The sequence below is a fragment of the Nematolebias whitei genome, chromosome 18, assembly GCF_014905685.2.
Source record: "Nematolebias whitei isolate Nwh7 chromosome 18, NemWhi1, whole genome shotgun sequence".
NCBI lineage: Eukaryota > Metazoa > Chordata > Actinopteri > Cyprinodontiformes > Rivulidae > Nematolebias > Nematolebias whitei.
This window is the reverse complement of record NC_056515.1, coordinates 31,764,247-31,829,924: the sequence shown is the minus strand read 5'-3', so window position 1 is coordinate 31,829,924 and position 65,678 is coordinate 31,764,247. Positions and strand designations below refer to the sequence as shown.

Here is a 65,678-nt window from a genome sequence, read left to right as displayed (position 1 = left end):
CTAGCCTTCAGCTACTTTAAGCTTTTATATAGCCTTTTAATGCTTTTGGCTAGCCTTCAGCTACTTTAAGCTCTTATGTAGCATTTAAATGCTTTGAGCTTTTATCCATCTTCAGCTACTTTAAGCTCTTATATAGCCTTTTAATGCTGTTAGCTTGCCTTCAGTTACTTTAAGCTTTTACATAGCCTTTTATATTTATATAAGGTCTCAGGTCTCTCTTGTAAATGAGTCCTCGAGGCTCAATGGGATTTACCTGTATAAATAAAGGTTGATTGATGTAGACTTTTACTGCTTTTAGCTATTCTCCAGCTACATTTAGCTCTTATATCGCCTTTTAATGCTTTTAGCTACCCTTCAGCTACTTTAAGCCGTAAATAATAAACCATAAATTTAAAAACATGAGTCATTGCTTTGTGTGTGCTGTGTGTATTTCCCAATAATCTATTATATTTGTAATTGTAGTTATAGGCCTGTTGGCAGAGCTGCAGGCAGGCATGGCTCTCATTTACTTCACCACTTTGGTCCAGACACCATTTTATCAGCAGTTTAGTTGTTATATTAAAAGCAGCGCGGCTTTGATGATTCTCGGAAGAGATACTGAAGATGGCAATTCCCGCTGCAGCATCTTCAGAAGAGTTGGTTTGAGAGAAATGTCATTAAAAATATATAGCAAAGCTCTTTTCCACAAAACATGCTCTTAAGATGACTTGTGGAAATTTTGTGTAGCATTATCACCCTGCCAAACTGGTCAGCTTATGACTTTAATATCTATTTGTACATAGATACATGTTCATTTGTGTCATTTAAATGTTTAAAACATGTAAATGATGTAAAACATCAGTATTTATGGAGGAAGGTGAGAATATGTTTGGTTTCAAGATTTGAACAGGCAATTTGGTGTATGACAAAGTAAACATTTTCAAATACAATTAAAATTAAATTCAAAAATACTTTATTAATCCCAAAGGGAAATTACCGTTAAATGCTGTTGTAGCTGTTGTCCTCGTTTCATTAAGAGATGTTATAGATGCTGATGGCTGTAGGCAGGAAGGTTCTCGTAAAGGTCCGTCCCACAGCGGATCCGAAGAAAATGGTCGCAGATGCCATCCATTCCGTCCACCCAGACTCGGCTGGCTTCTCGGTTTCTGCGAGCAGCAGGACCACCCGAATGCTGGGCAGAACTCCTCCCAGAGCGATGGCCACTCCTCCCAGCAGCCTGCCGAGCTCCTCGTCGTTGCAAACAGCCGGCTGCAGGTGCCGGGGGACGATCCTGTCCTTTTGCTGTCATGAGCCGTGTTTCCTGCCAGCTCTAGGATCTCAGTGGTTCAGGCACTCGAGCACAGCCGGCAAGGAGACGGGAATGCATCTACGGCACCTTCTTTTCAACTCATTTGCGAATTGGGGCAGTAGCTGAAATATTATTTGAGCTTTAGAAGTTTTGATCAGCTGCTCCCGGTTGTAAAAAACCCACCTTGTTGCTATGGTTACGCATCCTAACAAATATGGTTATTATTTTAAAACTACAGACTTTTCTAGACTCAAAATTTGAAATTTGTTATTTAGATTTTTGACTATTTTTTGATGCCCAACTACAAGAATTTACTGTAAATGTACAATAGACTATATGCAAAAGATGAAAGGCAAGAAATGATGCTTCTGAACAAAAAGCTTAATTGTTGAACCATGTGATAAGATTGTAAAGTTGTTACAAAATAGGAAATTCTTTAATACAACATGAGGCTCAGTTTTGTGACACCATGTAAAAGCAGCATAGTAAGCTTTATTGTAAGGGTAGCTCACTAGTTGCACATTATATGCCCTATATGGAAAATAATTTGCATTTAAAGCACTTTTTTTAAACCATGAGAGGTTCAGGAAAAATAAAAACCTGTGACTATACGACATTTGAAGTCATGCATCTCTTTTTTTTCCAAGGATACAAACACTGGTAGCAAAAAAAAACCCAACATGCATGATTCTCCGTCTCCACATTTTATATGTAATACATTTGTTTGTTCTGTTTATATTTAGATAATTTAATATGTATCTTGTAAAAAAAAAGGAATAAAATCTAGAAACGCATGCTTCTTCATCTATTTTATTTATTTATTTTATAGGGGCCACTCCAGGATGAAAAAGGGGTCCATGTCTGTGCACAAACTGCAAGAGCAGATTTAAAATCAGAGCTTTAAAGGATACATATTTTAAGACGCTGAGCTTAAGGTTGAAGAACTGGACTGATTAATGCAGCCAGTATTTTTGGTGTAATGGAGCGCTGTAAACCTTAAAGTCTAAAAGCCGGAAGCTTTAACTTAAACACTCTGAAACCCACCCGAGGGAATGCTAATAACACAGATCTTTTCAAACCCTCCTTCCTTTAAATATACTCTTTAATTAAAATAGAATTATGTGTAGAGTCTATCTTACATTAACCAACAATACACCCCAAAGGTAATGAACTTTGATAGTTCTTTACAAGCTCGTTTGCTATATTTGACTGCCTAATTAGACATATGACTTATGACCATTAGTAAGGGGAGCTGCACAAAGCTTCAGAGCCTTATTGAAAAGAAAATATTCAAGAAAGCCATCTTATTAAAATCGTTGTAACACGGCACATTATATTTAGCCATTCCATCTTGTGACAGGTCAGAATAAAATATATCACATTGTTTCCAACAGACTATAAAAGCTGTAAAATGGAGGGTGATATCTGAGTCATCGTCTTCAGTCCAAGAGCTGTGATTAAAATCAGCACATAATGAGATTTTTTTTTTCTCCTATGGCTCTAAGATTTTAGTTATGAAATAAAATTGTATTTTATTACAAATATTAACCCTGTCATATATCAAAACGATGCTCAGCAGTTCTTAGCCTCTTTTGTTGTGTTTTTGGTTTTGTGTTACACTTTTTTATTGAGTGTTTCATTACAGTAAATTAAACTTTCTTGATATTCTTAAATCAATGCATATTGTGGTGCAAATGTCTGTAAGTGTAGGGATGCTACTAAGAGACCAACAATTGAACAAAATAAACCAACAACATGAACATTTTAAAAGGAAGGACACAAGATATTTCACAGAAAACATGACTTTTGGTGCAGATCCTCATGGGTCTTGCGGAAAACAAATATTAACTTTGGTGTTCCCATAACTTATCTTTTTTTCTCCCATCATGCAGTTTAGGAATTTATTTGTTTAACATTAAACTAATGCCGTTCCCATTGTTATTTGAACAGGACTTTAGGTTTGAATGGGACTATATATATACAGGTATGTATATATCTGTATATGTGCCAGGGGTCACTTCAAAACTATCACGGCTCCAGAGATTTACATTAAAGATAACCAACTTTTCATGCAAAACTAAAAATAAATAAATAGGTCATTGTTTTCTTGTAATATGATTTAATTCATCATGTTTACTTGTGATCTTACAGGTGTTAGGTATAATTATACATTTTTGTCTTGTGTTTCATCTAGCACTCATCAATTCCACTTTGCCTTTTCAAATGGACCAAAACTGGTCACTTTATATTTAAAAAGACATAACGGCAACTCGGTGTTTTAAAATGTTCTTCAAATCAAAGGATTGTATCAAAGTTGTACATTTACATCTTTTAAAAGCTAAAGTTTACTGAGCTGCTTCTATGGCTGCTAATCTCAATAAGAAAAACTGGTCAGAAATGAGATGCCCCACAGAAGAGTTGCTCAGTTCTCAGTAGAAGTCCCATTAAAAGACCAGCAGGAGAACCTGAAGATGGACTCAAACTAAACATGAAGTAACTCAAGGGACTTTTTTCTCTACATAAATGAAGCCTGATGACTCTCAGACAGCCAGCACCAAAATAATTCAGCACTCTGGTTGAAACATTTTTAAACTTGTGCACACACAATTATTCATACTCAAATAGATGCGTCAGCTGACTTTGTATGTGTCAGAGCTATCTAACAATATTTTTTCATGTTTGGTCTGAACAGCCCACCAGAGGAAAATATTAGCCCAGACTGTCACCGACTCTTTCAATGGGTATTTTCTGAAAAGAAAGTTAAACTCATTGTAAAATAATAATAATAACTCAACTTATACACATTAATATGACCTATATCCTTAATAAATACTTATCCTTCTTATCCTCATCCTTATAAATGTAGAAAAAAAAGTTACCTTTTGAAATTTCAAAACAGTCATTTAACTTTCATATATTAAATTAACGATGCTTTAGAATTAACTTTACTTTAATTAATCAACCCAAATTAGTTATTTCTTTACTTGGATGGCTGGAAGTTTTTAGTACATCTGCATCAAATTATTAAGAAGAGAAAACAGCTGAGGGTGTAACAGTTATGTTAGTATATTTAAGTATTATTAAAGCCTAAGACTTAAAATTTTCACAATAACTTTTTCATGTATAACTTCTAAACAAAATGGTTTTTTTTTAAATCACAACATGCAATTTCTGTCAAACGAACTTTGCATTTTATTCACTGCCTTTCTGAAGATTATGGAACAAGGCTGTGATGTTTTGAATCTAAATGCAAAGGAGAGTAAATGAACAAACAACAAATAATGTTTAACATGAACTGAAAAAGCAAATGTTAAAATTGAAAGAAGACATCTTTGTCAGCATGTCGGAGAATTTCCCAGTAAATGTATTCGTCTATTCAAACAGGGGCGGCCAACAAGCTGTCGCTGGTCTCTAAGTATCTGGGAAAACTGCCCACCTTGATGCAGCAGGGAGCAGCGAGAGAGGAGTTGAATCTGAGCAGCGAAATGACAGCCAGGTACAAAAATGAAGTGCGCTGGTGGAGGAGGACAGATTTCATGGGGGCATGATGGATGGTGCAGTCTGGGGGCATGAAGAAGGAAACATGTGTCGAGTATTTTGTGTTTGTGTGTCAGGTCTAACCGAGGGGGCGGTGCAAAAAACAAAACTATAATTTGATATTTTGCACATCTTTAAATTAAAACAGCTGAGGAGGAGAAAGATGAACAAATCCAAAATAATGCAACAGAATGGACAAATACTGTTAACTTTTCAATAAGCGTTTCACAATGTTTTAGTGACTAGACTTCTATCAGGGGGAAAATACTTTGCTTCTCCTATTTCTGTTCGTCTATGCGAGTCAACAGAGCTTTAAAACGAACATTTTTACTCAGGAAACACTTGAATGCAAAATACTTCATCCCCTATATAAGTCTCACAACAAAGGGCTGTGTTAAACATTAAGAGTTAAACATTTTCAGGTGACAAATGAACAATGAGCACTAGAAGTGCAAGTAGTTGCGACTGGGTCCAAGCCACTTGAAGCGTGTTGACCATGGCACGTGTTGTCCCCAGCAGCCTGTCTACCCCTGGGGTATCTCAAATTTGTGGCATAATGAGGAGTAAGTAAAAGGTGTACTTGAGGCATTAACATCTCTGGAGCGTTCTGTGCCAGTGTATTTGTACGTACGGTGTAAGTCACAGTTTTTTGCATAGATTTTTCAGTCCTGCGACTTATATATGTTTTTTTTTTCCTCTTCATGATGCTTTTTTTTTGACTGATGCGACTTATATTCTGGAGCGACTTATACGCCAGAAAAAACGGTAATTATTTTACCACACACATGCATTGGATGCAGCTGCTTGGCCATGGAAACCCATGAAGCTCTTGCAGAAGTTTTAATAGAATAAATCTGAGCCTGTGTGCTTGATTTTATACACCTATGGCCAACAGAAGTGATTAGAACACCTGAACTTGATGTTTGAATGGGTGAACAAATACTTTTGGCACTATTTCACAACATATACATGTTGACTTATATCCCAGTTGCAGTTTAAGGGCAGGAGGTCAAAAGGTATGACCTTTGTTAAAGCATCACTTGTGTAATGCTTTGTCTCTGAGTAGCAGGGCTGGTACATTAAATCAAAGTCAAATATGTTATCCATAATTATTACCATTGTAGAAAGAACACAAAAAAATCCCTATTACAATTATGAGAATTAAAATGAAAAAAATATATACAGTATATATGAAGTTTATTTAAAAAAATGTCCACACCTAGAATAAATATGTGACTTTTATTTTTGTTTTATTTCAAATCCAATATAACAACCCACACGCACACACACACACACACACACAGGTTTGTTTTGCTATCTTTGTGGGGTCTTTGCATTGACTTCCATTCATTTTTCATTCATTTCTATAGCCCAACCATGACCTTTATCCATAACCTAACCATTACCAGTACATACCTAACCCTAAACCTAACACATCCTCAATTCACACCTTAGTCCTAAACCTAGCCCCTAACCCACCAACGGGACTTCTTCTTATGGGGCCCGGGCTTTGGGCCCCATAAGGAGCAGTTGGTCCCCACAATGTAGTATAAGTTGGAAAAATGGGCCTCACAAAGTAGCATAAACAAGGACACACACACACACACACACACACACACTGATTCCAAACAAGGTTTCTCTGGAGTGCTATGGCATTAAACTAACCATAACATTTGCTGTTACTCAGATTAAACAGCACTTTAATTTGATTTGCATTTTTCAAGGCCCCTACAAAATCCATTACAACAAATGCTTTGTAAAGTCTGTGTCCGTTGCAGCAACAATGTGGTGACAATCAAGTGGATGATATCTGAAAAATAGTAGCTTCTCAGGTAAGAATTCAATTTTGAGTGAATCAGTCTGGGGAAGAGCCTAGAACGACTATTATAACTGATATGTTTTTACATATACGTGTAAAACAATGTTTTATTTAATGTTTTCTTCTTCTTCATGTAGTCAAAGCTGCACAGAAATTGAATATGGATGTTTCTGCTTTGATAATAGTCTGTGCAGCTCAGATAGCTTTAATCTCTGATCCATTGAATAAGAATTATCTGCAGAACTTAAAGATCTTCGGGGATTGACTTTGATATCCAAACGTCATTAAGGGCATGACGCATGATTTGTCTCGAGCGACGCTGCTGTGCCACCACATCCCACCAAAAAACCTCTACAACCCTTTACCATGACTCAAGTAAATAATCATCCAAAACAGAAGAATATGGAAATTTAAAAGCTTCTTGATATAAAGAAGACTTTCTCTATGCAACATAAACAAAAAAAAATTAGCAGTTTTCAATGGTGCTGACACCAGACATCCTCCATAAATGGAAGGAGAACCACTGAACAAGATGACTGCTGTGAATACTAATGTTGAAAATGACCTAGACAGAGCATTTGGCACAGTCTGGAAAAAAGATGTCCGACCCTAAATGAGTCCAAGGAGAAAACCAAGCCGGACAGAGGACAGACTTTAAAACCGTGGATAAATGGAAGACAAGAATTTTATAGATGGAACTGACTAATGGAATAAGACGTTAGAGAAACAGGAGGGAGTACATCAATGTTCATCAAGGTGTTTGTACAGTTCTGGTCCCAACAGACGTATGTCGACCTGCGTCACACATGAGGCCCTCCTCCTGATGTCTCCAGGGACTCTGTTCAGCCCTCATTATTTATCACCAGTCGACATGAGCTTCATTAAAAGGACTAAACTGTGGTCTCTTTTCAAGTGAGTCATCCGCCACTGCTCTGTGTCAGCTCTCTGCTCTGCTTGGCAAAGGCAGCAGGACGGTAATTGTGACTCTCCCCAGTTAACGGGTGTCCCACGGTCACGTCCACCACCCACTACCCCTGTGACATTCAGGCAGCTGCGATAAATGAGCTGCGGAATCCCGTAGATGATGTGGAGGATTAAAGGTCTTAATTCTCTGGCATGATGAGGGAGGCTGCTACCAAAGGAGAGACAAAAGTCCAATCATGCCCTGCAGATTTACTCAACCCAACTGTTGTGTAATTTGTTTGTTTTGAACACTGGCTTCCTGTTTCTCTGCCCTCTACAGCTGACGTTAGGTAATATTTATTGGTTATCCAACTAATGCAATCAGGAAAGTTGCACATAAATGACAAAAAAAAAACATTTTAATGTAATTATCACTAATGGCAAAACACTTAAAGAGGGATGGCATGATTTTATGTGTCTGCCCCATTTGGGATCTGGGTTGTGATGAAGAGCTACGACTCATTCTAGAGCTTTGAACAAATGACGACAGTGCTTAAGGAGGCAGAAGGGCGATATGGAGGTGAATCAAATGATGCTTGATCTCAAAAACAGGCCCGAACATTCTTCGTTAGATTCAGGGTTCAGATACTCTGATTAATTTGGAGTTATCACTAATTAATCTCTTACCACTTTCGTTCAACCTTTATTTACAAGAGGGACCTGTTCCAGACAGAACATATAAAGTACAGACAACAACAACAGTAGACAATGACAACAATAATAAAAATGCAGTTAAAATAGGAGTAGTGTATAAAACAATAAATCAGGGTGCCATAAAACAAGATGAACTACTAAAAACAAGAACATATTTGCTTAGATTTTTCTATTGGCATTATCAAATGTTTGAAACCCCTTAACTAAATCAAGGTGGACAACTTCAGTTCCTATTGCAGGAGCAGAGTAGGACGCTGCAGGTAATGATGGCCTGAGAGCGCATGCTGTAACTGCACTGATGCTGTGACATGTGGGAGGAGATATAAGAAGGTAGCAGACCAAGGAGGGATTTATAGATGAAAATGAACCAGTGTGAGAGCCTACATGTAAATAATGATGACCAATGGACCAAGGAATACAGGGTGAAGCGATGGGTACGGTAGCTACAACCAGTTATGAATCTTAGCGCGCCCTAGTAGACAGCATCCAATATCTGCAAGGAGCTGGCAGGGGCATTCATGTAAATAATGTCAGCATAGTCAATGGCCGGTAGGAAGGTAGCGGTTACAAAGCATTTTCTGGCATTCAGAGTTAAGCAAGACCTATTTCTGAAAAAGAAACCCAGTTTTAATTTCAGTTTCTTTATCAAGTTTTCGATATGTGGTGTAAAAGAGAGATGCGCATCGACCAAAATTCCCAAGTATTTGTAAGAATCTACAAACTCAATAAATAGGAACACCATGCATGGATGTAATAGGAGAAAGAGTTGCTGGCACCAACTTTCTGTTGGAAAACAACATCCATTTGGTTTTGTCAGCATTTAGCACCAGCTTGAGATGGAATACCGGCAAGTCTGACTGAATAACCGTGTTAGCTCAGCAATAAACAACAGTGTCATCAGCATAGAGATGCAAGAGTGCGTCATGAGTGTTTTGACCTACATTATTTATATAAATTGTAAAAAGAGTGGGAACTAAAACTGAGCCTTGTGGCACACCAGAATCTACCACTAGTAGAATCAGGGAGAATATCTACTGGGAGAGATTATTAACGAGTAACAACAGGTGCGCTGATTACTAGTAGAATATAGGTGGTATGAGAGAAGTGGATCGAATCCCAGCCGGGGGCCTTTCTGGGTGGAATTTGCATGTTCCCTCTGTGCATGCGTACTCTGTTGTTCTCCCACAGACCAAAAACATGCATGTTAAGCTGACTGGTAACTCTAAATTGTACCTAGGTGAGAGTGAGTGAGTGAATAGTTGTCTTGTTTGTCTTTATGTGTCTCTGTGATGGACTGGCAACCTGTCTAGGGGGTCTCGCACAGTGACTGCTGGATATGGGCACCAGTTACCCAGTGACCCAAAAAGGATGAAGCAAGTAAAGATAAAGGAACATCCAAAATTCATAACAGAACAAACCCTAAAATGCAAAATGTTTTGTTGTAAAAATAAAATAGTGAGAAAATCGTTGGTTATGAGCTCGACTCAGTGGTCTGTAGTAATTTATCTTCCACTCTCTATTTAGAGTCCAGAGATATTAGAGTGTCAGAATCAATGCTGAATTGCTTCATGTTGTTAGTTTTCTCCTGGTTTCTGTTGAATCTTGGTCACATACTTGATTCTCCTGCAGCATAAAAAAGTTGTATAGTCCAGCAAATGATAAATCTGGTTTCAAACAGTGTGACTTGTGTTTCTGTGAAAATTTTAGAATCTTGAGCATACCACTCAATTACGACAGCCAAAAATTGGACCTTCTGAGCCACGTTTAATGCAAAAGTGACAACAGTTTAAAGATTTGTAAAACAGCATTTGGATGAACTGTTGTGAAATTTGAAATCAGAGTTGTTTTAAGATCTACTGAAGTGGCCGCTCTCCGAATAGCTCATCCCGAGTTAAATTATGTTTGATATTTTAAACTTACAGTCCCTTGAACCATTTCTCCTACAGGTAAAATATTGCTTACTAATAACAGCTCCACAGAACACCATTCCAAAAAGCTAAACTCTCTAGATGAGTTAGAGAAAGATTGTATTTAGACTTCCAATGCACAGCTTCACAAATTCCACCCATCTAATGTCTTCATTGTGTTCAAATACACCATTCAATAGTGTAACAACAAATGTACCATACTGTGTCATGATCCAGTTTATCTCATTAGTTTCTTCAGCAAGTACCTCACACTGCAGCTGTGGATGGTGTTGACAGTGATGAGATGGCCTTTAGCTCCACAAAGCCAGCTACTCCTGTCAGCTCTGTCATCTGCGTGGCCCTGAACAAAAGCAGGCTCTCCTTCTGTCGGCGGCACAGAGAAGAAGCAAGACGAGCTCCTGCAGCGATAAGGTCAAACAATCCCATTTTCACTGACAGCAGTAATGCTTTCAACATTCAAAATCGTGGAATATTTCCTGTGTCATTCCATCATGCCAGATCAAAAATAGGAATTTAAGAAGCCACAGTTTATGATGACTAAACGGAATGGGATGCACAAACATAATAATTTCTCATCTTCTAATTTATATCAGATTTACAACTTAAAAGTAAAGAAACATCAACTCTGCAGGTATTCTGTGAAAAACTCCCATTTAACAGAGCTCTACCTCATTGCAGAATATGAAACAATTAATTGAATAGACATTTAATTTGATTGAATAATCTGTGATTGCTGCTCCCCGCTGCTTAAAGCTGCAGTTCAATAACACCACATAGGGATTTCTCACAGCAGAGCGCACATGGTCACGTTCAGAATTACTGCTAAACTATGCTTAATGTCACAGGAAAACATGCTTTAAATATGCTAAAATGTAATTAGAACAGTGGATTAATTGTATTATAAACTAATGGAGATGGTTTTAAACAGCAAGGAGCAGCAGCAGTATAAAGAGCAAATATATCCTCATTTTAGCGATTCATGTTTGTACTTTGTTCTAATTTGTGAACCAGACATTAGAGTAAGATCAGCTAAAAACTGTTGATAGCCTTTTCCTTCAGCTTGGCACTCATGTTGAGATTTGAAATAGATTTAACTAATTTATTTTTCTGATTTATTTACACTGCATATGTAATTAATAAAACGGCAATTGTATTAGGAAAAATATTCAGAAGTTGTTTATTTTAGCTAATTGGTTCAATATTATTTTCTTTAATGCAACATACAGTATATTTAGATTTGGATAAACATGTTGCTTAAGTTCAGTACATAAAAGATGCACTGATTGGGCGGCTGTGGCTTAGCAGTTAGAGCAGCTGTCTTCCAATGCAAGATTTGGAGGTTCAAATCCACCAGCTGTTACATGCTGAAGTGTCCCTGGGCAAGACGCTGAACCCTTCATTGCCTCCGATGTGTGTCCCATTGGTGTATGAATGTGATAAAACATTGATTAGTCTCTTTAGAATGATTTGTTCATGCAATGTTCCTGGGGTGCATTGGCCATGTTATTTTGTCCCTTTGGACATATTTTTGGTTTGGTTGGCTGATTGGCCTTTAATTGTTTTGGGCTGTGGCCTTTTCCACCCCACCTATAAATAGGCTGGTCCCAGGGAGCTCTGGCTCTCTCTCTTTCTCCGTGCATGCGTGGGTTTTCTCCGGGTGCTCCGGTTTCCTCCCACAGACCAAAAACATGCACATTAGGCTGATTGGTAACTCTAAATTGTCCTTAGATGTGAGTGAGAGAGTGAATGGTTGTTTGTCTCTATGTGGCCCTCTGATGGACTTGCGACCTGTCCAGGGTGTACCCCGCTCCTCGCATAGTGATTGTGGGCACCGGCGACCCCCGTGACCCAAAATGGAAGAAGTGGGTAAAGGTAATGGATGGATGGATGGGACCAGTTGTCCTGTTTTCATGTTTTCTTTACTGTAGGGTTTTTTTGTCATTTTAAATATGGTACCCAGTGGCTTCGACAGCCCTGTATAGGGTTGGCCCGCTGTGGTACCTTTTTGTTTTGTTTGGCCGGCTCACCAGGTCTATCTTTAAGTTGTACTTTGAGTTTTTTGTCTTTTTGGTGGACACCAGAACTAAGGGTTCCTGGTCTTTTTTCCTTTTATTTTCAGGAAGCTGCAGCCGCTGAATAAATTGAATGTTTGAACCCCCTTATTTGTGTCTTGTGTCCTCCTTTAATGTGTTGTATTCATGGTGGATGTAACAGTTCAGTAAGCTTTGTAGAGATCTAGTAAGAGTGCTGTATGAATGGGTAAATGAGGCACAGATTGTTGTGCAAAGCGCTTTGAGTGTCTTGATAAGATAGAAAGGTGCTACCATATATAAGTACAGTCCACAGTCCATGCATGACGTTACTCCCTCCATCTTAATATTTTCCCTTTAAGATACATCCCTAATTCTAAGAACGAGACATCCATCCCTCTATTTTCTTTAACCGCTTTTCCTTTGCAGGTCGCATCGTCTATCTTCAGCAGTGATTGTGCATGAGGCAGTATAATTTGGACAGGTCACAAGTCCCATCATAGAGACTCGTGGAGACAAACGAGACATCCCTAACCCTTTTCCACAGTATCTGATGGAAAACTGCAAACATGTATACTGGCAATATCTAAACTTGACCGTGTTTATATATTAAACCACAGTTAGTTTCTAACATTTAACAGGGAAAAATGAAAGACATTTGAAAAATTCTCTAGTAGTTTAGGTGTTTGGGGTGATTTTAGTCATGCATTTAATACATTTAAGATAAAACCCAAAACTAAATGTTGCTTATCACAAATATTTTAAACTATACACAAGATTTTCTGTATAGTTATAGAATTGTCTTTAAAACTGATGTACTTAGCATCTCTTTTTTCTTATCAACACAGACTTCCCGTGGTTTTATACAGTGAAGAAATCATACGGTGCAAGCCAACTAAAAAAATAAAATAAAAAAAGTCATGCCTGAGAAAATTGCGAGAAGTGAGTCACTTGGTTTCTCAGGCATGTCAGGAGATGAGTTGTCATGTTAGTCCGCCCGCTGCAGTGTAAACCGGTGGATTTATGGTGCTGTAAGGGGTGATCTAACGGGGCACTGCTCCAATCTCATTACTGCTCCAGAATCACCGCTGAGACTAATGGAATTTGTGTCGGCTCTTACGATTCCACCACAGTTTATGGGTGTGTGTATGAGGGGGGGAAAGTGGTGGAGAAACCTCCTTCCTACGTGACAACCATGACTATCCCCACCTTGGTTCACCTTCATTCTGCAGCTCCTATTCCTTTATAAACTGTTCCGAACATTGTCTCCCAGATGACATAATTCCACTACTGTTCGTAATAAATCACTGCTCTCTGGTTGGCTGAGAAACTGGTTTGACTCTTAAGGGGTCTAGGAGAGAGATGGGTGGGGAGAAGTGGGGGTGGGGGGTGACAGACAGGAGAAGAAGGAGGTGTGAAGGTAGGAGGAGGCATGACGACAAAAGAGACTGGAGAAAACCGGGATAAAAGTAAAAATGTGGAATAGAAAAAGGACAAGTACAGCATCTTTAGGAGCAGGTTGATTTGATATGTTTAATTATAAACAGGGGCGGTCCTAGCCTGTTTGTTGCCCTGGGCAAACAACCCCTCTGGCACATCATCACAGACACCCACATTTATTTGAGTATATTATTCAAAAACTTGAAATTGAAGAAACTAGAATAATACTATAAACACAGAGTAAGACACATAAATACTGTATACCATGAATGTAAAAGTATACAATACAACTACAAAAAATAAATCATGTAGAAAATAATTGCAATTAAAATAAGGCATTTCTAAATTGCACAAATAGAACACTTAAGAAAATCTGTACACAGTTACGCTTTGATCAAGACACAAATTTCACTGCATCACTGTCAAGGAAGGTCTGAACCTTGTTTGAATAAGACAGTTTAAACTATTACACTTCAAGAAACATAAATTAAATTGCACAAATGCCATGTAAAGTCTTACCCTTTTTTAAATGAGAGAATCTACACTATTCCTTTTCAAAGAAGAAATACAGATTAAACTGCACAACCGCCAACTAAATATTGACCCTTCTTGCCTTCCTTGATGCAAAGTCATCAATAATGTAATTATATGGAATCTGCTCAGCAGCTGTATGGCTGATACTGACATAGCAAACGGCTAACAACTAAGACAAAAACAAACAGGCTTACATCGTGTATATGTCCAATTTGTGAAATATTCAGAGTAGAAGACAAATCAAGACCTTTCCATTTTTAACATGGTCCAAGCTACATCACATGATCATTGTCTTTAGTAATTATAGTAACCTAATATTACTTTACCATGCAGTACGGTAGTTTAGTTTTAGAAGAATTTCTTCACAACTGTAATATTTCCTACTAAAAAGCAAATATGTCATCCTAAGAGGCTAAGCTAATTAATAAAAAAGCCTTTACATGCTCCAAGAGATGACACAGCTGAATACCTTTTATCTGTTGCTCATTTTTCCTCTTCTTCTTTTCTCATTTTCCTAAACTGGGCACCTGATGGCTTTGACTTTTTCATGTCCATCTTCCATGTGTGTAATTGGCACTCGAGTGGAGTAGGTTATCACCGCCCATCCGTAAACATGAGTCAAAACAACTTGTGCCTAAACTAATTCACCTTCCTTGGTGTGCAGACTGTTTTTTTGTATTATTTTGTCAGAAATTTCACACAAATAAGCTGTGAACTACTGGCTATATTCACAACAAAATGAATGATGTGCTGTGTGTGGGAGCAATCAATGGTGTACTTTACTTAACAATTACTGGTAGATGCATCCCTGTCCCAGCAAGGGAGACAAAAGAATCCTCGCCCCTACCCTTCTTTCACAACCTGTGTGTCAGACCTCAGCAGAAAGTTACACCACCCTGCACCTGGCGGAGGGTGCTCACTCCCTGCAAGTGGGTGATTGGAAACCAAAATGTATGTTAGACATGCTATATAAAATAATGCTGTTGTTTTTAGGGAGAGAGCAGGGTCGAGCAATCATGCCACTCTTGACGAGATGCTGCTCTGGGCAGCTGCCTATATCGTCCATATCAGAAACCACCACTGGGGAAAACTTTGTGGACTCTGCCATGTCTGCGGATGGGGCAAAGAATCCATTCGCATGTGTGTCTGTGGACGGGCAAGCCTTGAGGTTTGAAACACATCTGTGGACGTGGCTCAAACCTCATCAAAGGTTTTAACGTCGTGGGCATCAGGACACAGTTCAAGATCATCTGCAAGTTCTGCTGCTGTCAAAGCTTGAGCAAAAGCAGAAGCAGCTCAAGATGCATTTGCCCAGAAAAAAGCAGAGATGATGCTTGAAGAAGCAAAACTAAAGGTGAAAATGCACGTTCTTATTGTACTCCCTGATGATGGATGGTTTGTGCATTCTATCCAGACAGATGTCTCCGACTATGACCCACCCAGGACTGCCTGTCTGATGACTTGTTTTCATGGGAGATGATCCAACCACCATTGCTTGCCCTCGTCAGTGAATGTTAACAAAGTACAACTCCTATCACCATCCTCAGATGTGGCAAAGCATATTGGGAAGGTGGAAGGAGTATTTTGAGGAGCTAAAGAATGAAGACAATGAAAAGGAAAGGAGAATAGAGGTCATAGAAACTGTCGACCAGGAAGTGGGAGAGATTAGTGATGGTGAAGTTTGGAAAGCTCTGAGCAGAATGAAGAAGGGGAAGGCAGTAGGACCTGAAGACATACCAGTGGAGGTTTGGAAATGTCTTGGAGAGATGACAGTGAGGTTTCTGACTCAACTATTCAATGGCATATTTGAGGATGAGAAAACGCCTGAGGAATGGAGAAGACGTGTGCCGGTGCCCATTTTTAAGCACAAGGGTGATGTACAGAGTTGTAGCAACTACAGGGGAATTAAGTTGATTCACACAATGAAGATCTGGGAGAGAGTTGTAGAAACTAGACAAATGAGAGGTGACAATTTGTTAACAGCAGTATGGTTTCATGCTGAGAAAGAGCACCACAGATGCCATCTTTGCTTTGAGGATACTGATGAAGGAGTACAGTGAGGGTCAAAAAGAACTCCATTGTGTCTTTGTGGATTTAGAAAACGCATATGACAGGATGCTGGGGAAGGAGGTGTGGTATTGCATGAGGAAATCTGGAGCAGCAGAAAAGTATGTTAGACTGGTACAGGACATGTATGAGGACAGCAGGACAGTGGTGAGATGTTCTGTAGGAGTGACAGCTTCAAGGTGGAGGTGGGAGTGCATCAAGGATCGGCTCTGAGCCCCTTCTTGTTTGCTCTGGTGATGGACCGACTAACAGATGAGGTCAGGCAGGAATCCCCGTGGACTATGATATTTACAGATGACATTGCAATCTGTGGTGTGAACAGGGAACAGGTGGAAGAGAACTTAGAGAGGTGGAGGTATGCACTTGAAAGAAGAGGAATGAAAGTCAGTCATAGTAAGACAGAGTACATGTGTGTGAATGAGAGGGAGGCCGGTGGAACAGTGAGGCTACAAGGAGCAGAGGTCACAAAGGTGCAGGACTTCAAGTGCTTGGGGTCCACTGTCCAGGAAAATGGGGAATGTGGTAAAAGACGAAAAAGAGAGTCCCGGCAGGATGGAATGGATGGAGAAAAGTTTCAGGAGTTTTTGGAACAAAAGGGTGTCAGCAAAGGTCAAAGGAAAAGTTTACAAGACAGTGGTGAGACCAGCTATGTTGTATGGTCTGGAGACAGAGACATGGACAAAAAGACAGGAGAAAGAACTGGAAGTAGCAGAAATGAAGATGTTGAGGTTCTCCTTAGGAGTGACAAGGATGATTAGGCATGAGATCATTAGAGGTACAGCACAGGTTGAACAACTGGGAGATAAAGTTAGAGAGACCAGACTGAGATGGTTTGGACATGTCCAGAGGAGGGACAGTGGGTATATTGGTAGAAGGATGTTAGAAATGCAGCTGCCAGGAAAAAGACAAAGAGGAGATATATGGATGCAATTAGAGAGGACATGGAGGTAGTTGGAGTGCAGGAGGTAGAGTGAAGTCCAGAGGATGCAGAGGACAGAGTGAGATGGAGGATGACTTGCGGTGGTCCTGAAGAGGGAAAAGCCAAAAGAAGAAAACAACAAAAATTAGTTTGTATTGTTCAACTAATGTGTTTTCTCTGGATGTTTTTCTTTGTTTTCTGTCTCTCAATCAAAATGAAATGAGCATAAAATTTAGTGAATGTATATTTTTTTTGTAAGTGAGCAAACTTACAAAATCAGCAGGCGTTCAAATAATTTTCCCCACTGAATGGAAACCGCTAACTCACTTAGTAAATGTATCCACACAAAATATTTGCAGTGACAAGCTGCATGCCCGTCTGCCTTTACAGCATCAGCACTTCACCAAACGTATTTCATAAATGAAACTAATGGAACTGTTTACTGCACATTTACAAAGACTGATTTTAGATTAACCCCACTGTATTGATGTGTCCTATAATGAACTTTTTCATTCTCCTACTGCCCTTTGGGAAGACAGACTGGACACAGCTAATTAATGAGCAGAAAAGGGGGAATTTAGGTCACAATAAGTCTGAAAGAGGAGAGTGGTGCAAGTGGCACTCATCTCAATCGATACATCACAGAGAGGAAAGTGCACGGCAGAAAATGGGGTGAATGAGTGCAGGCATCCTGGAAATTAAAGCCCTGACAGAAAAGTCAAGGTTGACAGTGAACAAGAGGAGCCACAGAGCAGGTAGACAATGACCCCATCTGAACTAAATAGCTGTGACAGCAACAAGATTTTTGCAAAAAAAAACATTTATGGAAAAATTGGAGTCACGGGAGGAAGTTTTTGACCTTTGGTAGATAAACACTTTGATTTAAAGAGGGTCCAACGTCTGCCTTACCCCTTCCACCTCTTCTACGCAGTTCTGCTCTTTTCCGTTCGTCCTTTTGCTTTTATTGCCTCTTGTTTCTCTCTCCCTGGCTTGTAGCAGGTTGTAAAAAAAATAAAAACAGGGACAAAAAGAGAACTCAGCAGGTATGTGGGTCACAGTTATGATTAAAATGTACAGAAAGTGTCAACATACAGAAAGTTCCTATAATCACAATTTGTATCAGCAATTCTTCCAAAGCACAAATCCATTTGGTATCAATGCCTCACATTCAAGCTGAATTTGAATCCATGCATTTAAGGTGATGGTAAAGAAAAAGTACAAGAACCTGGGGGGTGGGGGGGCAACACCACTACAAGGTACATTGACACTGTCTTTTATAATTTGTATAAGCAGCTGAAGAAATTTAACTTTAGAAACTGCTTCTGGTCATATTTGATTAATCAATGACTGTTTTAATTAGTGTACTTCTATGTTTCTGTGTCCTTAAGATAAAAAAAAATGATGTCTACTCCACTGAACAAAAATATAAATGCAACAGTTTTGTTTTTGCTCCCATTTTTCATGAACTGAACTCAAAGATCTGAGACTTTTTCTATGTACCGTATTTTTCGCTGTGTAAGTCGCACCTTTGTGCATAAATGTGTAAGTCCTGCAACTTATACACTGAAGCGACTAATATATGTTTTTCTCCATATTTATAACCCAATTTTTGGCTGAGATCTGACTATTTCATAAATTCTGACGTGAAAAATATTAAACATTACCATATGCAGCTGCTAAAGGGCCCTCGAGCATTATGGCAAGCCAAGTGTCTCATTAATAAGTAAAAGTGGCTATTAATGAGACACTTGGCTTGCCATACAAAGCCACCTTCGTCTCGCTCTGGAGCTCTTGGAGCAAACATCAAATCAGCTGCATTTCACCACGCCGCCCAGACGAAATGCAGCTGATTGGACCATTAAAGTCCATTTATTAAGGAAAAGTTCAACAGAGACACATCTTTGCTATAATGTCGAGAAACAAATAATGTTTTTAAGTGGTTATCTTGCGAAATTTTGAAGAAATGCACAGAGTCCTCACTCTGTGTGCTCCAGCAGCCACAAATCGATTTTTGAAATGCAGCTGATTTGAAAGTGGATTTATAAAAGAAAAGTTAAACTGAGACGCTTCTTTGCTATAATTCTGAGCAAACTAATAATTGTTTTTAAATGTTAATATTGTTAAATTCTTGTTAAAATCCTCCCGTTCGCACTCCCGCGGCCACCATTTTGGCCACCCATCGATTTTTGGCAAAACACCGTCCCACATTTCCGGGTGGTCAGCGGTGATGCGTAATAGATGCCACTTGTACAACAATGAGACTTATTTATGTTTTTTCCCACTTTATTAGACATTTTTGGACCGATGCGACTGATACGGCAGAAAATACAGTACACAATAGGCATTTTTTTACTCAAATATTCACAAATGTGTGTAAATCTGTGAGCACTTCTCCTTTGCCAAGATAATCCATTCTCACAGGTGTGGCATATCAAGAAGCTAATTAGGCAGCATGATTATTGTACAGGTGTGCCTTAGGCTGACCACAACAAAAGGCCACTCTAAAATGTACAGTTTTACTATACTGGAGGGGTCTGGGGGTCAGAAAACCAGTCAGTCATTTCTCCCATGTGAAGGAATGATTTGACATGTAATTTTTAACAATTTACGTATGTGATCATTTTGATGTTTTGAAAAAATAAAAGTATTTATTTATTTAAAAAAAATGTTTAGCAAGGTTGACAGACTGAAATAAAAATGCCGTGTGGGTAGATGGTAGAGCTGTCATTTCTAACCCGAACGCAGAGCCTGGCCCGACCTGGATTAGTGCCAGACCGGGCCATAATAATATGCTTAATGTGTGGACCGGGTCGGTGTCAGGCTTTTGATTGAGTCAGCGGACGCGCGTGGCTGACAATCCAATTATATAGCAACATGGCTTGCCATATAATCACCAGCCGCATGCGGCCATTTGACCGCGAGCTGACCAGCCTTGAAAGAGGTAAAAAGTTCAGTTAAGCTTCAGATGGGAGTGTACTGCCAGGCAGTGATCCATCCAAAGCCCAAATGGACGTTTATTCAGCCGCTGCACTCAGCGGACGCGCACGGACGACCCAAACAGGTGAGATCCCAAAATATCCGACATGTCAGAGCAGGGTCCGTGTCTGAATAATGCAGAATGCAGGCAGAAGCAGGGATTTAATGCACTTTGACGACCATGAAAGGACAAATACCCCCTCAGCTCCAATCTACTGCCCCCTTAGCCGCACGCGTCCACGACCGTTAATAACTATATAAGCAGTCAAAGTTTAATTGAAAATGTTGGGGGGGGGGGGGGTTCAGGTTCGGACCTGTAATTACTGTTAATTCGTCAGGTTGGGTGGTGTTCGGAAATAATAGCTACAGGCTGGGGCCAGGCCAGGTTGTATTATTTGGGCCCTAATGCAACTCTGGCAGATGATGAAATATTTGCAAAATGGTCCTGATTCATGCTCCAGGTAAATAAATCCAAAAATGTGAAGTCAGGTCATCTGGACAGATTCTTCTTGGTTGAAACGTTTCAGCTTTCATCCCAAAGATTTCATCAGTCAAGATGACTTAACATTTTTGGATTTATTCACCTGGATGATTGAACATGAATCAGGACATTCTGAACCACTTTGGCCAGGTTTGCTTCAGGAAAGTTCTGTGAATAGCAAGTGGCCATCAGGGCACTAACAATCGATTGTTAGGTTACTGGCGATCGATTTGTTAGACAGATGGTCCTCCTTTGACATGTGAAAAGCTAGTTCTGGATGTCCCCAGCAAACTGGTTTACCCACTTTGAGAAGGTATTTATAGGACTGAGTTTGGCCTCTGATGAAGTCTTTCGAATGAAAGATTAAATGAAAGTAGCATCTCAATCCAAAATCAGATAAACCCAGGGAGAGGCAGCTAAGATGTTCTCGGGAAGTTTCACCCTTAACATCCGGCTGAAAGTTCTTCTTATACTGAACATTTTTTATCAACATAAACTCATTGTTTTAGTGTGATTTGGTTGGGAAAGCCAGCTGGAGACCATCATTGAAGGATGAGTGAAAAAAACATTTGAGCATTTAAACACCTCTAGCTTTTAACTTCCTTATAGCTTTTTATTTAGCCATCACGAGTCTCTTTTAATTTACATTGATTACACACTAAACACTTGACACTAACCTAACTCACAAAGCTGATTTATTTCTGTCACCACTGATGAATGCACGCCTGCTAGCCAATTAAAATCAAGAGTTTAATGACCTGACAAATTTATTTTATTGCACTTATTATATTAGAAGAGTAGAAGCTTGGAATAAACACATCATTATGCTTGTGTAAATTTCTGACAGCATTAAAAAAAAACATAAATTAGGCCCATTTGTGCATTTTTTTCGTTACAATTGGTAGCTGACATATTGTTTGGCAGCAAAATTAACACAGAAAAATAAACAATTTTAACAAACAGATAAGAGCAAATTGCTCGTATTGGTGTTTGTAAGTGAAAAAAAACATATTGTCCAATGATGGGGGCTGCAGCCTTTCTGAGTTATGGCCAGATTTGTGTGTGGGAGGCCCTCGGTGTTCTGTTGTGTACAGTGTAGCATTTAAACAGATCCAGAGAATTAAAGGTAAAGATGAAAACAAAGATGGAGCCACAGCTGATCCAGCATACGGTCTGTGCAGAGCTGCTGCTGCTGCCTCGTCTCTCGGCTCTCTGCCTGGCTAATAATATCACGCTGAAGCTGCTGATCTGCAACACGAGGTGAGAGCACCTCGCTGTCCGCGCACGTCACAGAGGTTCACAGTTTCTAAAAGAAGACCATCTTTTTCCCAGATGAAAACATATTTATGGGTTTTTGAGTATGCTCAGCCGAACACAAATACGCCCACGTACTTGTTAAGCCTAGAAAGAGCAGATTTCCAATGACGTGAATGATGTGTTTTTACATCATGCTTTTTCAGGTTGTATTTATTCAAGAATGAACCTAAAATTATCGAAATGATCACAGACATGGAGGTGCACTTTGGCTTTGACGCTTGCACTTTAACCTCCTAAAAGGATGGGACTGATATCTAAATTCAGCTCAGTTGAGTTCGTTTAAACAATGCTAACTCAACCAAAGTCATCTCAGAGCATTATATATAATAGATAAAGCAAGTCCAAATCCTGAATCCAATTCAGATCCAGATCTAATTACCGTATTTTTTGGCCTATAAGTCACAGGTTTTTGTTTGCATAATTTGCATGCTCTGCGACTTATACGCCGAAGCAACGTATTCATGGATTTTCCCCATATTTATAAACCAATTTTTAGTTGAGATATGACCGTTTTCATTCATTCTGACTGAAGATATTGAACACTACCATTTTCAGCCACTAGATGGCACTTGAGTAGTATTGCATGCTGTTGTGTCATGTAATTGATAAAAGTGACTATTAATGACACATTCGGCTTGCCATAGATTGTCATCTTTGTCCAGCTCGCCTGGAGCAACTGTCAAATCAGCTTCATTTTTCCGGGTTGTCAGCGGTGATGCGTAATAGATGCAACATGTATGGCGAAGCAACGTATTTATGGATTTTTCCACTTTATTACACATTTTTGGACTGATGGGACTTATAGGGCAGTGTGACGTGTATGGCGGAAAATACGGTAGTCCGTTCAGTTGTTATTATAAAGCAGCACATTCACATTTAATACATTTAAATTCCAATTACTAAAAGTTGAAAATCTAACAAAACCAGCGGTATATGTTGAATCTTCACTTTGTTGCAACCCCACAGCAGAAGGTGACAGTGGAAAGGAATGACTCCCTCTGAATAGGAAGAAATCACCCAAAGCATGCTTAGGATGGGCTGAGATCGGTTGTGGTTTGAGAGGACAAAAATGAGACGATGTCAGAAAGATTAGTCCAGATGTAGCTTCTATAGGAAGGAAGACAAATAAAAAAAACCATGTTAATGGCTGCAATAACTGCATGTAAAAATATGGAGACTAAACGGTAAATAGAGCAGCACAGTGAAAATCATCAGCATGTCCTCCAGCAGTCTAGGCCTATAGCAGCAGGGATAGATCAGGAAACTCACATTAATTCTAATTATATTTAATAAAAAACAAAGTATTGTCCTAAGAGTAGACAGAGTCAGACTTAGGGACAGAAACTGGAAGTTAGTTCAACAAGAGAGGAGCCTGATAACTGAAAGCTGTGCCTCCCATTGCAATTTTAGACTCTAGGAACCACAAGTAAACCTTTAATCTGAGGGCAAAGTGGTGTGTCAGAAGAATGTGGAACATCTTTACTACAGCTGTCCAGGGTGTACCCCGACCCTCGCACAGTGATTGCTGGACATGGGCACCGGTGACCCCCGTGACCCAAAATGGAATAAGCAGGTAAAGATAATGGATGGATGGATCTTTAATACAAGATGGAGCTGATCTCCTTCTTGCATGAATTTAAAATCTGAAATTAAGGGGTCATCCAGGTTTTGTCTCCAAGATATGCTTGGTAATATAAGTAATTGATTGGATTCATCAGACATCACGCAGAAATGTAATCGATAGCTTAAATATAACAAGCTTTCAAAACAGAAATTGCATGATATCCCTAACTTACGTTGAAAAGGATCTGCTTCCATTATGCATGAAGAGGATCCCCAGCCTATCACTTGACAAATATTTATTCAGTGTTCAATTTACAGCCATTTTTGAGGGTCTAACCCACCTGATGAGGTACAGAGTGCTGAGCTGAGTACCACTTATATTATCAGCCAACCCTTGTAGGATGTCTTGAGTAGTGCTGGGGGTAATCACTTCATTAGGGTCCCGACATGTGAAGGTTTCTCCATTTGTCTATTTGTGAAACAACATCTAGTGTCTCAGACATGTCTATTTTTCTTTGTTATGTCTTCAACTATCACCTGACTGCTCGATTCCCTCTCTCCTAGTCTTTACATGTCAATGCATTGGCTTTATATCTACTCCAAGTTGTTTAAAAGTAAAGTGAAGCAGCTGAAAACCTGAATGAATTGCGTTCCTTTGGTGGAGCCGAGCTCTTAATGCAGTTTGTCGTGAGGACCAGAAGTCACAGATGCAGCCTCAGAAGTTCACGTTCACACAGAAGATTTGACTAAACCATCTGCCAAATACACTGAATAACAAAGTGAGAATTGATGCTCTTTCACATCAAAGGTTGGTCACAACAAATACAGATTTTAATGAAAATAACAAACCTTGAATGCCCATTGTCAATCTTTTTCTTTTCGTTGGTTGTATAACTCTTGTTGTCCATCTGCTTGTTAATGGCTGTGACGGATAAAACGCTGCAGCACAAGACAAACAGATGCTTTCTGGCACTTTGGCTTCACAGTCGGCTTCATCACGAAAGTCTTGTGCCAAAAACCAAGCCTCCCCGCAAAGGACACATGGTTTCTAATGGTTCTGAAATGCTCCAGCAGAGTTTACAGACTAAGAGGCATGTGTGATGGGGTAGCAAGAGCAGGAAATCTGCAGCTAATATATAAAGTTCACATGTTCTGTGTTTCCCTGCGTCTTTCTTTTAAACACACGTTTGTCTAAGTTAGCAGAGAGAAACAGGCCTTCATAATTCATCATCCAGTCTCTGGGGATACAACCAATGCCAGCTTAGATTTTCATTCAGCTGCATGTTAACTCCACAGCTGTAGCTTCGTTTACTCTGGGAAGAGCCTGAATGTAAGCGGAGAACTCCAAATAAATATGACAACCTGATTAAAAAAATTAAAAAAAATCTCCAAGAGTGACGGGGTGGAAAGTTGTGCTGTCTGTAACATTTATTCAGAAATAATCTTAGTGATAAAAATATAATTTTCACTTACTGTAATGTAAATAAGTTCCACATTTGAGTCACTATCTGGCTGCTCCATCCTCCAATGTTGAGCCAGATCTTTGTACATGTTTGAGGCAGAACCGCAACATTGCACTTGATGGCTGAAATGTGACACATCCACCTGCATTCTTCATACACTCTGATGGATGTGTTTGTTTTGATCAGATTCACTTAAAAAAATATATTAAAAAAAAACAAAAACATGATGCATTTGAATGTGGCAGCACCAGTGTATCCAAATTGTCCAAGTTCAATTTTTACCCCCAGCGTCCTCCAAAGTAGAGGTGCCAGAATTCATCAACATCCATTATCCTTGTGTTTTCACCTAAAATTCAATTCAGTTCAAAAATACTTTATTAATCTCAAAGGGAAATTACTTGTTGTAGCTCATCCTGGTTTCATTAGAGTTATAGATGCTACTGGCTGTGGGCAGGAAGGACATGTTGTAGCGGACTGCCCCACAGTGGATCCGAAGAAACTAGCTGCAGATGACAATCCATTCACCCAGACCCAACGGACCTCTCGGTCCTTTTGAGCAATGGCTAGTCCTCCCAGCAGCCTGCTGAGCTCGTTGCCGCAGATGAAACTGCAGGTGCCGGGGGACGATTTCGGTTCTCCCGCTGTCACAGGCCGTGTTTCCAGCCACCTCCAAGATCTCAGCGGTCAGGCACTCGATCACTACCTCCAGGTAGACGAGAATGCATCCATGGTGCCTCCTTTTCAACTCATTTGGGATTCAGAGATGTAGTTGAGGTATTATTTGAGCTTTTGAGATATGGCAAGAGGCAGACGCCTCCACTGGTTGTTAATTGTTTGGAGACAATCTGAATCCTGCACGTCAACCAATCGAGACAGTTGTTCCATGAGTGGAAGCAGACGGATGCTCTGCTCGTGCCATGCCAATCTGTAAAACAACAACATCCCACTGGTCGGACATGCGTTTGGCTATCATTAAATAAAGTTGTCATAGGGTACAGGAGGGCTTCTGAATTTTGTGGTTCAACTTGACAAAGCTCTTGAAATTCAAGGAGCTCTGCAAAGAACTTCGCGCTGGTTTTAAAATATCTTTACATGTCTGGTTAAATCCTCACATTGACGAGGAAGTTTGCAGCTTCACTTACACAAAGATGTAAAGAGTGGCAAACAGCGCTGCACTGACACCAGGAGAATCAACTTTCAGACTGGAAACAGAACCGTTTTCTCCCCATCATGCGTTGCAGCCGTCTGACCCAAACCCCACTATATTTTCAGGTGACACACTTGCATCGGTGAATGACTTGATAATATCCTGGTAAAGTCTTTTTGCTGTTGCTCCCTCGTGCCTGTAACGCGTTTGTCTATTACAGGTGTCTTTGTGTGGCCAAAACTGAGACGCTGTGCAGTTTCTGCATCTTTAAATATGTTGTTTTTTTTTAAACAGCCACTAGATCTAAAGGCACACATGGCAATGTTGTGCTCTGCCAAGAAGCATGCTAGCTTGACCTTTGCCGTTTTCATGGCTGTGTCTAGCTGAGCCTTTTCTGATGTCTCCTGCAAGCATTCAGCTATTGACTTCTGTGCTGGGACCAGACATTGCTCATTTTCTTGATGCTATTTAGACCTGGCGTGATTTTTTTTTATACATCAGTAATCTCATCCACCATTTGTGTATTACAACAGCGACTAAAAGCTTTTGTCCATCTACAGATTTCAACCTTCCTTTACAAATGGGGTCCTTGTCCCATTCCTTCCTGTATATGGACATTTACTTTTAGCCTCCGCCACTTGCATCTGCTGTCTCTCTCTCTCTCCACAGCTCACAAATGCACCATTTCAACCTCTTCAGTAAGGGAAGTAGTTATTGGCTATCCCAAATAGCCACCATAAGTCACTAAATAACTTCATAACCTAATTTGCATAACGGGCCATAGTTGAATAATGTCTTGCAAGTGTCTTTCACAATTCACCGCCCCTCGTGTGCCAGTCGCACGTTGTGTTAATTTAATCATACACTGAAGTGGTCGGATTATCACACATTATGGGATTTTTGGAATTATTGATCAGACAGCAGGCAAAATTATTGTACATGTGGCAACACTGCTCCAGATTCACAAGTTATGCTGCGTTCAAGGCTGGTGAAAAGCTGGGACATCTGAATCTTACCAGACATACTGAGTTATTGGGAATATAGTACTTATTAACTTGGCACAACTGCTCTTAATCCCTATATTAAAACAAATATGCTTTGGTTATGCAGAGGTTATTTCCCTTTACGTTTAGAATATTTTGAGGATGACAAAATATTTGTGCCCTTCATCTAACTCAATTGTTAACAACTGCCTTTTAAGGATTGAAAATGTACAAAATATTTTTACATATATGCAACAATTGCTTTTGACTGAAATGAGAAGGGGATGGTCAGATTGAAGTCAAAGAAGTGTCACATTTCTGCTCCGTTTCTTCTGCCTGTAATATTTTCACTGTTTGTATTGCATGTACAGTATGACATTTTCTGTATTAACTAAGAGCAGCTTTTGTGTTCTGCTGTTATTGTATGAATTTCACCTTAAATAAGTGCAATTAAATTTACCCTTTGAATGGTTTAAAACTTTTTGAAGTCTTTGATGCATCATAAATTACACGTCTATGAGTCCAGCATAAACATCAGAATTGACAAATAGAGCAACAGAAAAAAAAGAATAAATGCAACATATCTCAAATGTGGTTTAAAAGGATAGCTCTGTCATTGTTGAAGTGATGTCAAAAAATTATTAATATTTATTACCTTATCAGATGCAAGTCACAAAAGTATTCAGCCATGCTATGCTAACAGCTAGGACCAGTTTTTATAGTTTTTAAGGCTTGAAAACATTCTCAAAAACAACATATGCAAGTGAACGAACGCGACATTAGCTAATATTACTCCTTTACACTTTTACACGACACTGATCACTTAACTGGTCGAGTGCTTTTCCCCTCAACTAAGCATTTTTTTTGCACCATAACCCAAAAATATAAAATGGGCAACTGTTTGGCTAGCTATTTGCCTAGCTGGATGGAGACTTCTGGTTTTTCCAACATTTTTCAGTCGGGTCATCTGGACAGTTTCTTTTTTTTTTGTGCTGAAACGTTTCGCCTTCAATCCAGAAGGCTTCATCAGTCAAGGAAACACACAACACAAAACTGATCATTTCCATTGCAAGCCCTCTTCCTTGTTGATGGCCGTGTCAACAACTGTCAACAAGGAAGAGGGCCAGCAATGGAGGAGGGGGCATGACAAAGAGACCATCTTAGCACCAACATAACTGGTTTGTTCCACTTTGGCGTAAGCTGTTGGGGGAAGAATCAGTTTTGTGTTGTGCGTTTCCTTGACTGATGAAGCCTTCCGGATGGAAGGCGAAACATTTCAGGACAAAAAAAAAAAGAAACTGTCCAGATGACCCGACTGAAAAACGTTGGATTGTACACCTGGATTATTGAGCATGGACTTTGACATCTGGCTTTTCTTCATTCTTCATGATCCATGACTTCACAGCTTATAAAGTACTATTTAACATAACGTCACTTCAAAAATGGCCAGACTATTTCTATAACAAAATCAAACCACATTAGGTTTTTTTTACTTTTTATTTATATGATGTGTTCAAGAAAATAGTTTGGTGTCATATTTCCAACTTCAACACATTTTAAGATTTCTGACTGCATAAAACAAACATTTGTTTTGTCTACTGTAAACAGTAAAAGTATAGTGCACAGGAAACCATAGTAACTTTACTTATCTATGATAATCTAAAGATTTCATTGCCTACAGTTTTGATGGGATCCAATTTCTTCCTATAATTTAGTCCCAGGAACTGATTGTGTTTGACTTGCTCTACAAAAAACAAGCATCGTCATACTCTGGAAATTAATTTAAAGATTTTTTTAACAGATTGACAAGATTTACATCTATAAAACTGAAAAGGTGGGAGAAAAAAAAAGCCACTTTTTTATGTGTCCTTTTTTCCCCACAATTCACTTTAATTTCCAATTAATTCTTTTGGATTTTCTGCGCTGCAGTTGCAGACAGGAGTGTGTCGAGATTTCTCCTAATCTTTGGTTTAACAACAGATTTCTTGTCATCTCTTCAAACAGACAAGTGTTTTATATGAAGCTTAAGGAAGTTATCTCAACAATCTCAATATGAGAAATAATAACTTGCAGCTTCTTGATGAACGACAAACAGAAAAGTGCTGGATGCATTTTGTTTGTTCCACAGCTAACAAGGCTGGAGAGGTCACTGACTGCACCCAGGAGTAGATAAACAGGTGGAGTCATCAGGGGCAGATTGGAGGGTAAAACTGTGGCACAGAAAAGTGGGGTTAAGTGTGTTGACCTGTTCAGACAGAGTTTATTAGAGCACCCATCACTTAATGGACTGTTTGGAAGGGACTTGGTTTGTCAGCTCCTCCGATGGACTGGCAGGGGCAGGTGGAGGGTGGCCATTGTTCAGTAAAGTAACAAGGGGTGTATCTCTTCCCTCTAGCTCCTCATCCTGAAATTTAAAAGGGAAGATGAAAGAAAATACAGTTAAAATTGTTTTGGGAATTTATATTTCTTTTTCAAAACGGGCTCTTCACATCAGTAAAATACATTTAGTTAAATACGGTGGCCTGGAGGGATTTCATTTTAATGTTCAGAACACATCTTACAGTTTTACTGATGCTTCTTTAAAGCTAATATTGACCTGATTCTACATCAACCAGCAAAGTTCAGTTTACTTTCAATAGGCTCGTTTAAAAACTAACATTACCACCTGGCAAATGACATCATCATACAGTAAACCGGTGCAGATTCTGGGGAACTTATAGTCCCTATGAACAATTTACTGAGTGATGTTTTCTTATGCATATTTACAGATTTCTTGTAGAATAATTCAACTTTATGAGGCTAATAAAAGACAACCCACTGTTGTCCATCAGCTCTCCTGAACATCTACATTTTGGCTGATCACTTCACTGAATGCAAACATGGGATCAGGGCAACGTCAGCAATTTAAAATAGTTTTCCAGGAAATTACATACTCAAAGATAGTCATAAAATTTTAATGGTCTGGATGTTTAGATTTGTGACTAAACACTAGGGATGCACGATATCATTTTTGGATGACTATTCGAGAGTTGTCATTGTGTTACGAGAGAATAAATGTCATGAATAGATTTAACATTCAGCATAATCAAAGTTGAACTGTTATATCATTTTCATCCCCCCTTTTCACATCTGCATTTGGTAACAGGCCAAACAGACAAAGACCATGCAGAATAATGTAGTGTTTTAATTCCACAGCAGAGAAAGCCATGTAGTCTCTGGAAGTAGGACTAGAAAAAATAAATAAACAATAGGTATTGGTATCGGTTATTGGCCAAATAAGTTTCAACATATAGGCATATCAGATATCGGCCAAAAATCCAATATCATGCATCTCTACTAAATAACCCCCCCCACCCCACCCCAATTAGATTTTGTGTGGACTTTAGAAAAAGTAAATATGCTAAATAAAGCTGATACAACACAAAGTAATGGCAGCAAAGAACAGATCAACTAAATGTCTATTTGTGAACATTTAGAAACTATTCCCTCAATCTTTAACTGAGACAATACATTCTAGGATTTACAAGCATTATTAATAAAAATGCTCTCAGCTGAACATGTCTACAATATGGAGATGTAAAAAGTGACTGTGCCCAGCCCTACAAATAAGAATTATGAAACACAGTTAAGATGCCTAAAATGCTTTAATATTTTCAAAAAGACCCAAAGTCCCCGAGCGTGCAGAAGTTCACACCGTGTCAGGCGTTTCCTCTCCTTCAGTGTGCTCTCCATAGTGACTGTACATCTCCATGTCAGAGAGGGCACTCTCCAATGCCTCCTCTTCGTAGTCAGTGTGGTACTCTGACCCCTCTGACGGAGGGGAAACGGTGGATGCACAGAAGCACATTGTGGGTGAATAATATGGAAAGTGTGACATGTGGGGAAAAAGAGAAAAGAGTGAGCAGGTGAATGAGCCAGAATAGCAAAATGTGCAAAAAGAAAGTGACGCTGAAAGAAAAACAACTGCTTTAAGTTCAATAAAGGACATCTACTTTAAATAAAATATACAGTTACTTGAAAATGTTCAACTCTACTTTATCGATATTCACCCAATATGTAACTAAGAAAAATAACTGGGAAAAAAAACAGAGCAAATATGAAAAACGTGGAGAAAAAAGGTTAAAAATCCATCTCCTGGCCATCGTGTCAACACACCAAAACGCTTCATAATAAGCGTGTCTGAAAGTGTCATTGCTGAAATGTGTGTCAGGAGATTTACCATCTATCAGTGCAGGTTTGACGGGCTCGATGCGCGACACAATTTCTGCAAGGTCAGTGAAGGAAGCATTGGGACATGTCAACACCTGAAAGACACAAAATCAGCTCATAAAAGGTAAATAAGACCCCAGGTGACATCACTGATTGATATGTAGACTTTAGCTCTGAAGCTTAAAATAGTCCTTTAGCTGCAAGTCTTAGGTGCAAGTGTGTCTTTTTGGTTATTTTTTTTAAGATTTGACTGAGAAACCAAATCAATTAGAAGCATAAAACTATTAAAAAAAAGACTAAATAGTATTTACCTCTACAAAAAGTTGATCATTAAGAGATTCATTCAGCCTTTATTTATACAGGTTAATCTCATTGAGCCTTGGGGACTTCTTTACAAGGCAGGCGTGAAACGGGGATGGGGATTTGTAGAGATCGATTTAGATTTGGAACCGATCCCAAGGGGCAAATTGAGAACTTATTTTTTGAAGCATTTTGCTGCCGACGTTTATCATCCTTGAAGGTTGCCACATAATGCAGCCTCAGGGTTCTTCACTTACTGTCCAGCTGTGTTCCTAGTATGCCAGCTGTCAGGTTGTTTTATTCCTGCACAAAATAATGCATCTTTTTTTATGCACAACGATGAAAACGCAGCAGGCGGCTGATTTTGTAAGAAAAATAAATAAAATTGCGGAGGTAATTTGGATTCTATTTTCTTTACTTCATTCTGTAATAAATACTTTAAATCCCAAAATGAAATTATTTTGTGCCAGAATAAATAGTAAACACTAAAATTATCAACCATAGTGATAAATAAATAATCTGTTGACAAATTGTTGGATAGCTTAAGGGCAGTTTAAGAGAAAAATGAGGTTGAAATGTCCAGAAAATGCGATGATGCATTGGAGTCGAGGCTTCACGTGAAGCATCACAGCTGAACTGTTGGCAGGTAACGTGGATAACTCGTAGGTCACAGTGGCTGAAGTACAGGGATGTTCATTCACAGCAGCAAGTCCAGAATCAAACCATCCATTTTTAACAATCTCTGTAATCATTGCCACTGTTCTGCCCTCAGCCTCCATCTCCCTGTAGAGTTTCAACAGGAAGGAAATGGTTTCAAAATGTTCCTGCAGCCAGGTCTTGGTAAAAATATTACTCCAAATAATCCTGTGTTCTTGTCAGCTCTTCAGTCTTTGCATGTTCTTTTCTACAGTAACTTAGATTTAGGCTCAGTGTTATCAAGGGTGGGGGTGAGGTCTGTCAATAGGACCACATTAATGGGATAGAAAATTGATAGGGGATCATTTCAGCTTTTTGTTTGTTCTCTTAAAATATTACTACATAGCTGCTGTCCTTTAAAAGGAAGAAGATACTACAGATTGTGTCAAAATTGCATCCTGTTTTTCCGTCCCATTTTCCTTCGACAGGAATCGAGGCAGACAGGTTTATGTTTTGTTTGACAAATTTTTCAACAAGTTCTTCAAACAACTGTCTATAAGGATGAAGTGTCCTCTGGACTTCATGGACTTGAAGGTAAAATCTGATGGAGTTTGTTATAATCCCCGACAGGCATCAATAAAAAATATCCATCCATCCATCCATTTTCTTTACCCGCTTATTCCATTTTGGGTCACGGGGGTCGCTGGTGCCCATGTCCAGCAATCACTGTGCGAGGGGCGGGGTACACCCTGGACGGGTCGCAAGTCCATCACAGGGCCACATAGAGACAAACGAGACAAACAAACATTCACTCTCTCACTCACACCCAAGGACAATTTAGAGTTACCAATAAGCCTAACGCATGTTTTTGGACTGTGGGAGGAAACCAGAGTACCCGGAGAAAACCCACGCATGCACGGAGAGAACATGCAAACTCCACCCAGAAAGGCCCCTGGACCGGGGTTTGAACCAGGGACCTGCTCGCTGAGAGGCAGCAGCTCTACCAGTTGCGCCACCGTGCTGCCCCAATAAAAAATAAATTAATTTAAAAAAAGAAAAATTAGCACCGTGTTTTTCACTGTATAAGTTGCACCTTTTTGCATAAATTTGCAAGTCCTGTGACTTATACACTGAAGTGACTAATATACATTTTTTCCCATATTTATAACCAATTTTTGGCTGAGATCTGACCGTTTCATTCATTATGACATGGAAAATATTGAACACTACCATTGTCAGCCACTAGAGGGCCTTCGACCAATAAGGCAAGCCAAGTGTCTCATTAATGGTAAAAGTGGCAATAAATGAGACACTTGACTTGAAGTCACCTTCGTCTCGCTCCAGAACTCCTGGAGCAAACGTCAAATCAGCTGCATTTTACCGCGCCGCCCCGGTGAAATGCAGCTGATTTGTGCATTTATTAAGGAAAACTTAAACTGAGACACACTTTTACTATAATTTCGAGCAAACAAATAATTGTTTTTAAATGTTAATTTTGTTAAATTCTTGTTTAAGTCCTCCCGTGCACGCTTCCGCGGTCACCAATTGGCAGCCAATCGATTTCTGGCACAACACCGGCCCACGTTTCTGGGTGGTCAGCGGTCACGCATAATAGATGTGACTTATATGGCGAAATGGCATATTTATGTTTTTTTCCCACTTTATTAGACATATTTGAGCTGATGCGACTGATACGGCGGTGGAACGTGTACAGCGGCAAGTACAGTAGTTCATCCAAATAAATAATGGTCTGCCAAATCTTCCCCCCCAAAAAAAGATCATGTGAGATATATCCAATTATATTTTCTCAGTTTGACTAAGATGGCTATAACTTTGTCATTAATAGTTTAAAAATGAAAAGTGGCAAGTGATACTCGTTCCTTCAAGGAACACAAGCTCTTTAATTTTCCAAGTTTTGACCAGCAGTGTCATTTTTTTTTTTAGGTGAAGACATGCATTATTTCTCTTGAGAGTTGCATCCTACAGAAACTTCTGAAAATAGACATTAATCGTCTGTGTGGGATGGATATTGTTTTAAAGAATGAGAATGGGAGTTAGTCAGAAGACAGCATCACTGTCTTAATATGCAACAATGGCTTTGTCTTTACTTTCTCTTTAAATGTGCATTTGTTAACAAAAAGGGTTGAATCATGTCATCTGGACTTCGTTTTTTTGTTAAAAAGAAACGTTTCGCCCCTCATCCAAGAGGCTTCGTCAGTCTGAGGCCTAGCCATCTGGTATTACCCAGAAGCCACCCTGACTCTTGTGTTTCAAGCCTGCCTCAGATACCCCTGAAGTCTGGCCTTTTCATTAATGGTTTCAAAAACACAAAGTTTGTTTTCTCAGTCATCCAGGTATATAACATTTATTGTTAGATACCTGGATGACTGAGAAAACAAACTTTGTGTGCATTTGTTAGTTTTTTTGTTCTGGGTGTTGTTGCCGCGATTCTTTACATCAATACTGCTTTCATTTTTTTTCATCCTCTACAAATTACAGTTCAGATAGAGGGTAAATATGTCATTTTTCTTCATCATACGTCTCTCCTCGTTGTTTATTAGATGTTTATCTTTTTAAATATCACTAGGCTAATCTTAATATATTTCTTTGTGAGCTGCAAAAGGAAACTGTGGTTTTAGATGTTCGATTAACAACAATGTGGTTCATGGCCTAAATAATACAGAACTAATAATATTCACTTCTTTTGTCAATTTATACAATTTCCAAGTATTAATTAACCCAATGCTTACATTGCTCTTCCTTTGGATGTTGTGGAAATCCTCTTGGTGTCTGTCTTTCAACATTTTTTCCACTACACCGCTGCGACTCCACACGTCAAACACAGTCTTGCCATGCTGGTATCCCACTTCCTACGACAAAAAACACATCAGTATTTTTCTATAAACTGCTGCCACAGAAGCATAAAAAGCCACTTGACATGTGGAGAAGACTTTTTATTTTTTTAATCACCCACCAGCATGAAATGATTAAGTTATTACTTGTGTCTGTTTGTTAGTTAAATATCTTGTAAACCACTGTAGGGATTTTCACAAAACTCATAGAAAATAATCACTAGATGTACAACTGATTACCGTATTTTTCACTGTATAAGTCACTGTTTTTATTGCAAAATTTGCATAACCTGCAACTTATACACAGAGCGACTTATTTATGGATTTTTCCCAGATTTATAAACCAATTTTTGGCTGAGCTATGGCTGTTTTCAATCATTCTGACTGAAAATACTGAACACTCACATTTTCAGCTGCTAGATGGCAGTCCAGTTGTATGGCATGCCATTCCATCATGTAAAAGGTAAAAGTGGCTATTAATGACGCAATCGGCTTGCCACAGCACCACCTTCGTCTGCCTGAAGCAACCGTCAAATCAGTTTCATTTCGCTGCACCTCCCCAGCTAAATGCAGCTAATTTGACCATTAAAGTGCATTTATCAAGTAAAAGTTCAACTGAGACATACCTTTACTATAAAGTCAAAGTGCATTTATTACTGCGACACACATTTACTATAATTTTGAGCAAACAAATAACTGTTTTTAAGTGTTAATCTTGTTAAATTCATGTTAAAGTCCTCCTGTGCATGCTCCCGTGACCGCCATTTGGCAGCCAATCGATTTTTGGCACAACACCGGCCCACACTTCTGGGTTGTCAGCGGTGATGCATAATAGATGTGGTGTATACGGTGAAGCAACGTATTTATGGATTTTTCCTCTTTATTAGACCTATTTGGACTAATGTGACTTATAGGGCGGTGCGACATTTACGGTGGAAAATACGGTACTTTTTGGAGTCATTCAAGTTAAAGATGACCATTACAGTTAATCAACCAAACATAAAAAATGGAAATAAGTCGCTCAACTTTACAGATATTAAGATAAAATTTGGTGAGTCAACAGATCACACAAACTCTTAAAAACTTTGGCATGCAAAGTTGTATAAAATATGCCTTACTTAAGAAATAGTTTCATTTTGTCGCTGAAATCAAGATCTCTAAAGCAATAATGGATTAATTGCTAAACTAAGCGAGGGAAAAAATGTCTCGGACTTACAGTGATCTCGTCAAACTTGTCAAACTCCAGAGTGCGGTATCTGTCAATCGGAGGCCTGATGTACTCGCAGTAGTCGCTGTTCTTCACAGACTCCAGGTGCCTCACACAGCACACGTAGGCCAGCCGAGACTGAATCTCTGCGATGTTCAACACCTGTTGAAATTAAATTGTGCATCAATAAAAGGCAGCTCTAAAAATACTTTTCTAATTATTCATATGCTTGATTTAGTTTTTTGTATCCTTGTGCAATTTGTTGTCTCGTTTGTTAATTGATTCATCACCTTCACTTTCTCAGCCAGGGGGTTGAAGCGTTTCCATAGCACCCACCAGCCCGAGAGAGCGTCGCCGTAATTAGTGAGGTTGGTTTCATCCCGACTGCCCACGTCAATAGCAATCACCACTTTGGCCCCCATGGAGCGCGCCACATCAGCTGGGAGGAAGCAAAAAAAAAAAGTCAAGAATAAATACATGTTAACTTTATGTCAAGAGAGAAATAATGCTAATTTTTAAAGGTATTATTCTTGAAATTTAACATACCAGGCAGGTTGTTGATGTAGCCTCCATCCATCAGCTGATGCCCATCTTTGGGATCACAGAGAGGCGGCAGATAGCCCGACAGAGACATGCTGGCACGGACATAACGCCACAAAGAGCCTCAAAGAGGAAACAACAAACCCTTTAAATTGTAATTGAAGCACTATGCATTCAAATGAAAATAACCAAACATGAGCTAAATGTCTGTTCAGCAGAGAACAATACTTACCATCAGTGTGTACTCTCATAGCTGATGCAGTGATGTCAGTAGTAATGTTGAAGTATGTGATCCACAAGTCCTGCAATTATAAACATTAATAACATTGATAATAGCAGTGCATTTCTGTACAAGGAGGGAGTTTGTCTGCAAAAACTTCTATTCCCAGTTTTTATATTTTTAGACTCGTTCAACTCACCTCAATCTGTTTGCTGTTGAACACGTTGCTGATGCCGGAGTTGAAAGCAGCACCGGTAAACATGGAGGCGTATGGATATGTGAAATCCAGAGCTTTCCTGAACTTGGATGTCATTTCCTATAGAAAGAGCAAAATGTGAACAAACATTCACGTTTTGATATTTGTTTTCTAATGTAAATAGTAAATGGACTGTACTTGTATAGCACCTTTGTCTTATCGAGACACTCAAAGCTCTTTACACAACAATCTGTGTCCTCATTTACCCATTCATACAGCACTCTACTACATCTATAAGCTAACTGAACAAATCATTCCAAAGACACTCATCAGTGCTTTATCACTTTTATACATTGATGGGACACATAGGAGGCAACGAGGGTCTCAGTGTTTTGCCCAGGGACACTTCAACATGACTGCTGGTGGATTTGAACCCACAACTCTTGCAATGAAGGACGACTGCTCCAACAACTCGGCTACAGCCGCCCAAAGTAAAATACAAATTAAGGCAATCCTTCAAAGTAATGTTTGATATAAATAGACAATCAAGTGGACTTTTTAAAAATTGTTTTATTTATTAATTTATTCTTTTTTTTAACATCTCTATTGATTTTAACAAGAGCACATAAACATGCCCATTCATATAAAAATACATAAATATAACCCCAGACATAATACATAAATAAAAAATATATTTTTTAAAAGCATACCAACCAACAAATTTATCAACACAAAGACCAGTTTGACCAGTTTGTCTTGTCACATGACCTTAAAACAGAATTAAGGCAATCCTTCAAAGTAACGTTTAATATAAAGAGACAATCAATTGGACTTTTAATTTGACTTGTTAATAATGGTTTTAGTTTTGTTTATAGCATCTCCTGTTCAAAAGGCACTAAATGCTGCTATAATTGTACCATCCCAAAAACGTGTGCATGAATTATTTTTTGAAGACGTTTGGGATGAAAGTTGTGATAGATATTATTAATGATTAAACTGAGCCCAAAAAAATATATTGTTGGTATGAATCTGCAACACATGCCTCTCAAGCAAAATTAGTGTTGCTGCTGCTTTGACTCACCATTGCCCACTCCCTGGCCCTGATCCTCATGCGGCTGTGGCTGCGGTCCTCAGCATATAGCGCCCCCATCAGGGCACCCACTGAAGTACCACCAATTAGGTCCACCGGGATGCCCGCCTCACAAAGCGCTCGCATGATTCCCACCTGGGAGCAACCCCTGATTTAGGAGCACAAGGGGGAAAAAATGTGAAGAAAGAAATAGCTTGTGGAATACAATATAAAATATGTTAAATAAAATCTTTTAAATGTTACCTGGCCCCTCCTCCTCCGAGAACAAGAGCAATGGCGTTGCCTGTGAGAATGCGAGCCAAACGGGAAAAGTCAGAGTGGCGGTCTGCTGGCTTCTCAAACACTCTTTGGTACAGTTCCAGCTGCAAAAAAAAGCAGACCAATTGTAATAAAAAGAGAGAATGATGACTATTTAAAAGCGAATGGATGAAACTAATTATGTAGATAAATAAAAAGCAAAATATCACACCTCAAGCTCAGTCTAAGAGTAAATAAATCAAATGGGACTATGTAAACTGCTTTGATCTACACATGAAACACTTTTGGCAGTTTTAGATTCCAACCAGCTTGGGGAGGCTCCTTTTAGAGAAGACTCTTCGGGGACAGGAGAGGTGGAGGTGTCTGGAGATCCAGCTTCGCATGTTGAGCCAGTGCACGGTCCCTTGGGGCGGCGGCCCGTCTTCTCTGTGCAACAGAACCAGCTGCTTCTGGGCTCGCACTGCGCTTCCTTCCAACATGCGCTCCAACTAAGGGGGGAAGGCATGAAGCAGATTCTTGAACACATTTTATGATTTTTTTTTTTTTTACAGTTTCTCCTGTGTAAAGCTGGCACAGGATTCTGAGAACCGTGTGAAAAAAAAAAATACTGAAAGGAAAAAACATTGGCCACTAGAAAAAAAAAAAAACATTAACACAAAACTGGCACTTCTACACGTGGATGCAGTTAGTTTTTTTGTTCGTGTTTAGAAATATTTACTATTTTTATTGGGATGAATAGACCAATTTCATACAACTGTGCCTGCATTGGTATTCTCCAGAGACTTAAAATTTCCTCCCACAGACCAAAATCATTACCTTAAAAAGTTGCTACCGATAATATAAAAACAAAATCTGAATTTTCTACGGAGAACATAATGGAAATGTTATGCAGTTATTTTTGCTTCCTTCATGAGTTCTCCGTTTAAATTCTTAGTTATTTCTAAATGAACAATAGGATGTATTTTATGAAGAGTGTAATAGTGTGAGGATGGTCAAATTTATTTACTGATCGATAGGTCTTTTTCCCCCCACTCTGCTGAAGGTTTAGTGAATGAGCGAGATGAGAATGTGTCCTGAAAGATAAAAACCCAGCCAGTGTTATGACTCATTCTGAGCCAAAGTAAATATTGATCCATCTTTCCACTTCCAGATAAATGGGAACACTTTTCTCCCCATATTGAAAGGCATTTACGTTTCCTTCATAAGCCGTACGAGCACTAAAACATGGAGCCTCTCTTTTATACACCCATCAATGGTACTCTATTTATTGTTTCTAAATTATTAGGGGTCAAAAACAAAACATGCTTAAAAAGTTTGGCCGCTACCTCAACCAAACGTATGGATCTGAACCTGACTCAGCAGCACAATGTTTAGGACTGACCTTCATGAGAGCACAGACACCTGCTTTAACATGTTTGCCTTTTAACACACGTGAAGAGTAATAAAGGTAAAGTAACAGCAAGGTTAAAAAAAATAAATAAATCTGTTTGCACATTGATTTCTTAAAGTGGTACCACTTTACAATAAGGCTCCCCTTATAGATGGCTAATAAACAGTTTATAGATATGTTAATTCCTCTATAAACACTTTATAAATTATTAATACCTGCTTATTAAGCATTAATTAAGGGTGACGAGATTAAACTGACCAGTTTTTTGCCAAATAGTGAGCCAAATTTGTTCACCTACATATTTCATCTAGAGTTGGTATATCAAACATTTCAGACTAAGTTACTACCTTGTAAGCACAATAAGCATTTGTAAACCAATGTCTTTAGCATATAATATTTTACTTTATCACTACATTACAAGTATCTACAACTAATATTATATGCTAAAAAAAAATGTAGGTTTGCAAATGCTTATTATGCTTACAAAGTAGTAACTTAGTTTAAAATGTTTAACAACTCTAGATGAAATATGTAGGTGAACAGATATAGCTCACTATTTTGCAAGAAACTGGTGTTTTGTCTCTGTCACCCTTAATGCATAATAAGCAGTTAATATTCATAAAGTGTTTATAGATTAATTAATAACGTATCTATAAACTACTTATTATTAGCCAGCTATAAGGGGAGCCTTATTGTAAAGTGGTGCCGACAAGAAAAATATAGTCAATGAGCATTTTTAACAAAATAAAGCAACCACTCGGTTAGAAACATCACATAATATTGAATAAGGCTTGTTGAATAAATTAAAAAAATTAATAAACAGCTGCAGAATTGTAGATAGCATTCCTAAAAACCTTTAAAAAAAAAAAAAGGAGCCAAAACCCACTACAGTCAACTTGTTGCTAAGCTCACCACCTACTTGTCTTCCAATTTCTATTTAAAAAGAAAAATAATTTTAAGTCATCAGCTTTCCAGTTCTGTCGAGTCTACTCCAACTGCACGAGAACTCATTTTCAAGAGAGACCTGTTTAAGGAGCAGATGGTGGGGTTAAGGGCCTTGCTCAGGGGCCCAGAGTGGGGCAAATGAGGGTTACCTGTTCCACCCATTTTGATGTTGACTGTACCGGGAGTTGAACCTGCGATTTTTCGATCACAGGCCCATCTTCTCTAATCTCTGCGCCACCACTCCCTCATCTGTCTGGAACATTCGTCTCAGTTACTATAAACTACTCTGTCCAGACGCAGTTTCCATATTGGAAAACTCAATTACTTCATATTTGTCTCTTTTTTTCACCATCCTGAGTAAAAGGGAAGAGCAAGGACCAAATAATTAATAATCAAACCAGCGCACTTAAAACCAGCAAACTTGGCGTAACCATTTAAACTTTATCCCATATCACAAGACAAGTTATTTCATGAAAAATATCTGTTTGATGCATGAATATGAAAGTGTTTGGTATGGCTAACTGGAATGAGTGTGGTGAGAGAAGAATGTTTAATAGCAAGAAAGAAAGAAAAAGTCCTAGTTGCAAAATACAATCAGCACTTAAAACAGTGCAATAAATACAATAATGCAATGAAATCTATCTGGAACCAACAACCTTTTTCAGTTTCACCTCCCTCTCTTGTCTGCAGCTCTCCCTTTCCAGCTCACCTCCCCAACAGCAGGGTCCTGCTCCCCAACTCCCACAATTATGATGCAATCAGCCTGACGGATGCACCGCTGGGTCCACGGGGTCAGTGTGTAGTCAGTCTGGTAAAGAACTATGCGATGGATGTCTTCTTGTTGGCCCAGCCAGCTGGATAATCTGTATTCATGAACACTAAAGCGACGAGTCCATTAATGAGGAGCACATGCAATCGTTTTTTCTGTGGTGCCAACAGAACATGCTTGAAAATAAATTTTAAAAGAAGTTGAAACAGAAAAAACAGCAGATCTTGAGTTAGCTGTATGCTGAGAAAAACAAACTGAATGTGGTGTAATTTAACTGCATGCAGTAACTTTATTTAATCAGTTTCTTCCTCAAAATTAGATTTAAAGTTAAATTAAGAGGAGAAAAAAAATCATCTGGAGCTGGAATGTGTAACACTTCCTTCAGTTTTTAATTTCAACGTGTCGCACAACAAACCTGTCTAGTGCTGCAGCTCCAAGTCTCTGTTTGATGATGTCACTGGTCAGCAGAAGAGTGGGTCCTGCAGAAGATCAGATCGCACAAGCTCAAGATTTTTTTGTTTCTAAATTAGTGGTTGCTCTTTAAAGCCCAGGAAGGTCATTACTGCATAAACTAAAACCCTGTTATGTTAATTAGCCTCTCTTATGGCACCAAGGGCACATAAACAACTTTGAAAGCACAAGAGCAAGACCTGTCCTGAAAAGCTCATTAGCAGATTTAAACAGATGCACACGAACATCTAAAAATGATCAGTAAACAGTGCAGAACAGTTGTAGCGTGGTGGCAAATTATTATTTGGCACAAGGTTACCACAAATGTAATCTGCATAAGTTTCTATTTCTGTCTACACATCACATAAAACAGCTTTTTCTGCTTTAAATTAAGAATATGGCTAATAGCTGTTGTAGCAAACAATAATTGCTGCTGATCTAACTAAACGTTTTCTATTTGAAGATTTTTTTTTACCTTCCTCTAGATTTCACAAGTGGGCATTTATGCAACATTATACAACCTATTGTGAATTTGCTACGACTTTGCTTGAGGATCATATGGATACAGTGTTTGAAGTGTAAACACTTATATTTTAGCTATACAATTATTGTTTACCTATGGCCTGGAGTGCATGCTGCAGCTCCAGAGTGAAGGCAGTCAAAGGCACGTCTTCAGAAACGGGCAGAACTGTCACAGTGGACAGGTTGGAGGCTTGATTTCCTGCATCCCACTTGCTTCCTGGAGTGTGGAGTGCCAAACTCCGTGCTGGACACATTTTACAGAATTGTAAACTTCTCAAAAGGAGCTAAGATTTTCATTAAATACTATTTAATAAAGAAATAAAAAAGCTAAGATACCAAACCATCAGCATATAGATGCTGCAGACAAAGTACACACCTGAAAGAGGGACATTGACCTGCTGGAGAATCTTCTGACCAAGTAAATGGATCAGCCTAGTGACAACCTAAAAGGCAGAAGCTTTTAATTAGACTTCTGCCATCTTCTGGCTGCACGGGGAGGTTTTTTTTTTTTATTCAGTTTATGTGAAATAAATGTCTGCACCCATGCTTTCCTGCAAACTGAACTCATTTCTAGTTTCATGTGTGACACATTTCAAAGTTAATGTTAGGTCCTTCTGAATACCTGCGGGAACTTCCTTTTGATGGATGCGAGCGCCCCCTCTGGTAGTTTGGCCAGCTCAGAATCTCTGACAGCATGGACAGTGGTGGCTCTGTTCTGATGAGTCAGGGCTTCCACCTGCACAACAACAGCAGTCACTTGGTCAGATGACAAACATTACAGTCTAGTATAGCATGCCATGTGTAACCAAATCAATGTAAAGTTTCCATAAACCATACATCATACCCGTATTTTCCAGCATCTAAGTTGCATTTTTTTTTTGCATCCATTTGTCAGTCCTGTGACTTATACACGTTTTTTTCCCCATTTTCATAATAACGCAATTTTTGACTGATGCTTTAAATTTCTAAGAACTGCAAAAGCGAGTCCTCCCGTGCACGCTTGCTTCACTCAGCTGGTGCAGGCGGAGGAACGCTGAAGAGCTAGCGGCTCCGGCTGCGATGGATGGATGGATGGATGTTGCCATGCTGCCCAGACGAAATTAAGCCATTTTGACCATTAAATAAACGCATAATAAATGCGACGGGTCAGCGGTGACACATAAATGAGACTTATACGCCAGAAAATACGGTGTCAGTCAGTGTTAAACTACAACAGATATTAACTCATTCATTTTCAATCTCTCACATTGTAAACATAAACTCACAGACTAACACATGTATGGATACACTCTCCAGCAGTCCCAATCCAGTCCCCTTTTTAAAAATGGGGACCACCACACCAGCCTAACCACTCCACGGGAGTTGTGCCAGCAAGATGTGTGGCAAAGTGTTTTAAATAAGCGTTTCCACATGATAGTCCCTGCCTCACTCCTTACCACTCCAATCAGGTCCCCACGCCCATACTCTCCAATCATCTCCTTCTTGCCGTCCTCCTTCAGGATCACAGAACGCAGTCGACCACTCAGCACTATGAAAGTACTATCCGATTTTTCTCCCTGCCTAAAAACAAAAAACATAGAAGAAAGCTTTCATTTAGCTGGCTTAAATGTGAACTTACATTTGGCCTTTTTGACATCGTCACTTTCTAACTCTGCAGCAGAATACCTGTAAACAGCCCTGCCAGCTTCCACAGCCATCCAGTCAAGAGCAAAATCTATCTGTCTGATAAAATAGGACATCCTCCTGGACACCGTGTGAGCAACGTTCAGGACTACTTTTGGCTCCGCTCGCATTATCCTGAGGAGTTAACGAAAAACCCATGAAAAAATGGAGAGAAAAGACGACACCAAATCACTTCATACTTCACCTAAAATAACTTTGTTAAGATGCAGTAAAAGACCTTAATTGTAACGTGTAACACAATGTTCCATATGCTGCACCGTCACAGTTAAGTGACTGTGACTCACTCGTAGAAGTGGGTTTTGGAAATTGAGAGGAAGCTGCAGTCTCGCTGGGCTTTCACTGTAAATGTGAGGGGCTCCCCGGTCAAGACAGCAAGCTGACCAACAAGCTCTCCAGGGTGTGTCACAAACAGACGTGTGTCTTCTTCACGGTCAATCATGCGCTGGTAAACATGTAGGAGGCCTGAAATCACAAAGTGGATGCTCACCTCCTAAAAAATAAAAACAGAGTTGGGACAAATAAAATTACAATGTGTACATGTCCGGTTAAGTTGCCGATAAAAGAAGTAGCTGAACAAGTTAAAAACTAACAAAATACGCACTCCAAGAATATCTTTGTCTGGCTGAAAGGTTTGTTTGATAAAAATCAGTTTGCTGTATTTTCCCTTTTATTCTGAATCAGCTCCAATCTTAAGAAAACATTAAAACAAGAGTTTCTAGTAAACATTAACTATTAAGGAACCAGGTAACCAGTTATTTTAACAAAACTTTGAAAACTCAAAAGAATTCTCATCAAATTAAAGCCTAGGCTAAAAGAAATTGTAAATTCAGAAGAAAAAAAATGGACTAATATTTCACACAAGGATATTCAAACTGAGAAAGGAAGTAATAGTTTTGTAATTTGTTGTTCTAACCTGATCTCCCTGACGAGCTACAACAGAACCAGCTTTGACATGATGAAGGGTGACTCTGCCCTCAAGCAGACTTGGATCCTGCAAAAATAAACATACACAACGTAAAAAGAACGTTTTTCTAATGTAAAGCCACTTCTACAGATTTTTAAAGAAATAAATCTCCAGTTAATGATGGCATTACCTGCAGCTGGATGATTTCCTGTAGGTCTTTCTTAGCAGCCTGGAGGATAGTGTTGCTTTTACTGAACTGGATAGCATCAGACTGCCCTCCATTGTCAGTACAATGCAACACTTCAGATGGTGTGGGCAGCATTGTCACATTTTTCTTCAAACTAGACTACAGACATGAGAAAGACATGAAGACCAGACAAGCAGCAGAAAAAGGTGCAAAGGTGAATTGGATTAACATCTAACATATACAATCAACTATGGGTGAAGAGAACTACCACAGAGAGAAACGCTTCAACATCAATGGCTCTCGTGGAAATAACAGAAGAGACAACTGCTGTTGATCAAAAACAGTATTGTGTTAGCGTTTTTATCAATTTAAAAAATACCTTCGACACTAATGACCACACCATTGTCCTTGAAAAACTGAATAATATGGCAGAGGATTAGCACTACAGTGGGTATCCAGTTATTTGAATAAAAGGAGACAGTTTGTACAGGTAAACGATGCAAGATCAGAATTTTGTGTTAATGGATGTGGAGTTCCTCAGGGCTCTGTGTTGGGATGAAAGCAGTTTATTTTGTATGTGAATGATCTGGTTGATGTGTCGGGGCTTTTGAAGCGTGTTTTATTTGCAGATGACACCACATTTTTTTGTTCGGATGAAGATATTGAACGGATGTTAGAGATGATACAGGCAGAATTCGTAAAAATATAAACTCTGTTCTAACTTAAGTTATTAAATTCGGGAAAAACAAACTGCATGATATTTAGAAAAAGAAAGAAAATTGTTGAAGTCCCATTTTAAATAGACAGTATTGAAATTCATAGAGTTAATGAAATAAAATTTTGGGTGTCGTTATTGATGAGAAGCTGACATGGAAATCTCATGCAAATTACTTAACAATAAAAATAGCTAAATCAATTGCATTACTGTATAAAGTAAGTTTTTGTGAATGACAAAACTTTGTATATATTGTATAATGTAATTATTGTTCCATTAATCTATTGTATTGAAGTCTGTGGAAAATCATGCAAAACAATTACAAACCCTATTTTTATTTTACAAAATAGAGCTATAAGAATTATTAGGAAGTGCTATGGTGACCCAACAAATATATTATTTCATCAGTTGAAATTATTAAAATATTATATTTGATTGAATACAATATTTTATAAGTCATGTATAAAGCTCATAAAAAATATTACCCCCAAATATTCAATTAAAATTTGTTAAAAATAAAAAGAGTCATTATAACCTTAAGGGAATGGAAATGTTTGTAAAACCTCCATTTAGAACTGGTCTGAAGGAGCTGCGTTGTAAATCAGGGAACAGGATTGTGGAATTGCCTTGATATCGCCATAAAAAATTCTAAAACAATTTATACGTTTACAAAGATGATTAAGTTAAAATTGTTAGGAAAGTATGATGCCATGTGAAAGATGCCTAATATTTTTGTTTTCACTTTGGAGATGTTCAATCCTAAGTTGTTGTTTGTTTAAAGTTATTTAATTTTTTTTTTTAAATAAGGGGCAGATATGATATTTTTTCTTCTCGTTTTTGCACTATTTTCATTCAATGTTTGTTTTTTCCCCCTTTTTGATTAATTAGTCTTGTTTATTTTGTTTCTTTTAAATGAATGAATGAATAAAAAAAATGAATAAATAAAATAAACTTACTTTCTGGGTGACAGGACTCTGTGGAGCTTCATCTATAGTCACTCGAGCTCGTTCACAAGCCATGTTCAGATCAATTCCTGTCACGCAAGACATCAATAAAAAGGGTTACAGGTTTACACAAATCTGCAAAACACCGCACATCTGCTAGTGCTTTTTGACCTGGAAGTTTTGGCACATTTATAAAGACAAACACCATATTTCATCATAATAGACCAAACTAGCAACGCACCTGCACTTTCAGGAGGTATGGAGGTGGATCGCAGTCTCCTGTAGCTGTTTGAGGGACTTTCCTTTAGACTATCTGTTAAAACCAAAGTGTTGATGAATGAGTGTCCCAAAAAAGGCCTAATTTAAAATATATGCGTATAATTGGACCTGGTTCTGAAGTGCTGTCAGTAGACCCTGTAGGCAACTCATCCTGGAAGTACAGCCGACGTGTCACTTTTCCAGACATCGCCTCAGCCATCACGCTGTTTATATTGGACAAAGGCACAGCCTGACTCTCCTGTGAATAAAAGCATTTCTGCTGTTGAAGGATGTTGCAGTCTGCAAAAATGTTTCATTGTAAAACATAAATGTTCATAAAGACTTCAGGGGTTCATGTTTAGTAAATAATTAGGTTTTGCACTTGCTTAAACAAGAATTTAAACTAATATGAATGTAGAGTGAAGGGTATGGAGGACAGAAGGTGACTTAAATAAATAAATGCACAATAATGAAATATTTAATTATGGAATGTGACAAAATGAAATGAACAAAGACATAAGATGTATAATTTAAATGTTAAATACATCATTAAATACATAATTAAATACACAATTACTTATTTCATGATTTATTTAATTAATTTTGTCACATTCCGCCCTCGTGTGTACATTTCGTTATTTAATAGTGTATTTAATAATTTAATTGTATATTTAATGATTTAATGTTGCATTTAATAATTAAATGATACATTTAATAGTTATGCATTATGTATTCATTTAATTTTGTCACATTCCGTCCTCCACAGCAGGGCGACGACTGAATGACCGTGCTGAAGAAGCCAAACAGTTGCTAAAAAAAAGGTGAAACGTTAGCTAAAAGCTAAAAGAAGCAAAAGACTTGAACAGCTGCAAGCAGAAAAATGTTAGCGAGAAGTAGCAAAGGGCTAACAAAAGTGGCAAAGTCTAACTAAAATAGCAACAACTATTAGGTGTTGCAAAAAGTACCGTATCAAAAGCTAGCTAAAAGAAGCAGAATACTAGCTGTGAGATAAAAGGAGCAAAACATTTTTTTTAAAAAGCCAAAAGTGGCAAATTTGTTAGCTAGTATCTAAAAGTAGCAAAATACTAACTAAAAATAGCAAAACGCAAGTGACCAGTAGCAAATGTAGCAAAAAGACTAACTAAAAGAAGCAAAACGGAAGCTAAAATCTAAATGCTTCAGAAGGCAAGCGAAAAGACAAAGTCTAAAAACTAATTCAGCATAAGACGACACAAATAAATCAGGTATGTTGCAGAGAATTTCCAAAAAAAAAAAAAATTGTTTTGAAGGAAGAGACCTCAATGTTACAAAAAACAAAAAGTTACCATATCCCCCATTTCCTGACCGAGTTAAAATTTTTTATATAAATGGCTAAAATATCAAAGTATGTGGGAATATATCGCAAAAAAAGATACTGAAAAACAAAAACAGGTGAACAAATGTATGAACGCTGGATGAGCATTTATACAATAATGATAAAGTCAGTGGCAAGTCAGGTTTAAAGGTTTCTGTTGGCAGTTTGCGCAGAAGGGTTTTATCCATTACCATTAATAATTCACTGAGCTACAGGAAAGACAAAGTTATGATGCTGCGCTTAATGATGTGTGAAATTCGACTGAGCGCGATCAAGTGTGCATGCGCATTTCAGAACGTCGCTGTGTGTAATGTGATCAAAAGCAAAGCTTAGGTATTCAGTGTGAGCCGCACGGCGCAACTGTGTAAACACACAAGTATTTGTGTGCCAATTAATTTGCCTCCTACCGGATTGAAGAGCTCGGTCGTTAGGCCCAGATAGTTATGTAATGCCAGAAAGGTCACTCTCTGGAGTCGCACCATGATTATCTGCAACAGCAGCGAAATCAAACTTCAGCAGACCGAACTGAGAGGAAAACATTCGTTTGCAACCACCTCGACATTTGGTTAAAAAAAAAAAAAGCAATTTATTTATGCTTGCATGTCCACTGTTGGCCAGTGTGTTACCTGGATGACACGCACAAGAGTCTCTGGATATTTTTTAAAAACTGACTCAAAGGCTGATGCAGGTAAACGCAAGATGGTGGAGCGAGTTGCAGCCCGTGTTGATACAGTCTTGTATGGAGCTGGATATCCCTGGAAATAAGCACAAATTTAAAAATAGAAAGCGCACAACACAAAAATTTAACACATAAGGGTTAACTGGTCTAAGACTGAGTCACCTCTCGGTTTATTATGTGTACACACTTGATACTTTGAAACAGTACAAATATTTACAGTATAAATAACAAGATATGGTTTTAGTGTTTATACTTGACAAGTCCTTAAAAAGGTGTAATTTTACAAAATAAAATGTTTTTTTTTTAAACTGTGCATACTTGATTACCCATGAAAGACAGGTGATAGTGCAATTTAATTGTGATGCTACTTTCATTTATTCTGCTTTGCCATATTTGCAATTATTCCATTATGTGCATTCTGACAATATACAGTCATGATTTAACTTTTTTTATTATAGGAAAACAACCAAAAAATGATGAAGTTTATAAGTAAGTTTCCTCTGAAGGCAATTTCCTGTGTGATTTAGCTGACTCACATGCATATGATGGGTAAACTAACTGGACTGAAACAAATCGGGGTACAAATGAGGACAGAACCTAGTCTGATGTGCATTAAGGGAATAAATCAGCAGCTCACAGTGATGATGTCCAGAATACTGAGCAGGCTGTGGACGCTGTCTCCTGGAAGGACATCCTTTACCACTGATTCAGTGCCATCCTTTACAAATTAATTTAAAAATACATTTAGAAAACAAAGTATTTAATCACTGATATATATATGAAATGCATTGGTACAAGTCAAACAAAAAACATTCGAAAAATTGCAGAATCTGTTGGATTTTTTTAAATTTTTATGTCTGTGCCTCTGCTGTTCAAGTTTTCCACAAATTATTGCAAGATCGTAAACTTCACTGCTCATTTATTTGCTTCACAATTTACCATACTAAATATTATTACAGTAGCTGTAGTAATGTAGCTATTTTAGTTTCTTTTTTTATACCATTTTCTTCCATTTAGTTTTCAATTCATATGCATTTTTTATGATTGTCTACTGTTGTCAGCATTAAAACAGGTCTCTCTTGTAGAGTCCTCGAGGCTCAATGAGATTAACCTGTATAAATAAAGGTTGAATGGAAAAAAAAAAAAAAAAAAAAGTGTTACTGAACAGTAGAACCATGGTTGTGGATGCGTTAGCTCAGTATAACCTTCAGAATTATATACTGTTACCATAAACATGTAAATATGAGCTATCAAGAAAAATAGAGCCACTGTATGAGGAAAATCAAACCTGAAACCAGCTTCGGTGCTAAACTGATCAACAACAAAAAAAAAGTTTCTTTCTTACATTATCTTGGATGCAGAGTTCTAGTCGACCATCCTGGACCACATATATGCTGTCATCATCATCTCCCGGCCTGAACATGACTTCTCCCTCCTGCAGCTCAATAAACACCATGTGGCGGCAAAGCTCCAGAAACAGAGGCTTCTCAAAATGACCCAAGACCCTACAAGAAGTTGACGAACAGAAACCGTTAGAACAGCTAAAAGACAAGCACCTAATGTGAAGGGAAACTCGTACTTGTTTACCTGACATTTTTCAGCATATAAAGAACCTCTGATGGAAGGTTGGAGCTCTGCACATCAAACTCTGTTAAGTCTGCCTCTAGCAGGGATGGAGGGGGTTCCTTATGCTGCAGGGTGGGAGGGTCTTTGCGAATCCTCAGAATTCTGTTGGGACAATGGAATATCAGAAGACAAAGTAGAAAAATCAAATCATCAATACAAAAGGAAAACTCTAAATAGATTTCTGAATAGCTATAGAAACGGTGCATACTTGCGAGCAATGCTCAGAACTTTGGTACGTTTGCGTATGCGCTGCTTTGATACTGAATTGGAGGAAGGGGGAGTAGAGGAAAGTGTTTGGACCTTTGAAAAATAAAAAATGTTTGTTATTCTTTGAGGTGTGGACAACATTACTGAAGGGCTACATAGAAAATGATTACCTTTAGAAATCACTTTTTGCCCATCAGATACATTTATGTCTTACAATAAGAGTGCACTGTAACAATCAAAGTTACAAGAAAATGCTTAACTTTGTGTAGAGAAATGTAGAAATGTGTACAGCATATCTTTTGGCCTAAATATTTTAAATATTACTCATTAAAATGTCAAAGACTGGTCAAAGAAATCATAAAATGAGAAACAAAGTCCACAATAAAGTGTCCTTAAAACATTTGTAAGCTAAATTTGTGAAACGTTACCGACAACCATGTTTTTTTTTTACTCACAGAAACAGCCAAAGTGACTGAAAATTAGTAAAAAATGCCAAAGTCCATGGGAAAGCCGTTTAGGATGGTAAAGTCCAACTATTTTACTATATCAGTATATATTTATGCTCAGATATGTTGAGTAAATATGTAGATAAATGTCCTATGTATACATCGAGTGCAAAACTACATTTCAGGATTACAAAACAACATATCTGGAAAACTACTGGAGTAAACAATTTCAACCTGCATTTGACACAGTTCAGAATTTCCTTTATTATGTTTGATTTCAACGAGTATCTTTAAATCCACTACATTAAAAATTTGTCTTCAAACATGTTGACTGAATTACAAAATAGCAAGAACCTTTCGCATTATCTTCCTTCCATAGAAGAGCACTTTATCTCGTTTTCTGAAGCGATACCGAGGCACACCAGGCTGCTGTTCACCTAGTCAGAAAAATCAAAACAGAAAATGCAAGTAAAGTTAGGTCAGGCTGACATATGAGGGGAATATTCTAGGGGTGAACAGATTTTGATATAAAAAGAAATGTAAAATATCAATATACATATATGTATAAAGCTCAGAATGACTCTGGAAGACTCACGAGCAAGTTTGAATTTTCTGTAGAGGAAGAACACCACAATCCCAATCAGTATGACTGCAAATGCAGCTCCAATCAGTACACCTGTGAGCTAGATAACAGACAAGAGGAAAAAATGTGGTCGTGTGAGAAGTCACCAGTGTGTAGCTGCACACAAGACATTAAAGTTGCAGCTTCAGTCGAAAATGTTCTCTGTGTGTTTGCATCTACAACAAATCATTTTGGAGACAACCAAAGTCTAGATGATCACAGAAAATCTGTATTAGCAAACACAAAAATGACTAACACGGTCAATTTTACAATTATTGAGATAAAATTAGGTGTTGAGAACCATCCCCCCAACACAGATTCTGGCTGTGACACCTTGACATTGCATGAGAAAGCATACATTATCTTCATAGTTGGACTAAAATAGCTTTAACTCCCTACCCTGTCATCATAAGATGATCTTTGTCTAAAGCTTTTGGCATGAAAGGCAACAAGGAATGCACGTAGCTTAAGTCCAAGTAGAGTTTGAGAATGCAATGTTATTTCTTTTCTTTTTCTTCACCAATATAAACTGACTAAACTGTCCAATCGTAGAAATCATCCAGGGAATTACACACAACATAGGATGTCAGTGAAAACATTTCATACCATGGTGGTTTGCATCCTCTCTTCCACAAACTGTTGCACTCGTTCTTTCAGGACACTCCTGCTTGTCATCAGCATCTAAAACAAGAATTTCGGTTTACACTAGATCACATGTCCAAAAACTAATGGATTTCATCCACCTGTCCTGAAAAATCGGAATAATTCAAGAAAGGCTACCTTATCCCATGTCTGTTCTGTCACGTATCTGAACGTTGTGGTGCTTTCCGAACTGGGCCACTGGCACAGGTCTCCATCGTCTCCAGTACACGCCATCCTGTAAGACACGAATCCGTGCTAACAACAAGGCTCGATATATACGAGAAGAGATCAAATTTCATGAAGCAAACTTGGGCTGGCTGGACAGGAAAGAGAAAACACAAGAATGAGGAATCAATTCTGCTTGATTAGCAACATTCGACAGCTTCCCTCGTCATCTAACAGCTATAAATCTAGATTTTATTCCATGAAATTGGAAAATAATAATAATCTTAGCCAACAACGGAGTCGGTGCCTAACAAGAATGTTGTTTTGAGGAGGTCAAAAAGCTTCTTCGTTACCTCGCCGAAAACATTAGAACGTTATAGCTAGCAGCAGTGGTGAACCGACTAGCTAATATTTATAAAACATAAACAGCTAAAGTTCACTTTAAATTTTCGAGTTAAGAAATTCAGCGTAAAAAGAAATAACTGCACTTACTCTCCGAGGATTTCTGTGACGCTGCTTCAGCCAATTTACATCGCTGCAAAAACAATTAAGTTAGCGTCGTGCTAACAAAGTTTTCTTTATGCAGTCACTCGCTTATCTCCGCCCCTCTCCACTGTTGCCATGGTATCGCTCGAAGCGCGTAGCCAATCAGAAACCGGGAAGACAAGTCTCGTTTACCGGAAGTCTGTTTTTCTGTTTACGGTTCAAACTTCCTGTCTTGACCTGAAACAAAGAAGCCGGTGATGAACTTGAAAGATATGTTAACAATTTCACGTGTCATGTTCTTGTCGATTTGTCCTTGAAAATAAATTTAAAAAATATCACAGTAGTGCTTTTTTTTTTTTTTTTTTTATCTCAGTTTAGCTCCAATTTTCTATTTGGGGTAATTCACAGCCTATTTTTAAACAGCACATACAGTAAAAAAAAAAAAAAATTGGTACAAATAAACCTTTTTTTTCAGGGTGAAATTATCAATCAAGATAAAAGTTCTAATGTCTTTTATTTTAAAGAAACTCATGACTTTTTGTTAGTGGTCCTGATTGACTGCAGCTGGTTGTTTTTCTTTGCCAACATTATAATGATTTTTTTTTAGATAGCACTTATTGGATTGATCAAAACTCAAAGTGGCAGTTCAAGAAAGTCAGTGAAAAATGTAAGAAGGAAAAACAAATACATAGCATGTTAAGGTAAAAAAAGAGAAAAAACAAAGGCCTGCTATGACCTGGAAATAGTTGAAACACCAGTGTCGACGTCCACAATGAAACCACTTTTACAACCATGGATTGCATGGTTTACCAAGAAAAAAAGACCAAAAATGTTCCAAAAGCAACACCTTTAAACAGAACTCAAACTTATAGCCCACGTGGACAAGCCAAATGTCTCCTGGAGAAATGTTTTATGGTCAGATGAGGCAACAACTGAGCTGTTAGGCCACAATAACTAGAATTAAATTTGTACACGTCAAGGTGAGTCTTTCAAACACAAGAACACTGTATCAGTCAAGCATGGTGGTGGTAACATCATGCTGTGGTGTTAATGAATGGGACAATGTAGAGTGAATAATGAAGGAAGTCCACCTACAAATTTTTCATTGTCACCTCAAATCAGAATGTTAGATGGTTGAAACTTGGACAAAATTAGGTGTTCCAGCAGGAAAGTGGTCCAAACACTGCCTCTAAACTGCTGCAATGGCCTGTTCAAACCCGACTTTGACTTTAACCCTATTAAAAAATTGTGAGCTATACTTGAAAGTTAGACTCATTTACCAATAAATAAATAATTGAAAACTCCAAGTTACCATAACATCCATGCCTATGCTGAGTGGATGTAACATGTTGACTGCAACATGCACTTGTAGTATAAATGATTTGACTTGTGTAATTAGGCCTGTTTGTTTACCTAAATACTTTACTTGGTCAATTAATGAATCATTTTATTTAATATCCAATAAACAAAAAGTTGATCGAGAAGTAAGGAAGTCAGGTATATTTTTGTAAATTGCACATGAAGTCATGAAAAAATAATAATTTAAACAATATTCATCAATGTTAATCATTACAAATGATAATTTTACAATAAGCATTGTACACACAGGAAGTCAAAGTGTAACATCACACAAAATTTATTAAAATATGCACATAATTTATTTCTTTCACCCTGTTTCATCGTTCAGTAAAGTTTATGTTATACATTACTGTGTGAATGAATCACTACTGTCATATAATTCAACTTAGTTTAACTTTAATATATATATATATATATATATATATATATATATATATATATATATAATTATTCTAATATAAAGTTATGTCTCTGTGGTGATGCTAATGTCTGAACATAAAATACTGAAACATGCAAAAAATGAAATATTTATAGCTCTCACGTACTGATAAACACACACAATGAGACACAAAACAAAATTCCTGTGGGATGTTTTCCTACTCTTTGCAGGTCATGAAAAATAATTCCACATCTGTATATTTCACATTACATCTGCCTCAGATATATACAAAACACTTAAGGAAATAATGAAACACGCAGATGTAAACATTTAAATCAAACCCTCATTTTCATAATTAGGATATAAAGGTTAGTTAGGGTTTCAGCTTGTCACCATAAGTATGATTTTCTTTGTTTCTGTTTATTTTTACTAATTTTTTTCTTCCTTTTTTACTCCCTGTTGACCTATTATTTCAGGTATTTGGCCACAGATTTGTACGCGTTGAGAATCTCTGAGTCGTTTGGGCAGGTGCACCTAAACACATCCTCCTTGTAGACTCTGTCCAGGTAACGTGTCAGACCTTTCAGCTCTCTGGGCATGTCAAAGTTACGGTACAGCTTGCACACCACCTGAGGGAAAAAAAAAATTAATATTAGATTTTAAGGAAAAAGGATGCAGTTTGCGTTAGAAAGGTCATTTGGCATAAAAAAAATAAATTGCCAAATCTTTCATGCAAGTTTGTGCAGCCGAAAGGACATGAAATATTTTGCTGACAGGCAGTTAACTTCAATGTTTTATTAAAAAAGTTTGTACTCAGAGTATGTGTTGAGAATGTCTCACACAAAATACATTGTAGCCGAGTATTTTCAAACTTAGTAGAGATGTAGCCATTTTAGTGCTTGATGAGTTTATTTAACTTTGGTGGCCACCTTGATTGGGGTTGACTCTAAAAGTTAATTAGTAGATGCGCATCCTATGGTAACTTAGAACGTTTTATTAAAATATGTGCAGTGCAGACAGACAGACACTCAGAGACATACCATACCATACCATACCATTCCATTCAATACCATACCACACCATACCATACCATACCATACCATACCATTCCAGACCATACCATTCCATACCATACCATACCATTCCATTCAATACCATACCACACCATGCCATACCATTCCAGACCATTCCATTCCATACCATTCCATTCCATACCATACCATTCCATACCATTCCACAGCATACCATACCATTCCAGACTATTCCATACCATACCATTCCATACCATTCCACACCATATCATACCATTCCAGACCATTCCATACCATACCATTCCATACCATTCCACACCATATCATACCATTCCAGACCATTCCATTCCATACCATACCATTCCATACCACTTTATTTATAAAGCACTTAACAACAGCAACAAGGCCAACCAAAGTGTTGTACAGCAAAAGCAAACAAGCAAAGCACATAGCAAAAAGGACATAGTTCTAAATACGTAAAGATAAGAACTAAATGGCTAACAATGTAGAATACAGACAAGTTAAAAGTAACTCACACAGCGTCAAAAGCCAGGGAATAAAAGTGCGTTTTCAAACTAAGCTTAAAAACAGTAAGAGAGGGGGCCTGCCTGACATGCAGTGGTTGAGTCATTCCACAGTTTTGGACCTGCAACAGAGAAAGCTCTGACACCTCTGAGATTAAAACGAGTGCCTTGAACTAGGGATTGAATGGACTAGTGGACTCGTCGACTAGTCGATTCTAGGACATCTCGCGAGTTTTTATATTTCACGTCGACTAGGCGCAGTCACCAACACCCGCCCCACTTTTCCCAGCCCTATTCCACTCAATCCACTTGTTGGATTAATTAAAATAAAACTAAAAACAGTGGGCAGTAGAGCTGTAATTTCTAACATGGCCGTGCCCAGCCCGAGCCAAAATAATGTGCTGGATGGGCGAGCTGACGGATGTGCGCGGCTGACGATCCAATTTGGATCACCACAGCTGTGCTGACCAGCCGGTTAAAAGACGTACAAAAAAAGTCCAGATGGATGGCTGCCGGCAACCCACCTGAAGCTTACCAGCCAGCCAAGGACCATTAATAACAATAATAACTATAATATTATAAGGTGCTCCACTACCGCCCGCCCCACTGTCCTCAGTTCCATTCCACCCAGTCCACGGTGGTGGATTAAATCAAATAAAACTAAAAACAGTGGTTCTTAGCCTCGTTTTTTTACATGGTGCACGTTTCTTTCACTTTTGCAGCTTAATAATAGTTTTGGTTTTCCAGTGACTTATCTGCAATATGATAAATGGTAGGAGCATAAAAATACGCCCGATGTTTTGTTGTTGTTTTTTTTTGTAAATACTAAATGACGTTTTTTTTGCAAATTGTTTTTTCCCTTTTTTGCGAATATGATATAGCGTCTTGAGTTCCTATGACGTCACCGTCGACTCAACTTTTATCATGTTAAAGTCGACTTTTAAAACTAAGTAGTCGTTCAACCCCTACCTGGAACCAATGAAAGCATCTGATCTGCTGACCTCAGAGAGCACTATGTGACATATGGCTGCAGCAGATCAGTGAGAAAGGAGGGGGCAGAACTGCTCAGAGATTTAAAAACATACAGAAGGATTTGAAAATGAATTCAAAAGTGAACTGGGAGCCAGTGAAGGGAGGCCAGAACTGGTGTAATGTGCTCTCTTCTGCCTGTACCAGTTAAAAATAGGGCTGCACTGGAGGTCTGACTGATTCCAAAAAGAAGCGCATTGCAGTAATCAAGCCTGGATTTTATAAAAGTATGTATTACTAAGCATCAGATCATATTATCAATACATTTGTATTACCAATCACATATACCCCAAACTGTGTTGTCGATGCAACACAGTTTCCTGTTACTGACATGTCAAAAATGTACCGCCACTTTGCCTTCAGCAGTCTTTTTACCTTTACAATGTTGAGTTTGGGGAGCAGGTTGCAGTCCGCCAGGGTCAAGGAGTTACCGTCCAGGTAGAGGCGTTTAGACTCAGTTTCATTTGGGTTCTGATCCAGCTCATGAGGGAGCGCTGTCTCAAGGTACCGATTCAGCTTCACCAGAGTTGACAGGAATTTCTTCTCCAGCACTAGAAAACAACAAAACAATTTTTTTGACCAGAACCTTTGTCATCATGTGGGTATTTAAAGAGCAGGTGAAATGAATCTTTGGGTTTTCTCACAGTCATTCAAACCAGGATTGGGATTTTTAATGTACGCCGAAAACGTCCGGAAGATGTCTTCTCCTGCGCCGTTGGATTCTTTGTATCGACAACACAGTTTTGGGTATCTGTGATTGGTAAAACAAATTAATTAATAAAAAGTTGAATGAAAATAGGATAAATAAGATTCATGACTCACTGTGGTGGGGCCAAGGTTTCCTCTAGGAACTCTTCAATCTTATTGGTGTCTGTTTTCACCTCCTTGTTGTAGAGGAGGAAGGGAGGCTGAGATCCAGGAGCCAGATCTTTCAGCACATCTGGTGCCCTGCAGCCAAACAAGAAACAACAAAGAGTCATCACAAGTCCAAGATCTAAACATGAAATGATTTGTTTCCTTGAAATACTTGAAGATGGAGTGGATGTGGTTCAAAAACATGTTAGGATCATATGATCAGATCCAGAGTTTGAAAACACGCCACTCGTTTTTATTTTAAGGATATTAAATACAAAACTTCTTCTTGTGTTGTTGTCAACAGCAACAAAAAAAAAAAGATTGTTCACATTTTCTATTTGCTATATTTTTTAAAAATCATTAACGTCAACGCTGAACATTTCTTTAAAAATAAAAATTTGGATGTGCTCTGAAAACGCAGTGTGAACGCAGGGAGCTGAATGACTGCTGAAATTTGTTGAAGAAGCTGAAGCTGTTAAAGTTAACACAAAAGCTAAAATTTGCTAAAAAAAAAAAAACTGAACGCTTAAATGAGCAAAAGCCAAACACTAAAACCTGCAGAACAGTAGCTAAAATCTGAAAAATATTGTAAGTACTGAAATAATTTAAAAAAGCAGAAAGTTTTCAATGGTTTAGTGTTCTCCGTTCAGGTCAGTGAGAATAAAATATTACAAAAGAAGGTAAGCATGTAAAAAAAGTATTAAAATACAAAAACTAAAAGTGAAATAGCCACAAGTTTAATGAAGTAATAATATGGATGGAAACTAAACAGGAACAAAATTAAAAGTCGCAGAACAGCGTCCTCTGCTGGCAGATAAACATAATGTGGCATAGTGATTGTAAATTTAATTTTAAATTTACTGCTCAGCAGAATAAAGGACAATGTTGAAATATTAAATATTGTCCCGTTTCATACAAGCCACTTATGACTTTGGAAAATTGTCTGCATATTTTGTTTTGTTTTTCCTCTGTAGTGGTTTTGTGATCTGGAAGCCTTGCACTAAAACATTATTCCAGTTTGCCATGAAAATGACGAAGAAGAGAACAGATGCGGAGGTGCAAACAGTTCATATGCCACAAGAACATGAAGTTCTTTGCCAAACGTGTTAAAAAGCAAATGCATTGTTTGACAGATAAAATAAAGATTAACATGCGGAAGGAAAACAAAACATGAAAAGACTCGTTATCTGAAGCAAAGTGCATCACTGATAAACATGTGGAGGTAGTGTGCACAAATTATTCATTAGTCCATTGGTGCTTATTGATCATATGAAAGACAACAAAAATTAAAAACCAAAGCATCATGCAAAAGTCACCCGGGAGTTCTGTGGAGGGAAACGTGGTGAGAATCATCATTAGCCCATCATCAGTTTGGTCCTGAACTAAAAGTTACACAAACACAACTGCAGTTAAACTCTGGCAACAAATACAAAGGAGTTTTCTTCAACTCTTCAGGAAGCAAGTACTACATTAAACGCAAATAATAAGCAATAAAATGATCATTTTTGTCTATAGATAGGTCTATTTTGTTGTTGTTCTTCTTTTCCTTCCCTTCATTGCGTTTTTAATACCTTTTTATTAAAATATGCAAATTTACAAAATTCAAACTGTATTGGATTTTGTTCAGTCGTATTTTTGAAGTTTAGCATTGACATTTAAGGTCAGGTTTGTTATGAGTAATTTTAGAAGCTTGCTTTAGCTGGAATATTAAAAATGAAAGGTCACAAGAGGCAGGAAACGTTGCCCATAAAAAGATCATTCGTCCCAGTTTGGGGAATGACGACTCGTGGAGGAGTCAAGACAACAGTTACAAAAAGCAGCCTCAGAAAATCTGCAAATTCCTGCCATTTAAAACTACTCAGACTCAAAGGTTTACTTGCAGGTTAAGCAAAGCCAAGTACTTTTTACTCTTTGGTACTTTAGCCCAACTGTTATCTTTCCTCAACTGAACAATGTCTGTGTTTAATACAGATAATAGTGATCTACTATAACTTCATGTTTTAATGGTTTGAGCCCAAAATATAAACCAAAAAATGTGTAAAAAATAAATTAATTAAAGAAAACGAGTGAGTATAAAATGTGAAATTGACGTCCATTCAACAATTTCCTGCAGGATCAATAAATTTCTATCTTATCTTATCTTTGGAGGAAAAGGATGTAACTGGGACCCTATGTACATAATTTCGTTTTGTTGGTGCAAACAACAATAAAAAAAAACTCTGAATCTCTGAAATAAGTTTACAACTGTGTGAGATAAATCATGCAGAGGAAGATGATCATGAAGCTCGTGTGTAGCATCATAAAAATTGTGATTGCAAATAGAATAGCAAAGTAAACAACTGTCTCATGCAAAAGCAACTAAATGTAAATGTACCACACGCTGATTAGTTAAATCACTAGAATATTTTTTTAATTGTAGGTAATTTAGATGGCAACAATGTGCTCTAGTGGTTAGCTGGATTAAACTTCTCCCCGATTTATCTGTTAAAATTGTTTAGGCAACTATGTGCAGTAGGTAAAACACTGACTACCATATTTCTCGGATGATAAGGTGCACTTAAAATCCTTTAATTTTCTCAAAAATCAACAGTGAGCCTTGTAATCTGGTGCATCTTCTGTATTAATTCTGGTTGTGTTTACTGACCTCGAACCGATTTTATGTGACTCAAAAATCTGTCAAAATTTTTCCGTTTCGCTTAACGCGCCATATAGTCCGAAAAATACGGTATTCAAAAGTGCTCCACGAAACCCCACAAAAAAACAGAACAATTGTTTTTAATTTAATGCTTGTCTGAGAAAGTAGGGATCCCCCCCACCCTGTTGTGAAGCTGTTGTGAAAGGGATGGTAATTTAAAAAAAATGAGAGGAGTGGTCAACACTTGTGTTTATGAGTTCTACCAGGTTGTCTGATCAGTTCGGCATCAGACGTATTCATCCAGAACAAAGCGAAGAGCCTAATCTGTCATCTCAGCTGCTAATCTGCCTCGTTTTAACTCTCTTTAATCTTGTTTTTGCTGTTGTCTATAACCGCATCGCCATAAAATCTGTTTGCATGTCGTGTGGCGAGTGGCGCCGCGGACACACCCCGAACAAAGAATGAGCTCTTGGGGAAATGTGCTCTCACCTCCTCATGTCGACGGTGGTGAGGGTGAAGTTGACTCCCTTCAACCAAAGAATCATGAAGAGCCTCTGGGAGAAAGGACAGTTCCCGATGCTTTCAGCGTCATCGCTGGCCTGACAGACGAGATCATCACTTTAGATACACGATGGTTGCAAATGAAAAACAATAAATGCTAATATTGAACACGGGTGTTTGAGGTTTTTGTTGTTTTGCGTTGTTGATTTGGGCACACAAGTACACGGGTTCAAACCTGGATAAGATGGCGCAGGTAAGGACATGAAGATTTCAACTGCTCATCAAACACGTTAAAATTTACCTCAATCCAGACAGCTGAAAATAATCACTTGGTAATAATAATAAAAAATGAATTAGAAACATAAAATGTTGTTTGTTTTTTAACCTATTTTGACATATTTGAGGATTTTCCTCCCAAAAAAATCAACTCTTATCACTAAAAAGTTTTGTTTTAGTTAAGTTTTATATAAAACCTGCAGGCCTGCTGAGCAACAATAAAGTTTGAAGAAGAAAAAGCTTCATAATTACATATAAACTTGTAGACAGGACACCTTGTTGGTGCTTTTGCATTTAAAATGTGATCAAGTGATTCTACTCATTGTTTATTTTTTAATAATTAATATTTTTAGGCCTTACCTTGACAAAGAGCTCAATCTTTGGAGCCTCAGCCATCTCTTCTCTCTTTCTCTTTGGCTGGTGTCACTGCAAAGTTTGCACAAAGTGTGTGTCAAATAAGGCAACTATTCTGTTTTTCACCTACAAACGCTGTCGGACACTTTCGCACTGGTAAAACTGGTAATGAAGGCCGTACTCACGCTAGTGATGACTCTCCAAAGCGAACACAAGAACACCGCCTTACGCTCAAGCTTGGTGAATTATTTTATTCTTCTTCCTCTCCTCTTCTGCACCTGTTTCTGTTTTTTTGTTCGTCTCTCGCCACACCTCATGAGCTAGAAGTGGCAGCCTACACCCCCTCTGGATTTACCAGTCAGACCAGCAAATCTGGATTTGTCATCTCTCAGCCTTCCAGCATATTCAGGGCAAGAATTGTAACATTTTTGCTTCAGTCAGCGAGCTTTAGTCTGTGTCTGCTTGCTCTTCTAATGAATCCTAATCACAAATACTAAGTCTGTGTGATGGTGAATTGTATGTTTGCCAACAGGTCATGTAACGATGATCATGTTGTGGCATTCTGGAGGTTGACCTTGGCTGACAGCATTTATGAAAATGCCACTGTAGCATTCTTCGATGGCTGCCCTTTGTTGGCAAAACAGCACAGAAAAACTAGTGAGGAACAGATGAACACAAGAAAAAGCTCGAGCAACCATGAGATGTCCCAAAAACAAGAGACTGAGCAACTAAAAACAGTCTTTGAATGTCCTTGTGCCGGACTCCAAAGGACATTTCAACGAGGCCTGTCACGATAACAAATTTTGCTGGGCGATTAATTGTCTCAGAAATTATTGCGATAAACGATAATATTGTTTGAAATTTGACAATAATGAGTAATTATTGTCAAATTTAAGAAAACGTATTTGTTCATTTGTTTTGCATATTGTCCCTTTTTTCGACCACCAGATGACAGTATAAGACTGTTTGAACCGATGGATGGATAGTGAGGGAGCGAGCAGCGTGTCTCAGTAAGAAAAATGGGAGGGAGGCCCCTTGACGTGACATGGGATGTCTCTCTTCGATTCTCAAAATGGCGGATGCTCGGTGTGGTTTGAGTTCTCTAGCATAGCATTTTTCACACAAAGCTTGTAATAAAATATAGCTTCGACAAGACGAAGGTTTTTTCCCGAGGTCGGCCTGTAAGCTTAGCTCGTAGCTTAACTTCTCAGCTTAGCTACTTTTAACGATCCAGAAATGTGATTTTGGACGGTTAAAACAGATTTTAAAGAGAAAAGAGAAAAAAAGAGAAAGAGACGGGTCATTGAAGAGCTCCGGCGTTGAGCTTCTCATCATCCGGTGTCTTCAGTATAGAAAGAGATACACGAAGAAACAATAAAGCCAATACATGAAAATGAGGTTGATAATTTTCATTTATCATGCGATTAATTGATTTATTTTTTATTGTGACAGAATTTCAACAAATTAAACGTGCATATTTGGACCCTATTCACACTTTGTATTTACCGTATTTTCCGCCGTACACGTCGCACCGCCGTATAAGTCGCATCAGTCCAAATATATCTAATAAAGTGGAAAATAACATAAATACATCGCGTCACTGTTGACAACCTGGAAATGTGGGCCGGTGTTGTGCCAAAAATTTGGCTGCCAAATGGCGGTCGCAGGAGCGTGCATGGGAGGACTTTAACAAGAATTTAACAAGGTTAACGCTTAAAAACAATTATTTGTTTGCTCGACATTATAGCAAATGTGTGTTTCAGTTGGAATTTTCCTTAATAAATGCACTTTCATGGTCAAATCAGCTGCATTTCGCCGTGCCGCCCAGGCGAAACGCAGCTGATTTAACGTTTGCTATAAGTGTTCTGGAGCGAGATGAAGGTGACTTGGTATGGCAAGCCAAATGTTTCATTAATAGCCACTTTTACCTATTAATGCAACACTTGGCTTGCCATATACCTCAAGGGCCCTATAGCGGCTGAAAATGTTATGTTCAATATTTTCCAGGTCAGAATGAATGAAAACGGTCAGATATCAGTCAAAATTTGGGTTATAAATATGGGGGGAAAACATAAATATGTCGCTTTGCCATATAAGTAGCAAGGCATGCAACTTTATGTAAAAACAAAAATTGTGACTTAAATGGTGAAGAATACCAGTATTACCAGTTTTGGGTTGTCTGATTGCAAGTGGTCAGCTCTGGCTCAGAGGGTTCACTCATGGACGTTCAAAAAAAGTTTTTGCTACTTGACTAAGCTCAGTGTCTGAACAAAGAGAGGAGATGTTAACCAGTAAAAACCCAGTGCAGTGAAACAGTGCTTTGTCAGCTGTTTTCAGCTGGGAACAAAAGGTTGTTGCTGCTTTTAATTAGCGGTAGGTGAATATGCTCCGACTGTTGCCCTGTGATTGACACAGTGCATGTTCCTAATGGTGACCACAGCAGGTGTGATCAGCTCTAAGACAATCAGAGCAAACAATAAGAGAAACTCCATGCAGCATTTCTGCACTGTGAGTCATAAATTCCCATCAAATCTGATATTTTTTATTATAAAGGATTCTGACAAACAGTTCATTACTCTTTCAGCTAAATAAAACCAAAATTTAAAAAAAAAATCTATATTTTCAGAATATTCCAGGAGTCTCTGTTTAAATTTTCTTGAATCAGCCAGCTGATGCAGATTTTTTTTTTTTTTTTTTTTTTTTATAAAATCCTGCAAAAACAGTAATAGCGCTGCTGTTTATGTGGCTTATGTGACTACCAAATATATGCAGACCACAACCGAAGGTGGTTTTCAATGCACACTGAGGCCGTTCAGATCTGTCATTATTCCTACCTGACTGTAATTTGATTTCTCAGGACAAAATTAAGAGTCCGTTCTGAACGTCAGCCGTGACTTGAGGGGCACCAGTAAAAGATGAGATGTCATGGCCAAGGTGTGCACAGTTGCAAACGTTTCCTATTTCAAACTGGATTTCCATATACTTATTTCATGATTACATTTTCACGAAGACTTGCAACCTGTCCAGGGTGCCCCCCCGCCTCTCGCACAGTGACTGCTGGGCATGGGCACCAGTGACCCCCCCGTGACCCAAAAAGGAAGAAGCAGGTAAAAGACGATGGATG

At 38.4% G+C, this 65,678-nt stretch overlaps 2 protein-coding genes across 2 annotated transcripts; both read right to left on the bottom strand.

Annotated features, from left to right (window-relative positions):
• Positions 1-28,991: 28,991 nt before the first annotated feature.
• pnpla7a (patatin-like phospholipase domain containing 7a) lies at positions 28,992-53,734 on the bottom strand. The gene is made up of 36 exons (XM_037692155.1): positions 53,618-53,734; positions 53,099-53,195; positions 52,925-52,999; positions 52,292-52,379; positions 52,051-52,133; positions 51,252-51,343; positions 51,005-51,145; positions 50,763-50,922; positions 50,055-50,135; positions 49,365-49,493; positions 49,146-49,226; positions 47,514-47,643; positions 47,368-47,439; positions 47,139-47,215; positions 45,471-45,626; positions 45,290-45,367; positions 44,661-44,866; positions 44,359-44,490; positions 44,130-44,253; positions 43,316-43,429; positions 43,070-43,136; positions 42,788-42,937; positions 42,137-42,200; positions 41,662-41,830; positions 38,923-39,105; positions 38,603-38,721; positions 38,351-38,507; positions 37,273-37,389; positions 37,086-37,155; positions 36,860-36,976; positions 36,604-36,752; positions 36,323-36,475; positions 35,005-35,124; positions 31,329-31,413; positions 30,804-30,919; positions 28,992-29,513 (listed from the first exon to the last, which is right to left on the bottom strand). Exons 2-36 carry the CDS (start codon positions 53,192-53,194, stop codon positions 29,385-29,387), a joined length of 4,080 nt encoding a protein of 1,359 aa, XP_037548083.1. The 5' UTR covers position 53,195; positions 53,618-53,734; the 3' UTR covers positions 28,992-29,384.
• A 1,713-nt stretch (positions 53,735-55,447) lies between these two features.
• clic3 (chloride intracellular channel 3) lies at positions 55,448-62,849 on the bottom strand. The gene is made up of 7 exons (XM_037692441.1): positions 62,740-62,849; positions 62,561-62,626; positions 61,913-62,022; positions 58,756-58,881; positions 58,578-58,684; positions 58,309-58,484; positions 55,448-55,978 (listed from the first exon to the last, which is right to left on the bottom strand). The coding sequence occupies exons 2-7, from the start codon at positions 62,594-62,596 to the stop codon at positions 55,817-55,819; spliced, it is 717 nt and encodes a 238-aa protein (XP_037548369.1). The 5' UTR covers positions 62,597-62,626; positions 62,740-62,849; the 3' UTR covers positions 55,448-55,816.
• Between the last annotated feature and the right edge of the window lie 2,829 nt (positions 62,850-65,678).

What these genes read in the sequence shown, in the direction of transcription:
- pnpla7a (XM_037692155.1), bottom strand. Translation starts at nt 53,194, where the DNA reads ATGGCGTGTACTGGAGACGATGGAGACCTGTGCCAGTGGCCCAGTTCG. An exon ending in TGACAGCACTTCAGAACCAG is followed by an intron (nt 47,440 to 47,513) that starts GTCCAATTATAC and finishes TGGTTTTAACAG; the next exon opens with ATAGTCTAAAGGAAAGTCCC. An exon ending in TCAACAGCAAACAGATTGAG is followed by an intron (nt 37,156 to 37,272) that starts GTGAGTTGAACG and finishes TTATAATTGCAG; the next exon opens with GACTTGTGGATCACATACTT.
- clic3 (XM_037692441.1), bottom strand. Translation starts at nt 62,596, where the DNA reads ATGGCTGAGGCTCCAAAGATTGAGCTCTTTGTCAAG. An exon ending in ACCACCGTCGACATGAGGAG is followed by an intron (nt 58,882 to 61,912) that starts GTGAGAGCACAT and finishes GTTTGGCTGCAG; the next exon opens with GGCACCAGATGTGCTGAAAG. An exon ending in CCAAACTCAACATTGTAAAG is followed by an intron (nt 55,979 to 58,308) that starts GTAAAAAGACTG and finishes TTTTTCCCTCAG; the next exon opens with GTGGTGTGCAAGCTGTACCG.